Genomic DNA, 71,367 nt, shown 5'->3' with positions numbered 1-71,367 from the left:
TACGTGACCCATGGCAGCTGTACGCTTGAAGATTGGTGGGACTCTCATGAAAGCCTGCCAATTTAGACCCATTACTTGTGATTCTGAATTCTTCAATTGCAGGTGCCCGCGCGGCTCTGGGTTATCTGCCGTGCATTTCTGCTGAAGTCAGGCAAACCATGCAAATGGCCCGCCAGGAAACACGGCCTCGGATTCCAGCCTCTGCTCCGCGGCGGCTGGATCCACAGATCCCGTCTTGTCACTTCTCGTGACAGATCCGTTCCTTCAGGATGGGGCCCTGGGAGGTTAATTGGGAGGGGAAGAAAAATGCTGTGCCTTCGGAAAAGAGCCACAGGACAGAGCCCTCCACACCTGCCTGGTGGCCGGCGCTTGCCCTGCTGTGGTCGCCTGTCACTAGCGATGTGGCTCTCGTGGCAGCTAATGGTTTGGACCGCCGTGTGAGTGCTCCTAAGGGCAGAGGCTGGCCGCTGCCAGCTGGTATCACAGGGAATGCCAGAGCAGGTTTGGGTGGTGTCCTGGCATGGCCTCTGTCACCCCCTGGCAGGGCCTGCTCCCCTGGCGGCCGGCCCGAGGCGGGAGGTCCCATGTCCTCTTCGCAGTGCACACAGGGAACCGCTGGGGTGTTTTCCCCAGTAGGTTCCTCCCCACGGATGCTGGCTTCATGCCTGCACTCTGGGAGCGTGCCGCTAGTGTGCGCCTGTGCCTCCTCTGAGCCCAGAAGCAAGGGGTGTAGAGGTTTCTGGCAGCCTTGGCTCCTTAGGGAATGAGGATGGAAAGCTCCAGCAGCCACGACCAGGTCCAGTTCGCTGACAAGCCTGGCTCCTGCCTGTGGTGTGGCCAGAAGCCATTGTCTGTGTCTGTTGCCGGCTTCTCACCCTGGGAAGCAGAGTAGGGGGCAGAAAACGAAGTCCAGTGGGGCTTTGCTCAGCTTTGAGCAGACCAACACCCATGCAGGGCAAAACTGGAAGGAGGCTATCTAGAACACATCCATAATGTCTGGATGAAGAGGGAGGTGGGCTCTTTCACACAAACAGGTCAGGAAGCAGTGAGAGACTGAAATGAAAATAAAAGGCAAAGTTCTCACCATGGCCCGGGCCCTGCTTCATCCAACCTGTTTCCTCCTACCACACGTCATGCCACTTTCCCTCATTTTTGTCTCATACTCACTTGTTCAGTGGTTCAAGCCTCAAGCATATACAGCCTCATGACCTCAGGACCTTTGCACATGCTGCCCCCTCTGATTGGAGTGCTTCATGCTCTCCTGCTGCATGCTCTGCTATCTCCCAGTCCTGACATCCATCCTGCCTCTGCTTGTAGCCCACACCTTCTCTTCCATTAGACCCTAGGAGACAGCACCCTTGCCTGCTCCTTACACTCTCCCTCAGGTTTTTGTGTTTTTGTGTGTGTGTGTGTGTGTGTGTGTGTGTTTGTGGTTGTTTTTCTTTTTTTACTCCATCAGAACCTCTGATACAACTTAGCAGTTGTCTCACTTATTGTTTTACTTACTCATTTTTGTTTCTGCCTGTCACAACTAGACTAATTCCCTTCGGGACGAGTACCATGTCTAACTTATTTTCCACAGGCCCAAACCCAGTACAGTATCTGGACAGAATAGGTGCTCACGAAATGTTTACTGACTACATGGATGACAGATTTGGTGGTCACTGCATTCAGTTTTCCTTCTTGTTCTCAGTTCCCTCTATGGATTGGCTAAGGGAGTTCTCAGGGAACAACTGAAGTGTGTTTTCCAAGCCCTTTCATTTCTCCTCCCCCTCCTTCTTGTGCTTGGTCTTTGGGTCATTCTGATGCTGGTGAACAACACATATGATGGAGTGGGCAGAAGGAGTGGTGGGGAAGGTTCTTGAAACTGTCAGTTGACTTGTGAGCTGGGCCTGGGTGCTTGGGAGTTCCTCACCCCATGCCGCATCCTTGGAATGTAGGCCCTACCTGCCTTCCCTCCTCTCAGAGGCTGTCCAGAGGACACAGCCTTGAGACAGTGGTGTGGCGATGAGCGCCCCTGCACAGGACAGGTGTCTGGACCCAGCGAAACCTCTTGATAAACTTTGAAGGTTTGCAGCTGCAGGGATCCGTTTACCTTGCTGTCCAAGACAAGCCTCAGATGTTCATTCCCTTTGCTTACTAAAACTGTCCTTACTGACCCACAGCCAGTCTCTCCCTGCCCCCTGTGCTCAGAAGCCAGTTTCAGATTTCACCTGGGAAGCCCCCCCACCCCCACCAGGCAGGTTAGGAACCAACAAGGAGTCATTTGCTTTTTTTAACTGATCCCACTCAAGACTTGGTCAAACCAGAGTTCTAATTATGGACTAAACTATCATTTGGGGATTATTTATTATTTTGATTACCCATGAGACGTTTGTCCACTCAGAGCAAGCATTTGTATGGGTCGGAATAGGCTACTGCTGTATGAACAACCCCAAATGTCAGAAGCTTAAATTGATCTGAATGTTCTGGATTGAATAGTCCTCATCCTTTTGCCATGTGACACTTTATCGTCAACACTTGGTTGGGCAGGAGAGCAGGAGAGACACCAGAATGACCCCCTTGGTCAGCAGTGACATACAGAGCTTTTACCCAGTCAACCACCGGACAGTCACACAGTCCCACAGTGACACGGGGTCCAGCATGGTGGACGGGAGATGGGACCCTTAATGGGCAGCTTCTCCTGACAACAGCTCTCACAAGGGGAACATGAGGGTCCCTGCCACAGCAGTAGGCCACGGACCATAGGAAAGAATAGCCCCCCATGCCTTCACATCACCCCCCTCTCACACCCTCTTGGAAGAACCAAGTTCATGACGAACTCCAGGGGACTTCCCACAGAGCTGCAAAAGTCGTGGCCCTATTGACGAGCACCAGGAGGACATTTCAGATTCCTTCTGTTTCCCCTGTCCTCTGCTTCACTCCTCCGGGCCGTTCTCTGTAAGGCCCTGGCAGGTGAGAGTGCCCCAGTGCCACCCGGTCTCCCTCACTCAGTTATCCTAGCCTATCCTAGCCTTCTTATTCGGATAGATCCTAACATCCAGGTCCCTCCGATAGCAACAGGAATTGGTCCTCTGTTTAAAAACGGAAGTTGCCTTACTATTCTGGGATGTCAACATCCTGGCCAGCAGAACAGGAGACCCCCCCACTGGAAAGATGGTCTGTGCCTCTTGGTTCCCAAGAGGAGGGCCTCCCAGGGAAACACTGTGGGTTTTAAACAGGGAGGTATGAGCAACACAGTGTAAGCAGGCTTAGCACTGGCCCTTTTGAATCGTTTCGGTGGGCTCTGGGGCACAGGCTGTCCCAAATTGTCTGGGCCTGGGGTGATGCATTAGGATGGGGGAGCAGTGGTCCAGGGTGTGAGAGCCTGACAGATAAGGGAGGTGTTTGGGGTGTGGGCTCCGGATTGGGTTTGCTTGGATTTGAAAAGCAGGCTCATGGGCAAGCTGTTGACTGTTTCTAGGAACAGGCTCATCCTCCAGGGCCAGGCAGGCCCCGTGGATCAAAGCATCAGAAACTAAAAGTCATGATTAATACACTTTCTCCAACTTATATGCTAATTGATGCAGTTCAGGGGATGACAGTCCCACTTAGTGGCAAAGGTGCGTTTGAAGATAATGACTTTGCCTGGACCCCTTTCCTCTCCTTCTTCCCCACAACCCCTCCTCCAACCAGTCCCACTGGCCCCAGCTCCAAAACAGCCCCGCCCTCCTCTGGAGCCAGGCCCTGCTGCTCCTTCCCTGAACTACTATTGCAACTGTCCTCTCACTGGGTGTCCTCCTCCAGTCAGCCCCTCTGTGTAATCTGTCTTCTCCAGGACAGCCACAGAGGGCATTTTGCTATTGTTTTGTTGCATCTGTTTGCAGTTTCAAGTGTTCTTTTTCCCATTTTGTTTCTTTTGCTGTTTAAAGAGTTCTTTCATAAAATTTTTAATAGCCATTTTCAAGCACACACAAAACAAAATGGCCCATAATATCCCCAGGCCCCAGCCATCACCTGGCCAGTCTTGTGGTAACTACACTCCAACCCACTGCTGCCCTCTCCCTCCTATTTTGCAGCAAACCCTTGACAACAGAAGGTCTTTCAAAACAAATCAGATCAAGTCTCTTCCTAGTTTCAAGACTTCCCATAGCTTCCCAAAGTCTCCACAGGGACAGCTTGCACTCACCGTGGCATCCAGAGTGCAGCTGCTCTGGTGGTTTCACCTCACTCTGCTCCAGCGTCTGTGGCCCTTCTGGTCTCTGAACTCACCAAAAGTCCTGCCCAGTGGGCCCATTCCTGGTAGCCCCCACTCCCCACCCCCGCCTCTAACCAGACGCTCTTCACCAAAACACACTACGATCAGGCCACTCATGTCAAAAATGTGCTTGTCCTAAAATCAAAGCTTTAGGAAAGCAGAAACCTCGTCTGTTTTGTTTAGTGCTATTTCCCTATCCACTGCTTGGCCTATAATAAGCACTATTTGCGGATTTTTAAAAGCAAACAAGAAAGGAAGGAAGGAAGGAAGGAAGAAAGAAAGATGAAAAGTATTAACTTCAGGACAGTTTTTGAAAATAAACTTTCCTGGTGCACTTATCATTATATAAATTAACTGGTTTAACAAAACCTCATTTGTCAGGAAAAATAGTTGCATACAAGTGTATGTGCAGGGGTTGGGGGACAAAATCTCTCACAGTGCAAAGATGCTGGCATCCGCAAAAGAGCCTAAGTGAGCTGAGTTCTGATTCTACAAACAGAGAAAGAAAAGCCTGGGATGAAATGACTATTTTTGGTTCTTAGAAGTACTCCTGCCCCAGCTAACATGAGCATGGCTGGGTGGGGGTTGTGGGGGGGTTCATTGAGATGAGAAGCCCGGATTCTCCTGCTCTTAATGCCAAGACATGCCAGGGAGGTGTGGAAGCCTCTAAGGAGGCGAGATTAATGCATTCTGAAATGAAAAGGAAAAGATAGACATTTAGCTCATTTAGGAAAAGCCTCCATTGAGGGCCTCTGAGTATTTGGTGTCCTGTCTGAGGAACTCAGTTTCTGAAGGGAAATCACATTGTGCTTCTCCATATTCCACAGCAAGTTTTAAAACAAATACATAAAACGTAATTTAAAAACATAACGTTTTTCAATCTGTGAAAACCCAATCCAAAAAATATCCTCCTTTCTCCACAGTCCTGCGCCCCCCCCCCCACAGCTGTCTACACAGCCCCTACCCTGGGCCGCTACCTTTCATCTAACCTGCCTTCACGACTGGCTTCAGAACCCAGACTCTCGCTTTCATCCGCCTGTAGGAACATTTTTGCTGAGCTGGTAGTCAGTGTCCCCGATTTTGAGTGCAAACAGCTTTACATAAAAACCATAAGAGAAAAGTTTCCTATGGATGGAATTTGTATGAATGCAAGCTTCCAAACCCAGGGGAAGGGAATCCTTTGACAAAGCAAACGACACACCCCAGAACTGTTGGGTGACGAGTGCACGCACCAGGCTGCTGGAAGGCGGGCGGGCCGTACCTACCCAGCCGAGGGCCTCCCCTTCCTCCTCGAGTTCCCTGCAGCTTGCCAGACAGCCTGGTGGACAGACAGCATACCCTCAGCCTTCTCCCCCACCGCCCTGGTCTCTGAGGAGAACAACAGCATTATTAATTCAAGCGCTGGGAGGAACGTGCAGGGGCTGGGGCAGGCTTCTCGCCCCGGAGCTCTTTGAAGACGGAGCATCCAGGCAACTGGGAGAGCTGAAAGGCTCTGTGCCCAGCAAGGAATCCATGAGAAAAACACCACGCCTGGTTTCCATAACTCTATGGCTGGACTCAGGCCTCCTACCTCAAGGCGTAATGGGGTGGGGCTGGGCGGGGCTGGGCTGCGGGAGGAGTCTGGGCGCAAATTACTGTAAAGAATCCGCTTTGAGGTCTGTGGATGGCGTGAATCTGAAGATTTCCTATAAATGTCATATCACCTTGAGCACTTTTCTGTAGGTCAGTACAAACCCTGTCCAGAACAGGCTCACTTAACCCTCACACATCCCCAGGAGGTAGGACTGATGTCATTTTCTACTCTGTTGAGGAAACTGAGTCACAAAGAGGTAGGAAACCTACTGAGCTCACACCACTGTTTAGAGGAGGAGCTGGGAATGTACTCAAAGCCATTTGATACGACTGTTTAAATTCTTGACCACTAGTAATCCTAGAGCCAGCACAGATAGGGATTAAAAACAAACAAAAACAAAAACAAAAAAACACAGGTCCACACTACGGGGGCTTGAATCCCACTTCTGCTGCTTTTTGGCTGTGTGATTTTAGCAGAGTGCTGAACTTTTCTGTGTGTCAGTGGCTTTAAGTTTAAGTTGAGAATAACGATAGGACCTATCACTCAGGATTGTGTGTGCCTTTAATCCATTACTACATTGCTACGTGAGAGTGCTTCACGGTTCATGGTATACCCTAAGTGCTGTGTGTCTGTTGTAAGTCCCACGATGCCACTTCCGATCCCCGCACAATCCTGTGTTGCTGGCTCCTTTCTCTGCCTGTTAATGGCAGACATCTAATCCCCTGCAAACCCAAGTGAATTATTTCGGGACGGGGGACTTCCTGGAGGAGGTCCTGGAAGACCCACTTCCTCACTGCCTTCACTATCTCTCTAGCCAGACATTGTTTGGTGACACCCAATTTCCAAGCCAACTCCTTCCAAGGTGACTTAAGACCCTCCCCCTCCAGGGCCGGTGGACACCATGGTCTCCCAAGATAATGTGGGGCCCTCCCCCACCCCTGCCAGATGGGCGACTGGGCCCCGGCACTCTGAGGCCAAGCCAGCTCTGCTCTCTGAGCCCTCATTGTGCCAGAGCCATATGGGGCCAAGCCGGGCAGCCTGCCTTCAGGGCCTTGCTGAGCACTTAAGGGAATTGGCTTCTGATTTTTTGCTCACAGAATCCATGAGATCATGGGAGGCTGAGCTGAGGGTCAGAGCTGAGGCAGAAATTAGAATTAAGTCCTCTTCATTGGTGCATCTCTGTGCCTGCTGGGTGCCCTGGGGAGCCACTACACACAGCCCCTGGCTGGCACACAGTCCGTCAGACCTGCCCAGGCAGATCCAAATCCTACAAGTGGCCCAGCCTAAACCCTTGACCTGTACATAGGACTCTCAGAGACCTGGGCCCTGAACTTGACCTGAGGAAGAAAGCTAGGGGGATGCTGGGCAGGAGTAGCAAGACGTAGCCAAGGGAAGTCTTTATCTTATGAATGGATTGTATACACGATGGTTGTTTAAAAACTGGAATCCATTTTCTCACGGAAATCGTACTAGAAATGGTTCCAGGGCTTGTTTGTAAACACCTATCAAATTCACAGCAATGTTGAGGGGTCATCCTGAGGTCGGAGGCCTGAAGACCCCCATTCCGAGCTCCTCTAGGTAGTGCGGGAACCCTGCAGCAGTGGAGGACAAGGAAAATCTGTCAGCATCAGCGGGCAGAAGCAGTCGGAGGGAATCCAGGCTGGCAAGGGCGTCCCAGGACTTCCGCAGCGAAGGGAGAGGGACTTAGCTATACAGAGACATTGCCCACAGGGATGCCGGGACCCCAGGGGTCTGTGGCAGGGATACCCTGCGTCAAAGGCACGCTGCCCTGTACAAGGAGGTATTGCCGTCCCTTTACTAACCGGGTTTCCTGCCTGTCATCAGCCCAGGCCCCACTGTGATCACCCTCAGGGAAAGGCTCAGCTAGGCTGGAGGGAGTGAACGCGACCTCCCGCAAGCTCTGGGTTAACCGCTAATGCCAGGCGTCTCATCCCGGAGCGCCCGCAGCGTCAGAGCGCGCCCGTGGGGGACGTTCTGACAGCAGCCACTAGAGGGCGCGTCCTCCCTGCCCTACTCCCTGAGCCGGCGAGGGCGCGGGTGATGAAACCTGTCTTTTCATTGCCCTTTAATGAGCAGACTGCTCCCGAAGTGCCCTCCTTCCTGGGCAAGCTCCAGGCTTCTGCTAAGGGGAACAGCTTCTTTATCCTGTAACGTGAAGAAGCTTCCACGCAGTATCACTTAAACACGTTTAATGTGACCAGAGTGGGAAGACATCTGAAGGGTAGAATATAGAGTTGTTACCATTTAACAACGACAAACCACCCATTCCTGTCTCCGTCGTGTGTCAGTTGGTCCTGGGATGTCTCAAGTTTACCTGTATGCCTCGGAGTGCTGTCCCCTCCCCAGGCAGGACGAGGGTTGGGTTTTGCATAGGTATGATGTCCAGATTCCGTGGCAGGTAATCTGGCTTCATACAAATTTTTATTAGCCCGCATGGACCCTCTTATTTGGATGGGTGTTGGTTACAACGTGAGAGTTGAAAAACAGGGCCACTGGTGGCATTTTCTATACTGTCTACTTAATGCATAGGGCAGATTCTGGAAGGTACCATTGTCTGGACCAAAGTAGGTCCATGTTGAATAAGGCTGTCCCCTGGGGTGCAGTTTTCAGGAGTAGGCAACACACCAAGAAAAAGTGAACTGAAATCTTATGCCAAGATCCACAGTTGTGGGGCTATTGGGTGGCTCAGTGGTTAAGTGTCTGCCTTTAGCTCGGGTCATGACCCCAGGTTCCTGGGATTGAGTCCCATTTTGGGCTCCTGCTAAGGGGGAAGCCTGCCTTCCCTCTCTCACTCCCCTTGCTTGTGTTACTGCTCTCATTGTCTCTCTCTCTCTCTCTCATTCTCTGTCAAATATATAAATAAAATTTTTCAGAAAAAAAAAAAATCCACAGTTCTGAATTCTGAGCTGTTGGAGGGGATGGTAAGACCCGCAGCGCTATCAAGGTTGTGGCTTAGTACGTTACACAGAGGGCTACCTTGGAAAGGCCCTTAGGAGAAATGCACATCTTTTTTTTGGTTTCGGAAATCGTGATTTCCTAAGCAGTTGATCTGCTTTTCTTTCAACACTCATCTGTTTCCCTTTTTCGATTTACTCCTGGTCCCAGCTTGTGGCCCTTTGAAAGGAGGTGTACCAACCTACACCATAAACTTTGTATTTTTCCTCACCCCACTCCTGGCTCTGTGTTATGTCTTCACTCTTGTCTTTGCCTTTTTTCTTGCTCTGGTTTCTAGTGTATTCTAAGCTTATATTTTGTCTCTTCTTTGTAAACTGCCTAAATCGTTGTGGAACAGAACAAAATGCAAATAAAATAGAACAGACATCAGATACATTCTCTCTATGGCACAGGGTTAAGCCAAACGGTTCGTGAATATCATGTACCTCTAATCCCATAAGGACAACGAGAATTTTTAAGTTCTCTGCCAGTTTGCCCGAGTGGCGACATTGGCCAGCACTATCTACTTCCTACCAACCCTTCATGTTGCTTAATCTTTGATTTGGACACCTCCAAGTCGTGTCTTCTAGACTCTTCTCTTTTGTATGTAATACACAAAGCCTTATTTTTCTGATTTTCTGATTTCGGAAAGTATATTCTAACTTCTTGCGTCAGCCACAGACTTATTTCCTTTAAGTTTTAAATCTTTAAATCTTTAAATCTTCTATGTTATAAATCAGTTTACAAATTTAAATGTTTTTTTCCTCAGAAGACCTAAGTACTACAAACCACCAATATCATTTCACCCATCTGGCCAGTGCCTTTGAAACCTATTAAAGAAACAGAGAGAAAGTCATGGCAGGTTGACTCAGAAACTCAGATACCCCCAACGCGATGTGTTTTTTGGCTGCTGTTGCTATGACAAATAGGGATACACTTTTTGAAGGACTCAATTTCTGAATCTCAAAGATTTGACCCCAAATCTGCCTACCAGAAGTGCACAACAACATTTGTTAAATGAGTAAGTGAGTAGCACAACCCAACCAAGATGCCAGGGAAGAATGAATGAATCCTCTCGGCCGGGCCTTGGTAGCTCCATTACTCGGGTCCTCTCGTGGGACTGACTGACTTTCAAAGATGTGAGGATTTGCTGAAATGCTGTTGCTGTGGTTTTCTCAAGGAGGAAGGGACAGGGCTGGAAAAGGCTGGTCTCTGGAAAAGGCAGCTTTGAAGGAGAAAGACTTGGTAGACAAGGAAAGCTTTGGGGTAATGCCTGGAATGTCGTTTTTTAAATAAAACGAGCCCCTTCCCTTCTGTCCCACCACCTCGCCTCCCTCAAGTATTAGCAACTTGCCACACGAATGCCAGCAATGAAACCCCAACCCTCTAATCCCACAGCCCCTTCTTTCCTGAGCTGACTTCTGAATGTTTGTCCTGAGAGGTTTTTAAATTTTTTTTATATTTTTATTTATTTTTTTTCTGAAAGGTTTTTCATTTCTGAGGGTTTTGGGTCTTTGACCAGGCCTGAAATTTTAAAAGAACAAAGAGGGTAATTAGTCTGTGGGTTTGGGCTGTGTAAACAACTGATTTCTCTAATTCAGGTCAAAATCTGGGCTTACTGAGGACACACATTTTTATGAAAAAAAAATGCATTTGTATTAGACAATTTCATCAGTTGGTATTTTTTTCAGCTCCACGGATGTATCTCATTCTCTCTGGCTCCTATTTCTTTTACTTTTACTTTGACTCCTTCTTTAGGACTTTGAAACACCCCAGTGTTGTGGGGCCAGGCTTTACAAGAAGCAGACAGTGCTTGGGGAGGGGGCCTCTCGGCAAGCTGGAAACATTTACTTTCCTAACCAGCTTCCCTCCCTGCCAAGGAATCGACGAGCCTGGGGAAATGCTTTTCCTTCTATGTTTACAAAGCACTAAATTTTCGAAGTCATTAATTCCCTTCATAAAGAAAGGGCCTAATGGAGTTTTCTATTAGTCATTGAGATAGCGGTTATAACCCTGAAAGATCCAGAAAGCAATAAGGAGCCAAAATTGAAGGGGGTGCAGGGTGGGGGGAAACAACAAAATCAGTTCTTTTTTTCCGCCATCAGATTTCTTCAGCAGTAAAGGAAAATATTTTGAATATCTTAATCGCTACCTCACACATGTGTTTATTTTGTTCTCCTTTTCAGAACACTGGGAAGTGTGTAGACACAGACCCATTCTTCCTCCATGCCTGTGTTTCTATAAGGAAAGCTTCTTTGTCCTGAGGGGTTGGGGTAACTGTGTCTGTTGCGGAGCGCCCAGGGTGCGGGAAGGGAAGAAGGGGAGCCCCAGGGGTAGGCACCAGGACTGAGGTGCTGGCTGGTATGCCCAGAGGTCCAGGCTGAAAGGCTCTGGACTCAAATTACCCCTTGAAATCCAGGCTTCTGAGAGAGTATTAACCCTTTCAGGGCCTTAACCCTGCAGGTACCCCCTGCTGCTCTGAGCCCTAGCTTGTCCACCTCTGGGCATGCCCAGGCCACTCACTCTGGACTCTGGGGGAACAAGAGGGGACACTCTCCCTGGCCAGGTCACTGCTCCCTGCCCAGCCCTGTCCCCGAGGCCTTAATGGGACCCTCCACAACTCCATGATGAGTCCAGTAAAGATTCCTAATATTTTTAAGATTGTATTTATTTGAGAGAGAGAGAGAGAGAGAGAGAGCGCGCGCAAGCACATGGGGAGAGGGAGAAGCAGGCTCCCCGCTGAGCACGGAGCCCAATGTGGGGCTTGATCCCAGGACCCTGAGATCATGACTGAGCCGAAGGCAGATGCCCAACTGACTGAGCCACCCAGGTGTCCCAAGACGCCTATTGACTTCAGCACAGATTCGTTTTCTGGAAACCCCAGTGGCTCCAAGAATTGTCCCTCTGGCCAGAGGAGAATCCAATGAAAACTGTGTTGGCAGGGAAAGCAGCAGTTTTCAAAATATGGCCCACAGACATCCCACATCAAAATCACCAGCAAAGGCTTGTTAAAAATGCAGATGCTCCCCCTCCCCCACCAGCATTGCTCCCCACAAACTCAGAATGTCTCCAGCAGGGCAGGAAATGGAGGGAAGACAAGACCTCCCACACCTGCCTCTCAGTCTCTGAACCACACAGCCTTCCTGGTCTCCCATGATGGCCCCAGAAGACTTTCCCTCCAGGTGTGGAAACGCTGGGCTCCCGTGGGAGGGACACTGCCTGGAGGCTCCAGGGGACCCCCAAGGCGTGCTGTCCCCCATGGAGCGATCAGCAGACTGGGCCTGCCCGCCTTCCAGACTCGGAAACCCTCTTGTGTGCGTCAGTGTTTTCACCTCAGTGTTCCTGGGTAGAATCCAAGAGAGCATTAGAGTCTCTCGCTTGAGAGCATGGATTTCAGTTACCCTGGAGATGGCCTTCGTCCCCCTGGCTGCCTGTTTGGCATGTGGGTCTGGCCCTATCCTATTCACATTCCTAGAGAGACACTGCCTGAGCCATATTCGATGGAAGAAATTTACAGACAGGCACAGGGATCACGGCTGCCTTTGGCAAAAGGAATTCGCAACCTCCGACGATCAAATGAAGCTGGGATGCGCTGGTCACTGTGGTTCCCACTGGGACCTGCCTCCTCGGGGAGCCTTTCAAAGATGCTGGGAAACATATTCCTGAGCTAGTCTTGCCTCGGTGGCATGACTTTAGAGGCAAGGGGCCAGGACCCAGACCCTGGCCGCGCCTTTCATAGCTGTGTGTCCTTGGGCACATTCCTGTCCGTCTGTCTCTCAGCCACAGGCAGTCTCATCTGTAAAATAGAAAAAATCATAGTCATAACGTTTCTGCAGCATCGGTGAGAGGAAAGCTCACACCAGGCACTCAGCCGGTACTTAAACAGACCTTCTCCTCCCCCGCCCACCTCTAGCATTCTTACTGTGTGTCCACACCGGGAACTTGGCCGTGGACCTGGCCACTCAGAGAAATGAGCCCAGGAAACCATTCTAACTGCCCCAGTTTGACAAGGGATCTGTTATGCCTGATATTCCTGAGTTTGAGTGGAGATAATTACCGTTGGTTTTTGAAAACAATAGGCCTGCCCAGTCTGGTGATGAGACCTCCCATCAAGACAGACAGTGCCACCACGCTAGAGATGGGTGACGCCAGAGTTCGGGTTTTTTTCTGAGCCCCGCCATGCCCGGGTGGCTCCGAGCAGAGTAAATATTTAAGCACGTGTCTTGTACAGCTCTCGTGGATCTGAATGCCCCAGGAGCCAAACACAGACACCTGCCTCACTGACCTAGCTTTGAGAGACAGTGTTGATGCCACTCTGGGGAGCCCGCTGGCTACCCTTGGCCAAGAGGTAGCAGAATTCTGGGGTCTATGCATTGTCTTGGGAACAAACTCTTGAACTGGGAGAAAGAGAAAGCAACTATAATGAAAACTTTCCTTGGGCAGAGCTTCCCTTGGCACGTTTCTTGTGCGCCCATTAAGCTCTACCCGCTAGGCTCGGAACGTTACATATATTGAATCTTCTAATCCTTACAACAGCCAGAGAAGGGACTCTTACCATCACCAAGAAACGGAGGCTCAGAGAGGTTAAATTATCTCCTCGGAGTCTTCAGCTACTCGGTGTCAGAGCGGGGGGACAGAGCCAGGGGTGGGAACTATAACTGTGGAGAAAGGGGACCAGTGGTGCTCTTCCGAACCCCGAAGACTTGCTAGTCACATGTTCTCAGAGACTGTGTGTCCCCGAGACCAGGGAGGAGGCTCCTGTTTACAGGGGATTCCTTCACGTTTCTCTACCAGGTCGACGCTAACCCACTTCCTGGGCCTTCATGGAGGCCCACTGGGTAAATCGGTTCTGTCTTACCTCAAGATATATATTAAGACTCAAGCGAATAGAAAGACTTCAGAGACAAAAGAAAACAGATGCAGGATTAAGGCGCCACCTCAGTGAACAGAACCGAGGAAGCCTCATTCTGAGAGAGAGGGAGCCCATCCCACTCGCCTTCAACCCCTGCCCATTTGCACCTGCCCTCTGCTTCTCACACAGACCTCAGCCTCCACCAGCCACAGCAGGCCCTTCCACCCTCTGTTCCCTGGATCCCTGGGAGCTGCACTGACATCCAGCAGCTCCTTCTTACCCAAGTGGGTACCCCGGCTCCCTTGACACCACCAGAAGCATGGCACAGGCTTCTTCTTCTCACCTGGGTCCTACTCCTTCCATGCCACATCATAATTGTATGTTTATACATCTTTCCCTTCTGCAAACCGCGAGCTCTGCAGAGGATGTTGTGCCCATCTACAGGGGATGTGGTCCCCCGGGTCGCTGTCTAGGGCTTGGCACGTGGAAGGCATGTGATGAATGCTAACTGGCAGACTGGAAGAATGGATCGTGGCCTGGGAATAGAACCCTTGTGTCTCCAATCCATATTCTGGGACAGCAGCCTCTACCTGGTCAACCTGAGTTCAGTGCTTTCTCCTTCAGAGATCGCCAGTCGGTCTGACCTTGTTCCCTCAGATGGTAAACAAGGTTACACTGCCTCGTGGAGAGCTCCTCAGGAATAACCAACCAGTAACTAAACAATGACAATAAACAATGCTGGAAAACTGTTTTTTTCAAATTTCCGAGCGAGCATCTTAGTAGAAATCAGGACAATTCATTTCACTTTTTAAAGAATATTTCAACAACTTAGAAGCATTCACTGAGTACCTCCCAAGTACTTGATGCTGTGGGGGAAATTATTATGATCTTGTGTGTATAAAATGCTTTACAGCCGTCAGCTTATTTCACAGAATTGCCTCTGTTTTTCGGGGTCTTCACTTGGTGGGTAGAATAGTGGCAGTGGAAGACCCCCACGCCCTAATCCCTGGCAACTGCAACTATGTGACCTCGCCTGGTAAGACGGACTTTGCAGATGGGATTAAGGGGAGGGTCTAGAGATGGAGAGATTATCCTGCTTCTCTGGGTGGACTCAGGGTCATCACCAGGGTCCTTATAAGAGGGAAGGAGGAGGGTCAGAGTCTGTGGTAGACGGGACAAGGGAAGCTAACAGTTGGAGCCACGTGGCCAGGAGCAAAGGAATGTGGGCAGCTTCCAGAAGCTGAAAGAGGAGAGGACGCTCTCCCAGAACATCCAGAAGGAATGCAGCCCCACGGAAACCTCGATTTTAGACTTGTAGGTTTGTGGTCATTTATTACCACCACATAAGGAAACTAATACACACATCCTTTCAGTGGATATGGTGACAGTCCTTATCTCATGGGCTGTGCTGCTAGGTGACAGGTGACAACAGTCCAGAACAGCGCCAGGCACATGGCTGTTTGGATAGTCGTCATGATCTCAGAATTATTTTATTGTAATTTATTTGGGAGACCCTACCCTGTGGAGTAGGCAGGCCCCCTTCATCTTCACTGAATGAGCCTGTGTTAAGTCCTTGTTAGACACCAGGTCCTCGGCAACTCTGGGAACTTGTGACGAATTGAATGGCCTTTCTGAGCCCAGGGGTCCTGGTGGGTCGGGGAGACAGACGTCTCAACAAGGAAGGCCAGCTCGGGGTGACGAGACTCAGTGAGGGGATCTGCCCTGGATTGGAAGTCCAGTGGAAGGATCTTGGGTGGGAAGCAGGGGAAACTGGGCAGGAGAGGGTCTCTGTAATGAGGGAAGCCTTGAACTAAGAACTGCAGGCAGCAGAGACCACCAGGCCGACACGGGGAGGTGTAGTGCAGGCAGAGGGAGCAGAGGGAGCAGCGGCCCAACATCCCACAACCGAGACTCAAACCTAGACCCTCAGCCCTCGCCCAGTCTGCGGCTCTGGGCATACCCTGCACGCACGTGACCCAGCTGCCGGCGGGCTTCAAGGAGGATATGGACAACTGGATATAAGGACCTGATTTAAAACAACTATAGAAGTCCCTATTTGAGAGAATTTAAAAATAAATGGTGGGGAAATTCCACCAGAAAGATTTAAAAGAACTGGACTTGGGAAGATTTAAAGAGGGAAGAACGTGAGTTGGACCCTTCAGGTGGGTAGGATACGGACAGTCCAGTGCAGGAGTGAAGAAAGACGAACCTTCTCAGCGTGGAGGCTGGGCCTTGCGGAGGCAGGGGAGGCAGGCTGCTGAGAGAGTGGGGAGCAGCCTCAGAAACCCAGAAGGTAAGGATGGCAGGCGAGCTGCCTGAGAGCTAGTCCCAGCCAACACTTTATTTTTTTTTTAGGATTTTATTTATTTGAGAGATCACAAGTAGGCAGAGAGGCAGGCAGAGGGAGAGGGGGAAGCAGGCTCCCGGGTGAGCAGAGAGCCCGATGCGGGGCTCGATCCCAGGATCCTGGGATCATGACCTGAGCAGAAGGTACAGGCTTTAACCCACTGAGCCACCCAGGCACCCCCCAGCCAACACTTTATTCTGAGGATATCGGGGGAGTCTGCTGAAGCGTCTCTGAGTCATGGGATGAGTTCAGTGTCTTAGAACTACTCTCGGGTCCGTCTATGAGACCGGAACTCAACTTTACGACTCCCACGTGCTGCGTGTTCTGTTGTTGAACTGAATTGACGTTTGCAGGATGGATTGGAAAGAATGGCAAATTCTAGCTTCTGCTCTAAATCCTCCTTGCTCACGCCTCATTGGAGGCAGAAGCCAATGTTGCCAACCTCCACAAAGACCACACACCCTCATACCCGCACAAGGCTCTAAGTCATCCCAGATGGAGCTCTCCTCATTGCTTTTGACCTTGCCCGGTGTATACTAAATGTCTCGCCAAGTGCAGATTGAAAGGACACTCTTTAGCTCCTATTTTATATCCTGAGTATTGACTATTTATAACTGAGTGTAACTGAGTATCGACTCAGTTATAAAACAGAAGCTGAAAGTGTGATTTCAGTGCCAGAATCCGATGGGAAGAAGCAAAGTCTTTTCCGGCTTCTAAGCTCCAGCACAGTGTGCTTGCTGCCCACGCCAACCCCGCACGTTGGGCGTTGTGGAACGGAGCAGGGCTTGGCTGCCAAAACGTGCCAAAAATGGTGCATCAGAGATAATAGTAACGACATGACATGCAGAACACTAAGAAACCGTTAGCACGTATCACAGCAAGGAACGCAACGTGAACTTGGGCGAGATGAGGAACACACTGATTCATCTCACCAGATGATGGCGGCGGCCTCCTAGCCTCAGGACCTACTGGAGCAGGGACTCAAGCTCCGACAGAACCTTCCAGCCACGTTTGCCACATGCCTCTCTCGGCATGTTAGCTTCATTCTCATCAAAAGGTAGCGGAGGTGGGGGGCATGACCACCAGCAGTTTCCGGGCTCTTCTCCCCCTCCCAGGAAGGAACACCTCTCCCCGACCAGCTGCAGCTCCAATAAACCTCAGAGAGGGACTGTCTCCAATGTCATCTCCTCAAGGGGACTGAGACCAGGGAGGTAGAGACACGGAAAAGGATGACAACCCCACCTTTGATCCATGCGGTTGGAATCAAAGAAGGGCTTGGGCAGCAAGAATGCTGAGGAACCATCCTGAGCCGGGAACAAACTCCAGGCACAGCAGCTTGGAAGCTAGGCCTGGGAAGGTTCTGTTATCTTCCCAGGTCGTCCCGCCCGGCCTCTGATTATGTGCCCCTGATTCCTGCCAGGCAAGAGAACTCACTTACCCCTCTGCCTCCTGGAGTCAGCCTCGGCTCTCTCCCCTCTTCCCCTCTGCTCTTGGTTTTCTGAAGTCCACGATGCCTGTGGTTAAAAATCCAACTTTGCCATGAACTTAACCTTGTGTCGGGCAGGCACAACAATGAAAGACACTATATATAAAGACCTAATATTCTTGTCAAAGACTCACGAGAACCTACAGCTTAAAAATGTAAGGTGGGGGTGAAATCAGATTAGGCTGGCCTTGATTGTTCCTCAGAAGTTGGCAGATGCCTCCCCCAATGATTGTGAATTGGATGTCCACGGCAAAGGCTAGGTGACCCATCAAGTCATTGGTCATTGCCCTGACAGGTGGTTAAGCCTTAGCTGTGGACGATTCCACTTGTAAAGAAAAAGACCTTGCCACGGGGAAGATGTCGACTTCATTTAGGGATGGTACAACTGTATCTGGAACTACTGCCATCCACTGTTGATCCTACCCGAGCCTGCCCTGCTGGTGGCAATTGTTTTAAATCCTCTGGCACCATGGATCCCTGATTGACCCCAGATGTCTGAGCATCAGGAACTAGCCCTGACTTGTGGGCCCCCGAAGCCAGTGCTGGCTTTCTGTGCACATGTCATCTGCTGTGTGCCCTGAGCTCAGCTTTGAAGGCCACCCTCTCACCATGAGTCGGCCAAGCCCACAGCCAGCAGGCCATCATCCTTGGGGGCTCGGCAACAACAGGACCTGCCTGTGGCTAGAATATGTATTTTTTTTTCTTCTGTGAAGCTATTTAAAAGAAAAGCCTTAATTTTCTGCTTATCTGGCCAATAGAAATCCCATCAGTCCTTGATTATCAGATTGCTGGCTGTTATGCCTGGGCTAGTCATGACTTAAAGCAATGGAGAGCATCTGATTCTTGATCTTGGGGTCATGAGATCAGGCCCCACACTGGGGCCTGAAAAGAGAAAGATATGTTGAAGGGTTGAAGGTAGTTTCATTGCCCTCAGAGACAGACTCTGTCCCTTTGCCCTCAAGATACAGCCTGAGCTTTAGCCAGCTACCTTGAAAGTCTCCCATGGGTGAATGGGTGCCTGGCTGAGCAGAGCTCACTCATCATCCCCCGTGCCTGATGATAGTGGCCCCAGATGTCACAGTTAATGCATTGAAAACTCATGCCTGTGTGTGAGAGCCAACCAGCTGGCTGTCCGGGAGCAGGATGGGGCTTCGGGGAGCCACGTATGGTATGGGACTTTAAGCAACAATTTGGTCAGAGGTATCTTGGCAGCCCGGAGGGGACAGCATGTGAGCCTGGCATGAAAACAACGGAGCCTTGAGGCCTGCAGTTTATGGGGTGTTTCCAATAAAGATGCAGAGCCCAGCGCCTCCCTGAGGAATCCCCAGCACGGGAACAGAGCACACATTTATCTGGCCACACCGGCACTTTTAAGTGCTTAGGAATATCCAGAAAAGGGGCCTCCGTGCCTTTCCGAGCAACGTGCTGGGCTGCTTCTGAAATCAAAGCTATATGGGCAGATTGGAGAGGAGAGGGAGAGATGCGGAGCCAGGAGGGGCATTAAAGGCTCAGGGCTAAATGGCTCCTCGATGGCAGACAAAAGTCCGCTTTTTCTTAAACCACGAGCCTGGAATGTGCCCTCTGATGATGATTACAGGCCAAATCAACACTCCAGTGATGGAAACCAGGCCCATGCTCTGCTCACGGTGTCCAGGCTGGGACAGCTGCAGCCCTAATGAGATCCAGAAGACCTACGGAGCTCACTGGCCAGTCCTCAGGGGAGGGGGCACCCAGGCACTGTTCTAAAGGGCTCCCTGCCCAGCTCAGGGGGCTCAGCAGGTATGCACCAGAGTCAACCCCATCACACCCCTGAACTCCGTACTGGAGTGACAGGAAGGGACTGTGGTACTGGGGCCAGAGCCTCTGGACAGAGCTATTCCCAGACCTCCTCCCCTGCTCAAACTGTGACTTCTCTGCCTGCAAATCTCTCAGCTACATCTGGAAATGCAGGTCAAGTTTGCTCCCTTTGCACTTGGTGGAAATGATGTTTCTGTTTGATCCACAATGTAGCCCCATGATGATGCGCTCACCGTAGCATAAGATCGGACGGATATCCAGGGAGTGATCGCTCCCTGCCCCCCAGTCATTCCACCTCCCTCATTACAACACAAGCCCACATGTTATGGAACTGAATTCTGGGGGCCCTGCTTAGGAATTTACCGTATTTTTTAGTAACCCAAATCATGCTAGAGAAACGCCGAACATGCAGAAGGCCTCTCCCCCTGCGGCCACAGCCACTTTGGTGAGAGACAGCCCTGGGGAGATGCCACTGTCAAGGACATGTCTACTTAAAGGAGCTTACATTTTATTTTATTTTATTTTATTTTACTTTATTTTATTTTATTTTATTTTATTTAGATTTTATCTATTTGACAGAGAGAACACAAGCAGGAGCAGTAGGAAAAGGGAGAGGGAGAAGTAGGCTCTCTCCGCTGAGCAGAGTCTGACGGGCTGGATCCCAAGACCCTGGGGATCCTGACCAGAGCTGAAGGCAGACGCTTAATCGACTGAGCCACCCAGATCCCCCAGGACCTCACACTTTAAATGCCCATGGCTCACTGTCACCTCTCAGTGGTCCCCCAGGTAGAGGCTCAACAGTTAACGGAGTGCACATGGTCCTGGTAATGATGTTTAGTCCCAGGCAGAGTGAAGGGAGAAAGATGGCTTAACGGATCCTTTTATAGTTCGTGAGGGTGAGTATTGGGTGTTCACGCCATGGTGCACCACGTGCCTCTCCCTCCAACCTCATTATAACCTCAGTACATTACCCGTCAGGCGTGAACTTGGGAAAAAAAAAAAAAGAAAGAAAGAAAGATGGCTTAACAGAGACGTCAGGGCAGAACATTTGTTCTGGTCCCCACAGGACAGCAGATCCAGACTTGCCCTTATAATAAGCTGCCTCTTCATACAGCTCTGGGGACAGAATAAGGCTGGTAATTAATTCTCCACCATTTTGGATGGAATAAGAGGCAATGCACCAGATCCAGCTGTTCTTTCCCCAACACCATTATTGGAGCCATGGGTCCTGAGAGGTGGAGCATTCCTGAGAGACTGGAGACCTGCACATCACTTATCTTGTTTCATGTCATTGTCGATGACATTCTTGAGTGCCAAGGAGCTGCGATTTCTGAGCAAGAAAGAAAAGTGCCTTCTCCACAGCTTCAGCACAAAAGACGACCTTGAAGAGGAGACATCCAAGTGTGGAGGAAGGTACCGATTTTCCACAGTTAATACTGTTCAGGCTTTCTGGAAAAGAAACCACAGTACCGTATAGACCTGACTACACTCTTGGAGGAAGTTTGCTTCATTAACTGGAGTCCTGGCCTCTTTAAAGGGGCAGAACTCTCCAGATATGACTGCAAGGCTGCTGTGGTCCTCTCTGGGGCACCCCACAAGCAGACAAGTCAACAAACCCAATCTCTTACAAACAGACCATGAACTTCTCCCTGCTCTCCAGCTTCACCCACAGGAAGTGCATTCCAGAATATACTAGAATATTCTAGAACTTCCTGAGAATTCTGGAATGCCTGTACTCTCTGACCAAGCCTACCCAGCTCTCTCCTCCAGAGCCCTTGCAGACTTTAGAATCTCCCACCTATAGATCCTTCCTCCACCATGAACTGAACTGGAGTTCAGAGATGACTTGTACTTCATGTCTGTTACCTCACCACTCAAATTTTTTTTGCTACTCAGTGTTTTCTCACTATAGTACATTTCAATTTTCTCTAATTTTTAATCATAGTCCACCATGGACGTGTGAGAGGCAGGAGAGCCCCCATCCCCAGTCTTGTCAACAATTTGTAGTAATTGTAGGACCTCCCTGACCCCCAGAGGCAGTTACATGCTCTTCCTTTGTGTCCTCAACCTCAAAATAAAAGCTCACTACACCTTTTCACATTCTGTGGAGACTGTTTGATATGCCTTCACTCTAGAAAATACCATTTCTCGAGCACTTCCTACCTGACCGTGTTTAACATACAATATTTCCATTCCCTTAAGAATTCTTTATACTATTAACAGATGAGAAAACTACTGTTCCAAAAGATAAAGGAACTTCTCCAAGATCACACAGAGAATGATGGAACAGTTGCAAACAAGCTTCAGTTGGGCAGGCCTGGCCCCAAAGTGAACCTTCTTTTGGTGGCCTCCCTACCAAGTCAATACCCTGTAAACCTGAGGTCTGGGCTCAGACTTTCCTCTCTGTCCTGGAAACTAACACTGGGACTGAGAAGTTTCATGGGACATGGGCTTTTGGGGGCTAAAACCGGGACAGCTGGCCATCCAGGGACTGTGGACACCTGGACCTTGAGGTGGGCCCCAGGTGTAGAAGGTAGATTCTGGGAAGAGCAGAGCCAAGGGAAAGAACGCTCCCTGTTTGCAAAGACGCCCCCTGCAGGGCAGACACTGTGATGTGTCCAACATTTCGGAGGGCTGCCACTTTAGTATCCAGGCCAGAACACAATCAAGATCATCTGGAGGGAGAGGAGGGACTTGTCAGTGGGTTAGAGACACCAAACACTGGAGAAACATCCTCAAGTTTTTCTTCTGTGTATAAGAATTCTAGGAAGCTAAAACTAGCTAAAATTTTTTGAAAATAGTCATGGATCCAGTGGACCCACCCACCTCAAATGCTCATCTCTGAGAAGGCTTCCAAGTCCACATGCCTCCAGGTCATGACCCGAGGTCCTTTGGGTGTCCCCGATCCTGTTCCTGCCAACAGCTCCTATGCCATAGCGTCCCTCCCCCACACATCCACACACTCACTCTGCACATGACCTCGTCGAAGTATTTTAGTTTCACTCTACGTCCCTGCACATGCTGTGGCCATGGCTCAGATCAAGTCTCTCCTTCCAGAGCCTTCCCGACTACCTCCACCCTTCCCGGGTCACTGTTCGTTTCTGTTGTCCATCTGTGTTCATCTCACCCTCTAGGCCGGCATGCGAGGAGGGCCAGTGACTATGTCTTATTCCCAGGGTTCCCAGTATCCACCCCAGGGTTTGGCAAGCAGATGAGCTGTAAGTGTTAGTTTCAATGAAATGGACATGGCACAGCATAGGGCATGCTGGTAATGAAGTCTCTCAACTTGAAAGGTACTCTGCTCCAGGTTGCAGCCACAGGCAAGTCCAGATTTATAAACGTTAAGCTTACCGTGAGCCTCTAACCATCAGTCCCCGCAGTCCTTGAGGCTGCCCCTTGGTTGCCATGGGAACCAACCACTCACAAAGCCTCTGGGGCCATGGAACTCCACCCGCACTCCCTGCTGCAGAGCCTTCTCAGATGCTAACCAGGTGCCACAGCCTCCCTCCAGCACCCCCTCCCCCTTAGGGTTGCCTTGAGCTGGAAGATGGAGGCTGGGTTTCAGCGGTGATCCACGAACAGCTGGGAGAAATGCACTCAAAGTTGCAAAGTGACCAGCAGTAAGTGAACTCTTGGAATACAACCTGTGAGATAAAGTGGCTTTGCTCTAAGAAGCTGGTGTGAAATGGGCAAGAACCAAGAAGCAGGCAGATGGGGAAATGGAAAAGGAATCAGGTCTCCTTTCTCTCCAGGGTGGGGGTGAGAAGTCTGATGCTGGGAAAGGGGAGCTAAGAACTGTTGCCACCTGCCAGTAGTGGGTCCCAGCAGAGATTTTACCAGTTGGTCTTAGAAGGCAATTAGTGGAGTATTTCACAGAGGAGGGAACTGAGGCTCAGAAAGTTAACTGAATCCATGTTCGTTTCTTCTTTCCGGGCACACGATACCTCGCCTCCCTTGCAACTAGGAGTGACCACGTGGCTATCCAAGGGATCTGAGAGGAAGTGATGTGGGCCACTTCTAGGCAATCTCCCATACATGTTTCCAGGCTCTGGTCCTCTCATGGCTGGTTGAACTGCTGATGACCCCCGGGCAAATTTGGAATTGACTGGTGACCTGGTGAAGATGGCAGAGCCTCTGTTGGTCCAAGTCCTCAAATAAATATAGTGAGTGGGTTGCCCCCCAAGTCTTCACACCTACCCAGAAGTACCAGACTTTTAGTGTGATTATATATGTGGAGGTCTGTTTGTTACAAGTAGCCTTCCCTAACGGATACCACAAGACTGTCCTGTCTGGCTTTCAACTTCCCTGTACCACATGCCACAGGTCAGGACTAATTTCAGGGTGACCAGTAGCATCCGAGATACACAGGCGCAGCTGGACAAGTCCAGAGATCTTGGGCTCAGAGCTGTTTTGTTCATTGTAACAGCCGCTTCCTATGCTCTGGAGGTCTTCCAAGAAGCTGGCTCCAAGAAAAAACATGAGTCGTCCACATGACATGTTCCCAGGGAGATTATGGATTTCCTGCTTGGTGTCTAGTCCTTAAAAGGTGTTCTATAAATACGTATTGGATGGATGGATGGAAGGAAAGAAAATAGCTTCTACTATAGAACTCCTACTATAGGGGAAGGAGTGAATGTTCTAAATATAGCCATGGAGTCTAACTGAGACACAGGAAGGTAGGTGAAGTGACAGAGCTGTTCACTCCAGCGACAATACCTACTTGCAGTCCAGCTGGGTTGAGGGAAGCAGGTGACCGGAGAGGGACAGGCCCAGGGGGGCAGCTGATGTGTGGTGTTAGTGGCCCCTACCATGGGGGAAGTCTTCACACCCATCCCCGATCAGGACTGGCATTGCCATCTTAGCAAATAAAAACACAGGATGCCCCATTCAATCTGAATTTCAAATAAACAACGAGTATCTGTCCATATAAAGCTTGGGATATACTGATCCTAAAAAATGACTCATTTTTCTAAAATCTTAAATTCAAGTTTAACTAGCTGTCCTGTAATTTGATCTGGCAACCCTAAAGCAGGCCACCTGAGAAAGGATCTTGTAGGGACAAATGGAGGAGACAGCTGACGAGGCCCGGGGTCAAAGATGGTTGCTTCAGGGACTTAGCCTTCCTGTCAGAGTGGTTTGCCTCTTTCGAATAACCAGGAGGTAGAAGACCTGGAGCATCTTCTTTGGCCTCTCTCTGGCATTCTGGAAAGTATGGAAAATGGCAGGTGTAAATCAGAACAGGGAAGAAACAACAACATCAACAATAACTCTGGCCTTCCATCCACTAGATCCAGAAAAGAAATCCTTCCAAGCCATTGACTGTTTATTAAATGTGGAACATACAGCCTGATTCATACCAGAATTTATGGAATGGGAGCACAAGGGACCTTTCTGTTTTTAACCTTTAGAAAAAGTCTCAGTGTTTTTTACAAGATTCTTAAACATCATTCGCGTGTAATTACTGTCGCTGTCAAAAAGCTGATATTTAATAAATAGTCCATTGTCAGCCCAGAATTCTCAGTCTTTATTTAGACACTCTTACTCTCCCCTCTTAGATTCCACACAATTTTAGCTTATCTTAATATTCCTGGGAGCCATGGAAGAAAGTTCTGGAAGTTAAGGGAACCTAGCCTCACCCTCTCCCCCTCCCCCACCAACCGGCACACTGATCAGATTACAAGTCTACCAGTAAAACCTCCTGCAAGAGAAAAAAGGTAAGAGGGCTGAAGGGGTGAACCAATCACCATCCTGGGTCAGGAGGACTGGTCAGACATCTGGTCCCCCCTCCTGGCTGGTGTTGATGATGCCTCATGTTAGTAACGAGATTCAGAGCTGCGTTGAAGTGTCACACTGTGACAGAATCTACCATCACCATCACCCGCATTGGCCAAGTGTTTTACTTGTCACTGTCCCGCACTGGCGTCCCTATTTTTAAGGCTTGCCTCTCCGCAAGCAGCAGTCAGAGGGATCTTTGGAAAATGTCATTGTCCCATTTTAAACCTTCCAATGATTCCTCAGCCTTTTAAAGTATATCCAAACCCCTTCATATGATCTACAATGCACATGACTCGACCCCTGTGACCTCACTTTCTTCTACTCTCCCCGATGGCTTTCACCCCACTCTACCAACACTGGCCTGCCTTCTGCTCCTCAAACACACCAACCCTGAGCCCTGCTTAGGGCTCCACAGGAACTGGTTACTATGCTTGAAAAACTCTTTCCCTGGGTGTTTGGCTGGCTGCTGCTTTTTGTCATCCAGGGAACAGCTTACAATTACCTTGGAAAGCAGTTTTTCTAGATCAGGAGACCTATAGCAAGTCCCTCACCCGATTTTATTTTTATCATCACACTTACCACTAGCTCATAACTTTTCATATATCTGCTTATTGTCTCTGGATCCTCAAAATAAAATGTAAATTCCAAGAAGACAGAGACCCGATTTTTCCTCTTTGACCCATATCCCCAGTACCCAGCACAGCATGTAGGATATAGTAAGCTATCAATACATCTGTCTTGCAGGAACTTTCAAAGCTTTGTCACATCACCAGGCACCAAATCCTTACAAGACAGCATCATGAAGAAATCCTCATGAAGACAGACTATATAGAGACTAATAGTACTAGCAAATGTTTATCCAGGGCTTGTCACATGCCTAAGCAGTTCACCCGTGTAATTGATTCTCTTAATCCGCATGATAGCTCTCGAAATTCTATTATACATTATCCCATTTAACAGACAAAGGCCTGGAGCACAGGTAGGAAAAGTGATTTGCCCATGACCACACTAAGACTAAGGAGTTGCCTGGAGAACCCCAAAGAAAGCTGGGACCACCAGATCCTGGGACGTAAATGGGACTGAGTCCAAGCTATTCGGTTTCTGGAAGATAGTCCCTGTGAGGCTTTCTGTTGTCTATGCAGGTTGGTTTCATACCATTTGTAGAGTTCTGGTCCGATGTTAGGAGGAAAGAGAACCTTAACCATGATTTGGCAAGAATTATGAGAAAGCCAAAGACAGAAGAGGAAGGAGGCCAGTGAAGATCTCAGTAAGCCACTATCTTCTGTGTCCACCCACCTCTCCATTTGTCACTCAATGCACTTGTTTTGAACACCTCACCACTGCCTGGAACTATTCTAGACATGTTTGTCCTTCAAAAGGCGATTAGGAATAATAGTGGCACAGAAGCAGGGTGAAGGAATATGGAACACCAAGGCCAGAATGCTGCTTTATAGGCTTCCCGAAGGGGTCAGGAAGCAGGGAACTCCAGGTAGGGGGACAGCAAGCGTAGAGGCCATAAGGCTTGGGAAGATGCCTGGTACATCCGGAAGATAAGCAAGAAATGGGTCTGAGACAGAGCGAGCAGCGGGGAGGGACAAGGTCAGAGGAGGAGAGAGGCCTTACAGGTGTTGTAAGGCATTTGGATTTTACTCTGAGTCGATGGAAGCAATGATTTGGCTTAATAAATTTAGGAAGTCCATGGCTATTCAGAGACCATGCGGGCACCAGCGGAAAGCAGAACACCAACTGGGGTGGGGGTTCTGCCCCCTAGCGGACATCTGAAAATGTCTGGAGACACTTTGGGTGGTCACAGCTTGAGATGGAAGGAGAGGGTGCAAGAGGCATCCAGTGGGTAGAAACCAGCGAAGCTGCTGACCCTCCTACAAGGCACACAAAGCCGCCACCAGATAATTACTCAGCGCAGAATGTCACTGGTGCTGTGGCTGAGAAATCCCAAGTTCAGACATTACTCCAATAATCTAGGCAAGAGATTTACTCATCAAATGCAGACTAAGCTCCTACGATGTGCCAGGCAATGCACCGGGACCTGAAGATACCACAACAACAAAAAAAAACCAGACAAGGTCTGTGCCCTCATAGAGCTCATGCTGTGATGATGGTGGGCGTTCAGAAGAGGGTAGAAAGAGATGGCAGGGTGAAGGGGGCTGGATTTTTTAAATGTCTCTTTAAGGCAAAACTGACAGTTTGCTCAGAACTGGATATGCAGAAAGAAGAGTTAGAGTTGACCCCAACACTTTGTCCTAAGCAATTAGTGCTGAGCTGCCATATATTAAGATGAAGACCCCTGGAGGAGACTGCAATTTGGGGTTTGGAGCAATCTGGGGTTGTGTTTGCATATATTAAGTAGATATGGGGGAAACTGGTTATTTTAGTCTGGAGTTGGTTTTGTTTTTTTTTTTTTTTTTTAAGCCTAAAGGTTAAAAAAAAATTCAGAGACAAAATTTTAGAAATTGGCAAATGTAAAGAAGAATACACAGAGATTCGGTTTCAATGTAAGAACACGCCCAAGAGATCCTCATACCAACCTCGAGCTCTCTCCCATGAGGAGGCTGGGGAGGCGCTGGCAACAGAGGGTGAGCTGGGAACACAGCTGGTGGGCGGAGTCTTGTTGGAAGCCAAATGAAGAAAATGTTCCAAGAGAAGAGAGTGGTGAAACCATGCTAGGTAGGTGCTCCCATGCAAGGAAGAAAATCCAAATACCACCCGTCCCCATTTCTAACACTATAAATTGTTCTGGTGAGACCATCAGAAAACTTGGTCTGCCTGTCACTGCCTTATCTGTTCAGTCTCCCCAGGGTAATTACTGAGCCTGTATCCTGATCAATAATTTAAACTGGATGTTGCATAAGATGCCAAAATGATTAATAGTTTCTGTCCTCATGAAGGTTTCTATCTACTAGAGGAAACACAACATTCACAAAGGCTTCTGTCACATCCAAAGAAGGAATTAATCCATTGGTACTCTGGGTATCTACTAAACTCATAGCATTCTTGTGGTTAAAAATATAGAGGAGAGGCAGCTCTTTCTGCCCACAGGTCCTGTCCCCTGCTTTAATAAAACCGCCTGTTTGCACCAAAGACGTCTCAAGAATTCTTTCTTGGCCTTTGGCTTTGAACCGTAATGTCTGGGAGCCTGGGTGGCTCAGGATGTTAAGTGTCTGTCTTCGGCTCAGGTCATGATTCCAGGGTCCTAGGATTGAGCTCCCTGCCCCGCCGGGCTCCCTGCTCAGCGGGGAGTCTGCTTCTCCCTCTGCCTGCTGCTCCCCTGCCTGTGCTCTCTCTGTCAAACAAATGAATAAAATCTTTAGCTATATATATAATATTTATATATTTATATTAGTATAATATAATTATATAATATTACTATAACTATTAAATATATGTGTGTGTATATATACACACACACACACATATATATATATATATACACACACATAGAAGAGAAATGTAAGACAAAAGCTTTTGTCTCATGGAATTTACAAAGTAGTCGAGAGACTGGGGGAAACACAAATGAAATTTTTAGAGAAGAAATAAAGGTACCACTACATTGTAAAGTGGGAATGCCCTAGGTGTTTGAAGAAGAAAGCCATTCATACTCAAAGGCTCTCTTCCTGAACTCCAACCTGAAATGCTTCCCTTTTGCCGTAGTTCACATATGTGTGGGGGACGGAGGTCCCATGGAAGTTGGGGATCAGGCAAGAAGATATGAATAAATCAGCATCCGACCATGACAACCTCTGAGAAAGTGGCCCCAAAGCACGCAGGCCACCCACCGCCAGTCGGAGGAGACTTCTAGATGTTCAGCCTCAGGTTTAAGCATCTCCTAGGACGGGTAGTGGAAGTGAAATTCGGGCCAATGTGGAGCTGAGAAAACTTGGTGTCTTCCCATTCATGAGCCTCCAGCTGTTATTTCCCCAGAAGTAACCAGATAAAAGAGTTTTTGCATTTGAAATGTTGAAGCTTTGGAAAAATCAATTTCCACACCATTTTCTCCCTCAGTCTGATATGGTAACCCAAAGTACTTCTCAATTTTGCATACCCAAACACGACAGTGGGAAGTTCATGTATTTCTGCATAATATAACCAAATCCTCATATTATCCTGTGCCAAGCTTCAGTGCTCACAGGAACTCTTTGTGTAAGGGGCAAATGAGCCTCAAAGGACAATCGGGTATTTCCCTGTTTTAGTCTAATTGCTGGAGTGTGGGCTGGGCAAAGTAGTGGCCTGTTGGGCATGTGTAAGTAGAATATAGTGCAAGTTATTGTAAAATTCATATGCCTATTTTCTGTACAAATTTCAAATAATTTTAAGATAAATGTGTATGACTTGAGTAGAGAAGGGATCAGAGAAACCATCTATTCTCTTTTGTGCTAATTCCTGAAATACTATTTCATTACAACTCATGATAGCTCAGAAGGAAGATGGAAGGAAAATTATTTCAAGAAAATATCTACTTCCTCTATCTCCTCTCCTCTTCTTTCTTGAGTCAGTTTGCTTTTGCAACAACAAGATATTTCAATTATCTGTTCTGTCAACACCCCACCAAAGCCAAAGGAAACATGATCATTTTACTCTGGTCCAAATAAATATGGGAGTAGATTATTTTTTTCAGGCAGCAAAGGACCATAGAGTTAGAAATTACCTATAACGTATGGAAGGCTTATATGGCCATTATCTTGAAAATTCTTTAAAGTCTCTCTCCTTTTTTTTTTTTAACAAAGAAACAATTTTAAAAAAAACCATATTTTTTATTTTTCACAGTTGAGCCATCCTGTTCTCTTTGAGCCCAGTTCTAAATTGGAAAATTCAGAAAAATAAATTATAAATACATAAGATCAATTGATTTCTTATGAACGCGATTTTTCTTACCTGACATGTTTTCCATAAATTAGGATAATGTTGCTGTGTTTTTAGATTAAAAGACCCAGTTCAATATGTCTGTCCGCAGAAGAGGAAACGAAACATCTGCCTCGAGCTTCCATTAGGTAGATGACTTATGATGAGCGCAGTCAAGCAAGGCGTCTGGATTCTGACGGTGCTGGTTTAGGTCATGGTGCTGAAAGTCTTCAGGAATCCAGTAAGAGTCATGGAATCTTACCAAGGCCTTCCCCACCCCCCAGCCCCAGGAACAACATGAATGATAAGGATGCCCACATGCAAAATCCTAAGGATAATTTCAGGGTTTTCGAGCTTCCTCGCCGGCAAGGAGCAGACCTGTATGCCACATCCATTAGCTTCAGGCTGTTTGATATGGGTCAAACGACTTGCTCTCTTTTAGTTTCACTTTCCCCCTTTGTAAAAAGGGCGTGTAATAATGACATCTACTTCATCGGTTTGTTCTGAAGGTTAAATGGGAAGATATATTGGACCTCTTGGCACAGTGCCTTTCCCATCATGACAGCTGGCTATTGTCAGCTGACATTTTCATGCTTGGGCCATGAGGTTAAGATTCTCTGGTTAAAAAGAATATTATAGGGCACCTGGGTGGCTCAGTCATTAACCGTCTGCCTTCAGCTCAGGTCCCAGATTCTGGGATCGAGCCCCGCATCCGGCTCCCTGCTCGGCAGGAAGCCTGCTTCTCCCTCTCCCACTCCCCCTGCTTGTGTGTTCCTTCTCTCTCTGTGTATCTCTCAGTTAAATAAATAGATAAAATTTTTAAAAAGAGAATAATATAGGTACTTGATACTTTATTAATACCATTTTCCCAAAAAAATCCAAATTACAGGTTTTATGCAATAACTGCTAAAAGGCTGGGTTTACTTTACAATGTTCATTATCTACTTTAAAATAGTTTGACATTGAGCGTGAGAGCATGAGTTTGTATTAGTGGGAGCCTCAACACTAGGGGCATTTTAGTTGCCCTTAGAAATTCAAGGGCAGTGGAGAAATTCAGCCTCCAAGGGTGGTCAGATGGGATTACATCAGAAAGACATCAGCTCTACCGATCTCAATGGCCACCTGAGGCTTTGAAAATTAGGATAGTGAGTATCAGAAGTGAGTTTCTATTGGTGAAGTGAGAGGCTTAAGGCTTGCTGGTGTACATGGTGAATATCCAAAATAGGCTCTCAACGTTAAAATGAAAGTTTTGAGGACTGGGTAAATGTTGGGATGGTGCTCCCCAGCCCATGCGTGAACGGAACGGGCTGTAGGGATCCAGTGAGGCCTGAGGCCATGTCCATAGGGGTGGCATTGAATGTTGTTGCTTCTGACTCCAGGGAAGCTTTTAGGCAAGAGGGGGATTCCTCAAGTTCACAGTTGTATGAACTGTCCTGGGCCTGGTTCCTAAAGGAATGTTTGTTTAATAAAAGATCTGTATCTGTGGCCAAATTTGGTCTGAGAATCGCTTTCTTAATAACGAGATAATGAGGTCGATGACTTAGCTAATTCTCCCCCACCTTAAATGTCCCAGTTCCAGCATATGCCCCAAATTACCCATGAGTTGTGGTTGGACCTTTTGGATAAAGTCAGTTCACAACGACTTTAAAATAAGATAGATTTAAGTTTGGATCCAGAATGTGCTCCTTCCTAGCTCTTTGACCTTGGGCAAATGTCCTCACCAGGGGGTTAATTAGAGGATTAAATAAGATAAGCCCTACAAAGCACAGTGAAAGAGTAATACAAGCATGGTCATGGTTATTATTAAGTGTTTAGGGATTCTCATTTCTCCTAATTATAAGTGGCTTTTCAATGTCCCTTGATTTTCATTTTCCTCGGTGATTTAGATGGAATTATAAGTCAAAACTGTCCACTCTTATGCTCTTGTAATCTATGTTGCTCTGGTGATTCCTCTACCCCTCTGACTGCTTACTGCCTCATTAGAATAAATGTTCCTCAAGGGCAATCTTTTCTCTCTTTGTCACTATCTATGCCCAGAACCTAGCCCTAGGCCTGGGATATGGTATGGGACACTCCAGGAATTTAATTACACAGTGATTCTCTTTTCACCCAGGCTCCAAACCAGTTCTCTTTTATTCTTCTTGCCTTTTCCCTGCTCCCATGCAACCACTCATGCTCCCTCTTTGTTGTTTATTCATGATGTTATATCTTCCACTCTCTTCTCCATCTGTTCCTCCGCCATCTTAGTCTGGGCTCCATCTTGCATTTAAACCGTTGAAATTTTCACCTACCAATTATCTCCAGTTTGTTCCTCCTCCCCCATCTAGCTATTTCCTTTCTTCATCTTGAACAAAGCTGCCAGATTATTCTATTAAAATCTTGCTTCACACAAGTTATCATTCTCTCAAAAACAAAAACAAGCACTTTCAACAACTCTCTACTGAAACTATCCAAATCCCGTAGGCTGGCTGTCAACTGAAGTGTCCATGATCTAACCCCATGGCCCTTTCTTTTGGGCAATCTTTCACTCCATTCAAAATGGTCTGCTCATTATCTCCTATTGATCTCTGTGTTCGTAGTCCAACACTTCTTAAATCTTCTCACCAGTCTCCCTAAATTACAGAGTAGGTTGACTCAAGTACATAGTGGGAGAGATTACTTTCAAGTCTTGTGTTTTATATTTATAGCCATATTAATTTTGCATATGAATCCTGCATATATCTCTTAGTGGTAGAAGATTCTTCTGATGCTATGCTCTAAAATGCTTCCTACAGGAGCGCCTGGGTGGCTCAGATGGTTAAGCGTCTGCCTTCTGCTCAGGGCATGATCCCAGGGTCCCAGGATGGAGCCTGGCATCAGGCTCCCTGCTTGTCGGGGAGCCTTCTTCTCCGTCTCCTTCGACTGCTCCCTCTGCTTGTGCTCTCTTGCTCTCTCTGTCAAACAAATAAATAAAATCTTAAAAAATAATAATAAAATAAAATGCTTCCAACAAAATAAAAAAGTAATAAAACTAATAAGTAATGGTTACATTTTAATTTAATTTTTAGCATCTTATCAAGGTCAGAAATTTATTTAACTTGTTTCCTGGTAACACGCTATTTGAGAATCCCTCACTGAAGCAATGTGGAACTTTCCAGAAGAGTACCCAAGCAATTCTCGACTTCCTGGAGACCCACTTTCTTTCCCTGTCTGGCCTCTCCCATTTAATTCCTCAATAACTGTCTCACCACAGAGGAAGAGTGAAGACAAGGAACTCAAGAGAGGAAGGGCTTCGAAACAATGGGTTACAATTTGATGAGGTTCAGGCATTAGCTACGTTTACCATGGTCCTCATCAACCCAGGTGATTGAAAGAGAGAAAGGATTTGGCAGCTGAAACACAAAATGTTATTGTGGGTTTTGTCTTCTCAGTAGGCACGAACGACGCACACAGGTGCATGTGTACGGACTTTCCCCAGCAACCGCCCCCTCCATCAGGCATTTTGTTGAGGGAAGTTCCAGGCACTATCCAGCCCCATGGTGTCAGTCGCATCAAGCAGCACTCTTTTCATTCCAGCTGATGCACTGATAAGTTTAAATATGATTGGGGGAGTGGGGGAAGCTGTGTGCCCCAGTGGGCGTGGCTCTTGGGCTCCCGACGAGAACAAACATTTCCAGACAGTCGCTGTGACCTCCTTCTGGTTGCCATAGTACTGACGTCAAGGACGCAAACCTGTATGCAGGAAAGAAGTCATCCTGCACCACTTTTTCAGCCTTTCGCCATCTTGTTTACTGGCTGAACAGTTATATAGTAGTTTGAATTCTGAGAAGGCTTATATTTCAGTATGTTTACGTAGTGGCTTCCAGTCTATTAATAGCAAGTCCGTTTTTGCAACAGTCTTCAACTGTTAAGGCTAGTTTCTGTTAAAAAATTGTTTCTAAAAATTATGAGAGAGACAGAGGGGTTGCTTTCCTATAGATAGACCTTCTAATATTCTTGAAGCCTGTGATGACTTCTTTTAGGCAAGTAGGAATGTGCCCCTTTGCAGGGAGGCGGGAAATTCTAATGCATATTCTCCATACAGACATTCTGCTTTACCTATCAGCATGACATCTGAGTGCTTAGGAGGGGATAACAAGAAGAACGGAGGATAAACTTCTCCTGGGACTCTGGTCTATTGGTGTGCCAAGCCAAATTTTTAATTTGGAGAGCAATTCTGCAGAAAATGAACAGAAACTGCTATCTAAACATTTTAATAAGAATAAGCCCCCAGGCCAATATGCAGTCGAGTGCACTGCTTTCTAGTAATTTCATTTATACAACAGCTCCACAAGCTGTTTCTCTCTCCATATTCAGATAACCCTCGCCTCTCGGGTGACCGTAAAAATGATATTTTAATAATGTGCCACATCTGTGATCAGAAATACTTAATGAAACACTCTTGTGATCCTATGGTAACAAGCTTCAAAGAATTCTTTCCAGATTGAGACAGGACCAGTTAGGCTTTTTACGGTAACTTTCATTGGCACATTTTTTCCAAGGTTGTCTGCAAGAAATCATACCTAAAGATAAGTGCTCAGGGTGAGGTCCAGCATTTATTTCGTCTGCGAGGACTTGCTGGCTCCCACAGAACTTCTAGATCAATAGAAATATAATGCAAGCCATATATGTCACTAAAATTTCTAGTAGATCCAGAAAAGTACAAAGAATCAGGTGAAATTAATTCCAATAATAAATCTTATTTAATGCCTATATCCATGACAGTATCATTTCAATGTGTAATCAAGATGAAAACGTTATGAATGAGACACTTAACGCTTTCTGTATTCAGTCTTCAGAATGTGGTGTGCATTGTATGTTTATGGCACATCTCAATTTAGAGTAGCCACCTTTCAAGACCTGGGAGCCACCATATTGGGTGATGCGGCTATAAAATAAAAAGCTACTGAAGGAGTGGTCTACAACCATCTGCATCAGGAAAATCCAGAGAATCTTCATCAGAATGTGAATTCCTAGGCCCCATCCCTAACCTACCATGTCAGGTCTCTGGGGGTAGCATTGACGGGTTCCAGAGCTGGAGTTTTGCTTACTCCAATGTAAGATCATCCATGAGGCTCCCTGTCCCAAATTTGCTCATAGGCCCTGAGCCAACACCACCACGACCTCCCCCCACACAGTAGACAGAAGCGCACAACTCATTCTAGTCTTCTATTGACTCATTCGGTGTGTATGTGGAACACTTATTATCTGCCTAGTGCTGTTCTATGCCATAGGGCTAGAATGATAAGAAACGCAGGCCAAATCCCTGCCCTTTGGAAGCTTCTAGCCCTAGCGCAGGAGACAGACAGTAAACAAGTAGAGGACTAAATAAGAGGTCTAATTGCAGGTGATGGAGAAGACAAAGTAAAGCAAGGCTAGGAGACAGTAGGCGGGGCAGAGAGGAAGGATTGCATTTCTAGGTAGAAGCAGTGTGCTGGTCTTGGAGGGCTCTGTGAGGAGGTGACCACTGGTAGACTCTGAATGCCAGGAGGGAGGGAGTCCCAGAGCATGTGGGGGAAGAGCCCTGCATTAGAGCCAGCAGCTGGAAGGCCAGCAGGGCTGGAGCTGAGTGAGCTGAGGGGGAGAGTGCCAAGAGGAACACAGCCACCAGCTGCATGGGCCCTGGAAAGCCACATCAAGGCATTTGGGGTTTATCCTTAGAGCAATGAAAATGCCCTGGTGGGTTTCAAGCAAGGGCATGTGACATAACCCCCGATGGAGGTGGCTATGGAAACTGTCCAGGAGAGTCATGTCAGCTCAGATACGGACAGCGATGGGGCTGTGAGTTGAGTAGAGCTGGTGGTATTTGGTAATGGATCAGCTCTGGGGAGGAAGACAGGGAGGAGTGGAGGGACAGCATGTTCTTTTGCTGCAGGAGCCACTGAGTGATGGGTGGGACATTTACTGACAGCGATAAGAATGGGTGGAGGGCGAATAAAACAAACTACTTGCAGATTATCTCTTTCCGATCTGGGAGAGTCTCTTCATGAAAATAGCCTATTTTGGTCAAAATGGGAAAGGAGGGGGAAGTTCATTTATTTATTTATTTTTGTCTCAGCTTCATCTGCCCTTTCACTGTCCTGTTTCCCACAGGAGATATAAAAGGTTAGGAAGCTTCCTTGTTTCCAAGATGTTGGAGGAGACCGCAGCCTCCTTCCTCACAGAATTCTCACCCAAGTATTCACACACACACACACACACACACACACACACACACTCCACCCTGCTTCTGCCCAGAAGACCCACAATCTCATTATCCGTCCAGCTCCCTTTGGATCTTCTGAGACTGGAAGACAAGCTGGGGAGTCAGAATCCTAAAACGCCTACATCTTTATATAATCCTTCCCCTTGAGTGTGAGCAGGGCCTGGATTGTAATTTCACTAAATTACATTATAAGGTAAAAGTGAAGGGATTTTGCAATGTCGCTAATGGTCTCAAATCCATTGACTTTAAGTTAATCAAAGGGGAGCCTGACCTGGGTGGGCCCGACCTAATCAGAAGAACCCCATGAAAGTGGGTCTAGAGGTCAGAGATGAAAAAGACACCAGTGTTGCTCTGCTGGTGGCCTTAAAGAGGTAAACTTAAAGAGGTAAACTGCCATGTTGTGGAGAAGCCCATGTGTCAGGAAGGGGCTTCCAGGAGCTGAGGTCCTTTGTCCTAGAACTGCAGAGGAGTTCTGCGAACAACCAGGGAGCCTCGAAAAGACCTCTGAGCCTCAGCTGAGATTGCATATAGGTCGGCATGTTAGTTATGGTCTGCTGAGACCCTGAGCAGAGGACCCAGCTCAAGCATGAGGACCTCTGACCCAACGAACCTGTGCAGGGGCAAGCGTATGGGGTTTTAAGCCACTAAAGTTTGTAAGAATTTCTTACACAGCAATAGAAAATTAACCCAAAAAGGTAATGATAATAAATATAATAAATATAGCAATATGAGATGATAATATTCAACATTTATTACATACTAAACAATTTCAATTGCTTTATCTCACTCTTCTTTACAACAACCCCATCAATTTGGCGCTATTATTATCCCAACTTACTAAATACAAAACTTGAGGCTTAGGAAGAAATCACAGAACGGTGATGGAGGAGGGATTGAGCCCAGCCCTAGAACTCTGAAGATGGAGTGTTTGATCACTAGGCAGTGCTGTCTCCAACCAGAAGAAGAACCCCTCGAGCTGGAGTTCCGCACCTGAGATTCTCTTCTTTATAAGAATGAAGCCTGCTCTACCAGCCTGTCAATGCCTCTGTGCCCTCTGTGCACTCTGGGCATCACCCAGTCAGTTTGGACAGGGCAGCCTCTGGGAGCTAGGGTGTCCCCAGGCTCCCCTGAGCATATTCTGGCCTAGCTCCCCCTTCAGGCAACCAGTTCATCTTGGTTTGCCCAGAACTGTCCCAGTTTTAAAACTGGGAGCCCCTGGGGCACCTGGATGGCTCAGTGGGTTAAGCCTCTGCCTTTGGCTCAGGTCATGATCTCAGGGTCCTGGGATCCAGCCCCGCATCGGGCTCTCTGCTCAGCAGTGAGCCTGCTTCCTCCTCTCTCTACCTGCCTCTCTGCCTACTTGTGATCTCTCTCTCTCTCTCTCTATCTTTGTTAAAAAAAAAAAAAACAAAAAAAACTGGGAGCCCCTCCTCCCAGGAAATCCCTCAGCCCCAGACAAACTAGGATGACCACCTTACCTTGCTCCCCTCCAAAACAAGCCAGGTTGAGGTAGGCCTTGGGGCCACTTCCACACTGCTCTTTACTGTGACCTTTGCTTTCCAATGCCCACCATGTCATCTGAGTCTGCTATCTATAGAGAGCTAAGGACAGAAGCAACTCTTCGGAAACAACTGGCACTAAGAAGTTTCTGCTGGGTGGGGTTTGGCCATAAAAGCCCAGATGAGACTTTAGTCTGGACACCAGATAGGACTGGGAAACCGTGTTCACATGGGGGGTTTTGCCTAGAACTGAGCAATCTGCTTGCCCTGAGCATCACACATGAATCACATTGGTCTAGACATCCCACGGGCCAGATTCCCTGTCTCCATTCACTCCACTCCCCAAGCAGGCAACTCAGAGGGAGCTGGGGAGGTTTGGCCCTGGATTTGCCTCCTTCTTCCTAAGATTATGAGCATCCTGAGCCTTGGGGGGTGGGGGGCATCAAGAGGACTCCTCTATTATTACTGCTCACCTCAACTAAAAGGTTAAGTCCTCATGAACTGACTCCCCTTGTAGGAGCTGGCTTCTTCCTGTCATGTGTCCTGGACTCTTGATCATACCCATCTATCCTCTAAATTGTACTCAGTGTCAAGGGACACCATCTGTGACCATGGCTGGACCACCATGAATCTATCCCCAACATGGGAAATGGCTCAACACACATATTTTATTAAATATCGCCAGCCAATGGCTTCTGAACTCATTCATTCATTTATTCATTTGTTTGATAACTGGGGCCCCCACAATGGGCCTGACATTATCCTAGCCTCTGGCACTGAGTTCCGGCACATTTTAAACTGAATTGATATGGTGGGTGCTAGGCACGACTCTAGCACGTAGAGACACCAACCTAATCCTCATGCGGCACATGGAGGATTCTTAAGGAAGTTGACAAAAGAGTCTTAAGAATCTGTTTGTCTATAGGAAGGAAAGCGTGGGGTTTTTTTGTTGTTGTTTTTTGGTTTTGGGTTGTTTTTCTTTTTCTTTCCTTCTTTTTCATTTCTTTTTTTTTTTTTTTTGCATTTATCCACAATTTATCCCATTAAAGCATTGAAAGAAAACACATCTTAATCCCATAAAACTCACCCCCACTGTCCTCTACAATATAGCACTTTACAGGACGTCTGTTTGAGTTCTAAAATAGCTTGAGACAGGATGCCTGCTATGTGACAGTCTCCAAGCTTGGCACAGGAAAGGCAAAATAAATAGGACATCAGAGATATTCAAGTACAAATGATTTAGTGGGGAAGGGTGACAGACGCTAATAAACTTCTTTATATTGTAATATGGCTTTGCTGCGGTTGAGATGTTCAGAGGGTGCTGTAAGGTCAAGAGCACAACACCAGGCCAACCTGGAGATAGGAAAGGCTTCCTGGAAAAGGCCAGGCTTCAGCCGTGTCTCTCCTGTTTTTTTTTTTTTTTTTTTAAGATTTTTATTTATTGGGGCACCTGGGTGACTCAGTGGGTTAAGCCTCTGCCTTCGGCTCAGGTCATGATCTCAGGGTCCTGGGATCAAGCCCTGCATCGGGCTCTCTGCTCCTCGGGGAGCCTGCTTCCTCCGCTCTCTCGCAGCCTGTCTCTCTGCCTACTTGTGACCTCACTCTCTCTCTGTCAAATAAATAAAAATTTAAAAATCTTTTTTAAAAAATTTTATAAGATTTTTATTTATTTATTTGACAGAAAGATCACAGGTAGGCAGAGAGGCAGGCAGAGAGAGGGAAAAGCAGGCTCCCTGCTGAGCAGAAAGCCCAATGTGGGGCTCGATCTGAGGACCCTGAGGTCATGACCTGAGCCGAAGGCAGAGGCTTAACCCACTGAGCCACCCAAGTACCCCATCTCTCCTGGTTTTTTTTTTTTTTTTTGAGTGCTATTTAGTTGCTCATTAAGAAACTTCAAATAATACATGAAGATATAAACCACAGAGTAAAACTGACCCCAAATCCCTTCTCCTCAAGATAATCAGAGTTGACATTTTGGTGACTACCTTTCTAGCCCCGTGTGTGGGTAAGAACAGTGTTCTTCCTATTATTATATGGAAGGCGAGGAAAGCAGATCAATGTTCACATGTAGCAACAAACCCACAAAAGACTCACCCAGCAGCCTAAAACATGCCTCTGCATTTTATTTTAGGAACACACAAGTGAGGCCACAAAACATCTTCAGAAAGCCGGCTAAGTCAAGAAACATACAGTAACTGGTCAGAATAAGAGATAACGGGACCACTGCCATTCTCAAGGGGCGGGGCGGACACAAAGGTATTTTCTTCCAGGGAAAACACGGTTAACTCAAGCTGTGGAGCCCAGATGGCCATTAGATTTACAGCTGTCTGAAGAGGAGCTACAGCTTTGCAAGGGCTGAGTTATGACGACTTTCGGTATTGATCCAGTGAGAGCGCCGACCCTGCCTTCAGAGAAGAGTCAGGGGATGAGAAGCAGTGGGGAGATGGTGGTGCTTACTGCCTTTATGTAGTTCTCGAAGTCACTTCCGAAAAAGAGGATGAGGTAATAGTTGAATACACCAGCAAGGGACATGAGGAACAGGAACAGTATGATTCGTTTCCCAAATATGTAGCCTGGCGTGCTAGAAGAGAAAGAAAACTGTAGAAGCAGCAAAATGACACCAATTTCACAAAAAAAAAAAAAAAAAAAAGTTATCATCTTTGAGATACATGGGGTTTAAATTAGAGTTCCTTTTACTCCATATGCTTCGTAGGAAGAATGGGAGTGTCTCCGCTATTATTCGTCACTGAATGTATTTCAAAACCAAGCTAAAAAGATTAGACCCCAAACCCCATCACGGTTAGAGCTCTGCTGGGCAGCTTCTTGGTGCTCTCCCGATTTCTCCGACGGTGTGAAGGTGGAGTGTTCTGTCAACTGGTCATCAGGCATGCTGACCAAGGATTTGGAACCCCATTGACTTGTCAGACCCCTTCTGTGGCTTTTCCGCTCCAGGAAGTACCAGGGAAGCCGTGCTGGCAGTGGGCTCTAACGAGGGACCTAAGTACCTCTATGGGAGGGGTACTGGTTTCAGTGAGCCAATAAGGCTAGAGGAATCTAAAAGGTGCTTGGGTGTCTGAGAGTTCAGGCTCGGCTCCTGAGGCTGCTTGGGAATACCATTATGTCCCTGCTAAGGAGAGCGGGGCCCCTAGCGATGGAAGATGGGCTCTTACATTGTAAGTGAATGGAGGGGAAAGAGCTGTTTTAGTGCATTCATAGTCTTCTCTCGAAGGCTCTAAATCCTAAACTGCTTAGGCAAATCAGCAGCTGGGGTCAGGAGGCATTTCCCCAGTGATATGTGACCGCTTAATTGTACACAGCGGCTGCCCGGGCCTCCCTCTGCTCCATCCTCTGTGACCGCTGGGGCTGGTTCCATCTGTGCCAGCACTCGCATGTTCGGGAAGTCCAGCCAAATGGCTCATTAAGGATGTTAGTAACGACCCCGGCGAGGGGACTCTTAGGTAATCAAGACCGCTCAACAAGAACAGCCAGCTCAGCTAAACAGGTGAGTGGGGGCTGCTGAGCCTGGTTTTTGACATAATCAAGAGAGAGCACAATTCGGCAGGTTCAGTGTGAGAAATTGTATCTTTTGGAATTGGACCCCAGAGGTTCATGCTGTAACTCATCTCTTTCCTGGGCCAGGAGTGTGAAAACCATTCCACAGTTGACTGTCTAATTTCCTTGCTACTCCAAGTGTGGTCCACAGACCAGCAGCATCCACTGGGAGCTTTCTGGACATGCAGAATCTCATGTCCCTCCCTGGATTCACTGAACCAGAATCAGCATTTGGACAAGTCCTCCTTGACTCACAGGCCATTAAAGCTTGAGCGGCATGGCTAGCTGCCCCTACCACTGCTCCTTGGCCAGCTGTGTTCTTCTTTCCTTGGTTTCCTGTTTACAGTCATGTTCATGAAGTGAGACATTCTGTCTCTTTATTTGGGAAGAATATTTGACTCCTCAAGGGAGCATTATGGGCTGAATTGTGCCCCCCCCCCCCATTCATATGTTGAAGTCCTAACCCAATACCTCAGGACATGATTGTATTTAGAGACAGAGTCTTTAAAGAGGTAATTAAGGTAAAATGTGATCACCAAGGGGGGACCCTGACTCAAAAGGATTGGTGTCCTTTTAGGAAGAGAAGGTTTGGACACAGACACACACAGACGGAAGACCATGCGGGGACATGGGGCAAAGATGGCCATCTGTGAGCTGAGAAGGGAGGCCTCAGGAGAAAACGAGGCAGCCAACACCCTGATCTCAGATTTCAAATCTCCAGAACAGTGAAACAATCCATTTCTGTTTTCTGAAGCCCCCCGTCTGTGGTACTCCATCATAGTGTTCCCAGCAGACAAATACAGACAGTTACCTGCTAATGCTGATAAGGAAGTCAAGGAGTCTAAGTAAGGGATATTTTCTAGCCAGAGAACAGAGGGTTCAGAGAAATTAAATTGTGAAAAGTCAAATATTGTGGTGGCTCAGATTTCTCACATGAATGAGGCCACCATATGCTCATTACAGAAACAAGAGAAAGTGATTTGCAAAGCTGTTTCAGAACGTGCTCGAGATAAATCTGTGGTGAAGGATGAAATGGCAGTGCCTGCTGCTGAAATTGTGGTGTTCCTGACTTTGGGCAGCATTTTTCAAAGGCCTCGGGGCAGATCGCCCGCAAAGAGACCGCTGCGTGGTACCTCAGCAATCCCCAGACCAAGGGAAGGGGGCTGGAGGCAGGAGCTCTGCGCATGCGCGTCACCTGCAGGGCTAGGAAGGGTGAACGGAGGTCCCCAGCTCCGGCAATTCACGGACTTCCTTTTTCAGTCTGTCAGGCTTGGAGACGGGCTGTGACCCTGGGAGGTGGGCACGGAAGGACCTGCCCCAGGCTCTGGCGAAGCTCGAAGCTCAGGAGAGTGCAGAAGGAAGAGCCGGCCACCTGCTGTCTAATCAGACTTTGAAACTGAAGGCATCTCTTTTATTGTTTGTAAAAGGTAATACATAGTTCCCCCTAAATGGGGTGGGGAAGGTCAGCATTAAGTTAAGCATCTGAGGGACCAGGCCATTTCCATCTGCGACTTCACTGAACCTCGGACCTACTCCATGCCATGTTGCTAACCTATTTTCCAGGTGGGAAAACAGAGCAGATGGGTTGAACAATGTGCCTAAAGGTCACACAGCCAAGAAGAGGCAAAATGGGAATTCAAACTTGTCTGTGTGAGGCTACAGTCCTGCTCCTTCTGCTTTCCTGAGGGCTCCTTCAGATTTTGGAGACTAGGATTTTGTGGTCAGTTTTGAAGCAAATGTATCCCCCCTTCCAACACACACACACCACACACACACACGAAACCTACATGAAAACATAAAAGAAGCCTTATGACAAACGATTCCCTCTCAAAGGTGTCTAAAGCTTCCAGGAAAAGGAGCTGTGGTATGAGACAGGTGAGCCCGGACATCAAGGCACCTGAGCTCCAGCCCCAGCTCTCTGCTGTGGGCAAGTTGCTGAGCTTTCCTGCCTCACACACAAAAATATATACATGATGTGGGTAGGAGAAGAAAACTCTATGGTCCCTTCTGGCTTTACAATTAGGTTCTTTTCAATAAAGAGATGCCACTTTAAACCTAATAACTTCTAAAGTGAATAAAAACTGTAAGAAAGATATTGCCTCAGTATCTTTCTCTCACGGGCCTTACAGTTTTTTTGTTCACCCACAGTTTTACAGTTTGACAGTTTTGTTCACCCACATACCTCCAATAAATCAGGCCCTCCATACATTTTTGTCAAATGAATCACTCTTAGGAAAGAGGCATGAACAGCCTTCAGTGTTTACCAAATTGTGTGTAGAAGTTGTTAAAAATGCATATTCCCTGGGCTCCCACCCCAGAGATTCTGATCCATAAGTTCAGAGTGGGGCCTAGGAATCTGTGCTTTTAACAAACATCCCAGGCAATTCTGGTGTCATTGGTTGGTGGGTTTCACTTTAGAAACAGCAGCCTTGATATCCCTAGACTCACCCCAGGAGTCTAGCATTGGTGAAGTAACCCCATGGTCCATATTTGAGGAAGGGGGGGCAGGGATTCTAAAATGTTGACACTAAGGGGGAAAATGATTTCGATAGAGCAGCACTTTTGAAAACTGTGCCCCTAATTATTTCTATAGGTTTAGTCTTTTGGGTATTGCCCCTGACTCCAGCAGCCCCCGGGCCTCTGTCATGTTCATTATCATCTCAACAAAATGACTTAGTATGTCGCTGGGTGCAGGTGGTCAGTATTTACTACACGGATGGGGAGTGAATGAGGACTGAGTGAGCAATCAGGGAAGGTGGAGTTGGTTAAGCTGAGTTCGTTGGTCTCAAGTGTTGCCAATCTTTGCCCTCTGAGGGACAGGAAGAGAGGGCAGCCTAGTGCCAGCCAGGGAAGGTAGATAATAAAAGGCAAGTAGTCTTTAATGCCAAAGAGCCACTGAACTTAGGCCAGATGGTAGCTTAGAATGAAAGAGGAAGAAACTAAAATTCGTCCTTAACTGCGTCTAGAGATGCTACAAACTACCTAATCAAGACAGGGAGAAAGGGTCGGGGAGTAGGATGTAGGACTGAGACTAGGAGCCATAAACTTCTGGGGAGGGTGGGGTGGGACAAAGGAGGGGACTACAGAATCCCAAGAGGAAGAAGCTTTGGTGGGGGAGATATATCAAGGAATGTCATGCCTACCCAATGGACCAAAAAGGACACTAGAACTTCTGATGCGGTTGGGGCCAAAGCAACTTCTACAGAGGAGCGAAAGATGATTGCAAGCCCAAGGGAGAAATTCCTGGAAGGGTCCGGGGTCCCGCTGAGCAGTATCTTTCTCTGTTGACGAGCCTAGAAATAATCAGATCCCGAAGACATTAGGTGGTGAAAGCCTCTGCAGAGTCCACGTGTGACACAGCCCAAGGAAAGAGGTGGACATCTGTAGTGGAATCCACAGTGGAAGGGTATCAGCTCAAAGTTTCCAGAAGGTAGAATTGAAAATCCTCTTGGATCTAGTGACTGAGGCTCTCAGGCTGACATCCACCTCAAGCTATATTTTGGTCTAGATTAGGATTAGACATTTCATCTTGTACCTATCATTTCTATTGATGACAATAGCTCAGGACCCTGTATTCGGAAGTAGTGTGAAGCCATGTTTGGTCTCTGCAGGAAAGGGTGCCATGATGGATGACTAACGAAGGCTACGCATGCAGGAGAGGTGAGAAGGCTCTAATAAACACAGATCAGGGTATGGGGGCTGGTGGCATCACACCTATCTCTCCCGGGGGACACCAGGCCGGCATTTAAGAGGTTAGGCCACTTGCGTTTCTATGAGGTCCGGGGAAATCAAATCGTTCTAAGATTTTAAGTCTCTGTCTTATTATTTTTGCCAGCTTGGTTCGTTCCCTAGTAGTGATTACCTTGAAAATGAAAAGAGCCCGTGGGTAAATGAACACATTTTGTCATGCTCCACAGACTGCCTTAGAATTAAAGCAACTTTAAGATCTCAGGCAAGTGATGACAGAGAAAGAGAACAGGGCCTCGGCCAGACCTCTGAGACTTTGGGGAGGAAGACAGGGAGGCCCAGGGAGCCAGCCCAAGAGAGCAGAACCCCCCCTGATTTCACTGATGGACACTCCACCTCTCCTCCACCTCCTGACAACAGGTGATCTCCCCGGAAAAGGCAGAATAGAGGTTTTCCAGGGTGGAAGAGGATAAAGAACATCATTTATGACAGTGTTGACAAGGATAAGAGACATAATGGAATTGTGGTTTTCGAGGATAAATTCGAACGCCACCAGAGAGGCTTGAAGAAGAAATGAGCACTGGAAAGAATTGCTGGAAGGAGAGCCATCCTCCGGGCGGCAGCTCCCCATCAAACCCACCCTCCCTTCCTGCTCCCCCCCAACCAGCCATTTAACTTCACAGGCTCCCAAGGTCCCCAGGTGACAGTGCTTTCACCTGCCGACCTCGCGGGATGTCAGAGCCTTTGTCACCGCTGAAGGATGCTATCTGAGCGGAGAGCCCATTAACCACGAAAGAAGGGTGCTATTGTGAGAGACAGAGAAGGATGTGAAACCAGACAAGGGAGAGAAATGGAGGGGAAGGCTGGAGTCCCTGTAGGGGCGGCAGCCTCCCAGAACTGGTAAGAACCAGCCTGCCTCTCGGAGCCCTGCTGGTACCTTAGGAATTCTAAGGAACTGATGGCAGACTAGAACTCGAACATCTCTTCTGTAAGTATCCTCATTTATTTTATGAAAACCCGACTTCCCAAGGCGGGTGTCGTCAAAGTATGTAAGTGCTGTTCCGGAGCCTTCCGTCTGGCAGCGTCTATAAGCAATGCAACGGGGACGCTATTCACAGACTCCATCCTTTGCCTGTGAGCGCGGACTATTTTTGCAACGTTCTTCCTGCTGGTCCCTGGAAGATCTGTTACTCAAGAGAACGTCTCACAAGGTGCAAGCTTGAGCTCTCGTTTCTTGAGGCAGACAATAAAATGTTTCTCTCCCCAGAGGCCTTGGGAAGCCAGACACAGAAAGTCATTCAAGGCCCAGACCCTGAAGGGAGGGCGTAGAGGGTGTGGGGTTGCAAGAATGCGTGTGCGGCGCGTGGCGTTAAAGCATCCTTTGTGAGCCCAAGACCATGTGGAGGAGTTGGCTAGCGGAGGCACTAGTCCAGCCCCCCAGCTGCATTTGCAGAGCCCTCAAATTCAGGGGGTAAAGGATGACGGATGCTACTGAGCCTTCCCCCTCCGGCCCCAAGGGATCCCACCTGAGCCTTAAATCTTAGGCAGAATATGGTTGTGAGTGGTCGCTCTTCTTGCTCAAAAACCATGACTCACACCCTGGTTCTGAAGCAGTCCCGGTGGCCTACCTCTGAGTTCTCTCCCCCAGGTAGCCGACGAAGTACTTTTGCCTCACGAACAGGTACATCAGTCCAGCAAAGGCAGCGGGAACTAAGCGGAGAAAGGGAGACGCAGTGTGAGTTTCACAGGTGCCAGAACGTGCTAAGTTTACATAATATTAACAATCATGGCACAGCTAATACTGGTGGCAAAATCTAGCCGAAGCATTGGGTTCCGGTAGTTGGGGCTGATGGGGACTTCAGCAAAAAGCCTAGGGCTGGTGGAAACCTAGAAGTGATAGTACTGTTACTTTCTATTGGTGTCATGGTACCGTTTACAAAGTGTTTTCCTGCCCATCATCTCATTTGAATCCTTTCCACGTGACCAGTATCATCTTTTCTATTCCAGAGGTGACACCTGGGGCTCCAGTGGTCAAGGAGCATGTGTAAGATCGTCAAGGTGTGTGTGTGTCTGTCTGTCTGTCCTTGTGGTCCAGGGCAGGGCCTGGGAGAGCCAGACCTGAACCCCAAGCCCAGCCTAGGCTGGCTCTCTTAACAGCATACCCTTCCCCTTTGGGCCTCCAGGCAGTGCAATGCTCAGCCTTTTCTGAACAACTGCAGCCAATTCAGAAAAGATCTCTGGTGGGGGTGGGGGAGGCTGGAGGGGGACACAGTCGGTTGAGCATCCAACTCTTGATTTCAGCTCAGGCCGCCATCTCAGGATTATGAGATCGAGCCCCATGTCGGGATCCGAGTTCAGCCGGGAATTTGCTTGAGATTCTCTCTCTCCCTCTGTCCCTCCTCCCGCTTGTGTGCCCTCGTGGGCTCTCTCTCTCTCAAATACTCTCTCTCTCAAATAAATAAATCAATCTTTGGGGAGGAAAAAGATCTCTAGGGAGGAAGACTCCCTTTGCCTTATAGCCCTGTAACAACCGTGAGGATCAGGAGTCCTGAACCTTGGAGTTGAGAGAAACTCCAACCCCACAAGAACTACTATGATCAGGTGCTAACACTTAACTCATCCTATGTCTGAACAGAGGGCTGACTGCAGCTTTCCTACCTAGCAGGAAAACTGGTGAGGGGTGAGATAGGCCCATGGGATGGGCCCTCTGGAGACCTGCCCGCATTTTTCAAAGGCCAAATTGTGTTGACAGGACACTTTCTACATGCCAAGCATTGCTCCGGGCTCTTTGGGTCCTTGGGTCTCCAATCCTCTCAGCCACCTGATGAAGAGCGCATTACTGTCCCCATTGGGCAGATGAGGAAATTGAGGCCCAAGGAAGTCAGTTTGCCCAGAGTCGCTTACCAGACCAAAATAGGACAGCCACCTTTTGCTAACCATCATCTCTGTGCTCGGCATAGTGCCTGGCACACACTGGCTTTCAAAAATGGTCTGTTAAATGAACTCATAAAAGTCAGGTGAGCCGAGGAAAAGCTTGTTAAAAAGAAAACCAAAATGGCATCACTTAAGCCAAGTCCCAAGAGCGGGGCTTAATTCCTCAGCTAACTGCCGTTTCAACTTCCCTGAGAAAGGCGGTCTTAACACATAGTCAGGAATGTTCTGAGGCGAGCCAGTGAAGTAATCGGCCACGTGGGCCCACACACACACACACACACACACACACACACACACACTCTCCTCCCTCCCTCTAAGGGAAAGAAACCCTCCCGGAACAGCCCTTTTTTTTTGCTAACAACTTTCTTGCCCCACCCTCCTTCGTACAAAAGCCTTCCACTTTTTTTTTTTTTAAGATTTTATTTATTTATTTGACAGACAGAGATCACAAGTAGGCAGAGAGGCAGACAGAGAGAGAGGTGGAAGCAGGCTCCCTGCAGAGCAGAGAGCCCGACGTGGGGCTTGATCCCAGGACCCTGGGACCATGACCTGAGCCGAAGGCAGAAAAAGCCTTCCACTTTTACAACCCCTGGGAGCTCCCCTCTCTTTGCTAGATGGGATACTGCCAGATTCATGAGTCCTTTGATAAAGCTAATTAGATCTTCAAAATTCACTTGGTTGAATTTTATTTTTTTAACAAGGTGGGATTTTAACTGTGTTTGTATAATTTCAAAGCTCTATTACCACCACCAGCATGGCACCATCAATAGTAACATCTACTGGGCTCCTACTATTAGGCCGGACTGTAGGAAATTGCCATGTTTGAGGATCCTAAACAGTCAGGCATTGGCAGGTGTGTATGGTTCGGTCTGATCTCTGCCATGCAGCCTGTCAGAGGCTTTATGCACACAGTCTCACTTAATCATCCGGGGAACTCAATTACTCCTGCTTTACAAATGGGGAAACTGAGGCCAAGGAAAGCTGAGTAACAGCCAGGAGTCACAGCACCGGCAACAATTGTCCTCAGAACGATCTCCGGCCTGTCCTTCTCAGATCCGTGTTCTTGCCCCAACTCCACCTTGCCTCCCCAAATACTAGTGTCGTGTGCCAGGTAAAGCACAAAAGGAACCGCTTATGAGGTTCTGCTATTATCTGAAGGTCACAAAACTGCCATAATTCACAAGCTGCCCCGGATGAAGTCTTTCTTGGTTTGGCCCATCTGGACGGCTCCACTCTAACTTACTAGCCCGTCTCTCTCTCAATGAGCAGCGAAACCGAACAAGCGCTGACAGGAGTCAGGGATGGAAAATGGCTGCGCTCACTGCCCTCTTGCAGAGGACACAGTGTGCCTTGCGGACCCAGGCTGCGCGGAACAGCAGGAAGGCACGGTGGGTTCGAATCTGGACTTGAAAAATCTGAGTTTGAGCAAGCAACTTGTCATTCTGGGGCTTGGGCTCCAGCTCTGTAAAGTGAAGGATCTGGGCTGGAAGGATCGCTGAGGTTCCTTTTGACTAAAAAAATTCAGGAATTTACTACAGTCATAAGGAATGATGATGATTGAAAAGGGTTTACTGACGCTTTCATCACCTAGCAATGCCAACATTTGCTTTGGCTGAAATGCGTGGTTTCAGGGCTCCAAAACACCTTCCCACCCCCTGTGTATTAATCGAGCTAGAACATCTCGAGATTCATCTCTATCAAGTGTCATCTAAGACATAAAAGGAATCGTAACTCCTCGTATAGGCATAGTTTGACTTGATTTTTCAAGTCAAGACGTGTTTCTTCTTTCACTCAGGATAGATAGTGGTAAATAAATAGTGAGTAATGACAGCCTTATGGAGCACAGAAGGAGGCCACATGGTGTCCCTGAAGGAGTTTCTGCGGCCATCCCTCACCTCCGTTCCCTGTCGCTGCACCTGACCCTTTTCCTTCCTGGCCCTTCTCACTCCTGGCAATAATTTATCCATCCATGTCTTCCCTGTGGTTCCTCTCACCAAGTGTCACGTGCTGCATGGCCATCTCTTTATTTATCACTGTGTGTCCAAGCCCAAGGCTTGCCATGTAGAAGGTGTTCAATGTATATGCAGTAGATAACGTGAATAATGCAGAAGGATTCTTATGAGAAGTCCAGGAGTTAGCCCCACAGCCCTGGGCTCTCATCCTAGCTCCACGTTCACTCACTGAGTGACCTTGAACAAGTTACCTTATCTCCCCGAACCAAAGTGTCCTCACAGACACTAGAGGGAGATAATATCCTCTCCACCTCCTCTATAAAGTGGGCGAGGATGATAAGGATCCCCTAGTCCCTCAGAGGACACCAGTGGCCTTTACTTAGGTGCACACCCCGCGGGGCCACGGTGTGGAAGCTAGCCAGGTCACACCAAGCCTCTGTCAGGCACGATGCCAAGCTCCAAAGGAAACCAAAACCCGACTCTGGTTTCCATTTCATTTTAAATCAACTCTGGGAGTCAACCTGCTGGAGTCGGGACTGTGGGCTGCTGATAACCCGGGAGAAGGCTGCAGACCTGGAATCCAGCCCGCAGCTCTGCAGACACATGCCCGGTAGAGGACCGCCACGCTGGAAGCATATTAGCAGACACGCCGAGTGACAGCGGTCCCAGAATAGATCCCTCAGGCGCTCTCATTTATAATGCCCTTGTATCTGAGTGAACGCTGCTTAAGGATTCTGAGTCACATTTAGCCTTAAACCACCCTTGTCGGCACAGCCGCTCTCACCCAGCCACTGGGGAGCAGGCATTAGCCATGCATAATCGCACCCACCCCTGCCGGGCACACAGTGTGCCAGAAACACCACGCCCCGGGGGTTCTCCCCTCACTGGGCTTCACAAGGCGGAGCTGGAGGTCAGGCAAAGTCTTTTCAACAAAACACCTGCACTTGAACCCCCTCAAGATGCACGTTTCAGAAAGGGAACATCACAGAGAAGCCCCAGTTACCTTGGCTGCACAGGAGCCCCGCAGTCCAGAGCACGACAAGGAAAGTGGGGTACGCATCGACACAGTTTTGGCTGTAGAATAAAAAGAAAAACAAGGAGGAGAAAAATCGGAAAACATGTTATTACAGGGTACTTGGAAAATCACCTGAAACCCCAGATTGACAATCACCATCACATATGAGGCACAAACCCCATTCATAATCGCACTTACATCTACCCGTAAGACACGGCTGCCCCATCAGAAATGGGCAGCGGGACGAAGCAAACACATGCTTGGAATCCGTTCATTCCCTTTCTCCGCGAAGCCAACGGGAGACTTGGTTTCTTGATGGATTCATTTTGGCAGGGTTCCTGCTCCGGGCTGTGCCAAAGTGCTTCTTGGAATTGAAAAGTGAGCAACACAGACAGCAGGGCTGTGGCGGCTGTCAGAATTAGGGGGAGGGTGCAGGGGAGAGGACTTCAACTCAGGAAACCTTTGTCAGCCGCACAAGTCAGCGCAGACCCACAGGCTGGGCTGGGGAAGCGAGAGGTAAGCTACAAGCATTAGAGAAACCAGGGTCGACTCAGAAAAGCTGGTGCCCAGGAAGGTCTCTGGCTGGCAGTGCGATCGCAGCATGCGGGGCTCAGTCCTGGCTCCTGTGGAGGGGTTGTCATCTCACTCCAGCCACCATGCTGTTGTCTTACAGGTCCATCTCCCACAAACTCACTGCGGTCCCTGGAGGGCACAGGAGTGACTGCTGGCGTTTTCTATGGCTGCTGGAACCAACTCAGTGGCTTCAAACAAGACAAATCGTGAAGAGGTCAGAAGTCCAAAGTGGGTCTCACCAGGCTGCAATCAAGGTGTATCTGCACAGCGGCAATCCTGCCAGGGATTCCAGCCAAGAATCCGTTTCCTTGCCTTCCTCAGCTTCCGGAGATCACCTGCATTGTGACCCCCTGCCAACCCCAAAGACAGTGATGGCCGTTCGCGTCTTCCTGACACCGACTTTTCTGCCTCCTTCTTCCATATTTAAAAGAACCTTTGTATTACATTGGGGTCTTCCCAGATAATCCAGAATACTCTCTTGATTTCAAGGTCAGCTGGTTAGTGAACTTAATTCCTTCTTGCCATGTAACAGAACCTATTCGTGGGCTCCCGGGGTCGGGATGTGAATGTTTTGGGGGGCCTTTTATTCAGCCTACCACAGCGACTCTCATTTTCACATGAGAAACCAAGATTTGGAGAAGCTGAGTAACCTGCTCAGCATCACCGACCAACAGGGTGGCAGAGTCAAGATTCACATCCTGCTCAGTCCAGCTCTAAAACCAGGTCTGTTCGTCTAGATCAGGACCACCAATACACACATCCATGGAAGAACAACCTTCAAAGACGTGGAAGCATGAAAGGATGGGAGGGCAGAGCAACGGGGTGGAAAGGGCACATGACTAGTGTTTGGTCGCTGCCCTGACATCCACTAGCTGTTTGTCAATTGCAAAGCAATGACTTTGGACTTTGTTTCCTTACCGGAAAAAACTAAGAGACTGATAGTAGCTCTAAGATCCACATAAGCTTTAAGAGTTGGTGCTCTAATGAGGGTGCCCGAGGGGTGGTGCCGGGCTCAGCAGGGTCAGAAGCACCTGGGAACTTGCTAGAAATGCAAATGTCAATGTCCGTCTTGGACCCACAGAATTAAAACCTCCCAAGGTGGGGGGGCGGGGGGGACAGCAATCTGCATTTTAACAAGGCCCTCAGGAGACTCTGAAGCATGCTCAAGTTTGAAGACCACTGGTCTAATTTAATTCAAACCGTATGGGTAAAAGCAGAGATGCCATTTGCAAAATATATTCAGCCTTTTATCTGAATTCTTTCCTTAGAGTCCTTCATCAGGATCCTCCTTGATCTCGTTCTCATGCTTTTCCTCCTAAATCAGCTGTGAATTCTTGTTCAGACTGATAGCATCTCATGCCTCACTACTACCAACGAGAACTCTGGAATGAACAGCCCTTGGTCCATCCCCTGCAGACAACCCAGAGAGGATGGGCTGTGTCCCTGGATATAGGAGTCTTTATGTCCTTCTGATGATCAGAAGATCCTCTAGTTGAGAAGTCAATGAAATTAAAGGTAAGAAAGCAGTGTATCCTATCCTGGGCTCTAGGCACAGGGGAGAGAGCAGAGCTCTGCTGGCCTTGCCAGGTGCCTGGGGTTCACTGTGTCTAGTGGACACAGTAGGAACTCTGAAGTTCAGGCGGCAGAACAAATTTATTATTTGGGATGAAGTACTTAGTGAATAAACAGGTCCCATATACAGCATGGAGCACAAGTGTCGTATCTATTACTACATATCAGAGGCACAAAGCCACAGCCTTGGAATTCCGAATGTGATCCATTTCCCAGTTCAAGAAAAAGTAGGAAGACATCCTTTGAAAATTTATTAATACCAAGCTCTCTCCTGCCTCCTCATTCTCATGCTTCTATTTTGTTTGTTTTTAAGTACTGGCTTCATCTGGGTGATACAAAATTTATTTAAAAAATTCTTAATTATCTAAGGAATTTGCTCATTAGAATGGTATAGTATTGTGACATTGACTTAGTCATTCAATCATTCTTCCTATTGTCTCAAGTCACCTTGGTCTCCAGGAACAGTGGTCTGTCTGGAGTTAAATGAATCTCCCCCAACTTTAAGAGAATGGGTTCCTCCTTTGGATTTCCAGAATATACCCAGAGTCCTGTTCCTCACTCTGACTCAAACCAGTCCTTATCTGCTCCAGGATCTCTGACACATCTTCTACCCACAACTCCACGCAAGGTGCCCATCCCTGACAGAGGGCCACCGCTGGGCTGAATTCAAGTAGCTTTGGTCAGTGACGAGGCTGTCCCTGGAGATGGAGCCTAGCGGATGCTCACATGGTCTTTAAAGTCATGAAACCTCGGTCCGCTCTCTAATCAACTGCTGAGTGAATGTGGGTACGTTTCCTAGCCTCACTGAGCCTTGGTTTTCCTCATCTAGGAGAGGTGAGGGGAGACATTAGCAATTACCGCCCTGGCTTGTGAAAATAAAATGAGATGAAGCAGTATCTGACTCATAATGAGCTTTCAATAATTGGTAGCTATTGACTGCTCCAATGTCTTCCTTCTTATAGTCCCTGGTAGAAATGTCTTTCCTGCTGACAAATTATCATTATTCTAAATTTTCTTTTGTGGAGAGTTCTGTGCCATTTTTTCTGTAAGACAAAGTTGGCAAACCCATCTTGGCTCTCATTTCTTGAGGTCTAATTCTGAGGTGCTTGCTAGGTTTGTCAGCAATTCCCTGTGCTGCGTTCAGTTTGATGCATTACACCATCACTGTTTTCATGGAGAAAAGGACACGTATTTTCCCTTTTGTTTTTCTCCACCTTTGGGAATCGGATACTGACATACTTACATGGTGTGTTGTTAGTTTGGATTAACTTAAGTAAACATCACTAATAATCGTAAATTGTGTCACTACTAATTAATATAATCAAGGCAGGTCTATCACCTTCAAATTATTTCCAAGCCCACCCCACTTAGAAGGGAGGCTGAGGGGGATTTTGAGTGGTGCAGAGGAGAAAGAACATTAAGGTGGCATTACCGAAAATGTATTTTGTGAAACACTAAACCCTTGATAAAAAGTGCTTTGCAAAAAAAAAAAAAAAAAGGTGTGTATCTGTAGTTTTAAAAAAAGACTTCCCTTTCTTAGAGAACCAAGAATCGCAATGTTCCTCAATACATTAAAAGTTCTCAGAAGTCTTGCTGTCCAGAACTTTCTCTTGTCTGTAACAGGTGATACCAGCCCATGAACTGGTAATCTACGGAAAACATGTCAGAAAATTACACTTCTCCAGAGACCCCTCTCCTCTCCACAGCCTGTGCTTGCCTGGCCTCGTAGGGAAGAATCGTGGACCTGTTAACTGAGCTTTTCCTCCAGAAAATCAAACTTTGCTCTAGCTGTGCTCCCTCCTCGGGGAACAGAGCTTTGAACTGTGTTTTATACACCTGAACAGAGAGTCAAGGTTAAGATTCTTTTTGTCTCTCAAACCCTGACTCCGTTCTGCCCTGGTGGGTGATGGGTGATGAGACAGACCATTAACCAAGGCCAAACTGGAGCTGATGGGCCACACCTCACTACAATATCTGTTTACCAGCTGCCCCCCAAATCCATCTGTATCCGTCAGCAGTCATATTTTAGGCTGAAAAATACGCATCGGGCTTTTCAGTCCACCAGCACCATTTATCCTGTTATGCTAGTTTTTCTCAATAGCCATGGTCTGGAAACATTTATGATCTCACACCCCATCAACCAGAAGATTTGATCACACAACCTTGTGACAGGTATAATGCACACACAGTCCACTTTCAAACTGTGTGTTAAACATGAGTAAAGCTTAATTTCTTAGTTTTTAGATAGCGGGATTAAGTACATGTTCTTTTCTTTATGCAAATCCCTGGTTCAACAAGCACCCTCTTTGGTGCTTTTGGAGGTCTCTAGACAAGCTACCGCTGGAGAAGAAATTCTGCTGGGCCAACCCATAACCCCGTGCCTGTAGCTTCCTGGCAAGAGCAAGCAGACCAGGAGTCCCTGGCTTTTGCCGGCACACAGCAAGTAGTGGGCATCCCCAGTCTTTCCGCCCTTATATAACCACTACAGGCACACCTAGTGCTTGCTGCTGGCTGGGTCGGGGAGGAAGTGGTCTTGGTAACAGAACCACAGCGCTGTCTGGGCCAGCTTCATCTTACAGAAAATTCTTTTTCTCCACCTGAGCTCCTACCTCTCCACAGCTCCTTCTTTTCCTCGTTCTTCTCACTCCTCTGTTGTGGAGATGAAGTGGTAAAGATGCATGGATCGGGGGAGCTGGGCTGTGGCATCCATACCATGGGGACCCCTGGGCAGCAAAAATGCCCCACCCCTCTCCTCTGGCCACTTCTTCTGTCAGGAACCCCACACCATTGCAGAACTTCCAAACCACCCTTCCAAATGATGCAGGGCAGCCACCACCAAAGGGCACTTCTGCAATCTGGGGGCTGGCCCCGGGGGACTGATGTGAGCACAGAGCTAGCCCACCCTTAGGGGAAAGGGCAGACACTGAACCGCCTGGCCTGCTCCATTTCTTCATTGCTGGCAAAATGGAAACCTAACTTCATACGCTGAAGGCTCAAATGTTTTAAAAAAAAAAAAAAAAAAAAAAAAAGACATCCCTGGAGGTAGTTCAGCAAAGGATTTCCTCGAGATCCGACTGCCGGAGTGACCCTGGCAAGGACTGCTTAGGTGGCGAGGACCCAAGAGAGGGGCAAGTCTTGGAGGGCCTGCGGACACTCAGGAGCAACCTGAAGGCCCAAGCCCAAAAGACAAAGGGCCCAGACAGGGGGAGGGGACCAGGACATCAGCCTGCGGTGATTTCCTTAGGTGTCCACAACTGCCCTTCTGGAAAGCTCTCTGGGGGCCCTCAGAGTCACTTCTGAGTTACGACTGAAGGCCAGCTGCTTAGCCAGCTCAGAGCTGAAGACTTCCCCTCTGACCAGCCCCTCTTCACAGGCACAGAGAGGCAGACAGGCCACTGCCTGAAACTACTGTTCAGATACATTCTGCATAAAGGAAAAAATGAGCGCTGGAATAACAGCCATCCAGATTTGCATCCCAAATAATTCCCGTCTCCTTCACTGAGCCGTTCAGGTGTCTTCAAGCAGCTTTTTTATTCAAAAGTAAAGAATGAGAAGGGGAAGGGGAACCAATTGCACAGTTCCCCCCTTCTCACTGTCCTCGTTCTGGTTGCTCAAGGAAACCAGGCCTTATGAAAGGTCCTGCCACACCTCCACATATGTCCACTGAGTAGGACACAAGGGGCAGAGCCAGCCAATGAGTAATGGTTGGTTTTCATGGTAGTACCTGTGGACTAATTCCCCCGGAAATTGGTAACACTCTGACCACACTGGCTCAGAGTTTCTGGAACCAGGGAAAGCCGTGGCGATCGCACGACTCCCCACTCGCACCCCTGGTACGCCCAATTCTTTCTTTAAACACTAGCACTTATGAAGATGACAAAGGGTCCCACAAAGCCATCCCCACTCCCACCCCCAGCTGAACTTCAACCTTCCTGGGGACTCTGCCTCCCGTGGCACTCTGAAGGTTGGCCCAGACATTCAGGTAGCCTCGAGAGTGGTCTTCACTCTGGCAAGGAGCCCCCTATGCCCAGGGCCCCACTCTGCTGGTTTGCAGTATCAGGGTTTGGACTCACTTGGCAGTGTAGACCCGCTCAAAGGCAAGTGTTCCCGTCCTCTGGAAGCTCCGCCCATTGTGTGTCTTGCTTTCATGCTCCACCTTGTGGGCAAAGAACCCTGGCAGAGGGAAAGGTTTGGATCTGGTTTATAACACGCACGTTCATGAGCCTGGCATCCCATTATTTTGCTAGAACATTTAATGTTCCCTCTGTGTGCCCTCCAAACCGCCCTAAATGTCTTCCATCAAATGTCACTTACCAAAAATTCATTCTGCAGCTATCTCTACAAATCACTGCATTTGGTGATGGTGAAGCTATCCAAGACACAGCCCCCCACTTTCAAGGACTTTTCAGTTGAAGGAAATAAACACACAGAGCAGAAATTGTACTCTAGTGATTCACGTGAAGACAGAACTGACTGAGAACATGAAGCCATCGAGGGTCCAAGAAGCAACTTAATTCAGTGTTGGGTTCACAGAGGAATCCCTACAGGCGACCTCTAGGGTAAGATCTACAAACAAGTAGGAATTAGCCAATGAGGTGGAGGAAGCAACAGAGGAGATCACCCCACTTGAGTGCGATGGAATGTGCAAAAGCACAGAGGCAAGAACTGTCTTTAGTTTGCTGTCTGGCTTACAATGGGGGAAATCGAGAGCAGGGAGTGGAAACTGGCAGAATTACAAATGAGGCCAAAGAGGTAGATGGTGAATTGTTCTTTCAAAGACATTTTTCTTTGTGACTTGCCATATGCCAGACCCTTAGCTTGCATCAGAGAACAAAACGCACCAAGAACCTTGGCCTGAGGAGCTTATGTACCAGCAAGGGTGGGAGAGGAGACAGACCATAAGACAGTGAACAAAACACTTATATTAAAATTGCACAGTGTGCCAAGCCATGGACAGAAGAGCAGGCGGAGCTGGTAAGGATCCCTGTGACATGCTTCCAGGGTGGGTGGAGTGAGGAAGCAGTGAGCCCAGCCCCGAAGAAGAGGATCATTGAGAAGTGCCTTCCGGATTTAGCAGCATGACTGTGACCTTGATGAGAGCCATGTTAAGAAAATTAGAACTTATTCCCATTTCACGAGCAACAAGGGGTTTCTGGCAGGTGTAAGCTGAGGAATGGTGTTAAGCAGAGAGCTTTCTGTCTTTTGCCAGGTCAGGGTCTACGACAGGGGGAAAATAAGAGGGAGCTGACTAGGATGGCTATGGGCTGTGAGGGGTGCCGAGGGGCCAGAATCCCAAGGGTTTGTCTATAGATTGGGGCGTGGGGTGGGAATGAAGGTCTCTATCTCCTCCCCTCCCCCCTGCCCTGTGATATTCCTTTACTCCAATTTTGAGAATATCAGGGATCTTACGGGGTTCCTTTTCATCATCTTCCTATCAGTTTCCTCAAAAAGATGTCAAACGGATGCCTTATCAAGTGTGTCTATGAATAAAAGCTTGCCCTGGTTTTCTTTGGGGCAAAAGTACAGCCCCACCGTAGCAACATGCCTGTCTGGAACAGAGCTATGGGCCACTGGTCTGAAGGGGACAGCGGCCAACTCTAGGCTCTCCAGCAGACGTCTGACCTCTGCTCCCTTACTAGGCATTGCGCCCACGGATGCAAAGTCGGCAGTGCTATCCCCACCTTATAGACAAGGACGCAATGACTCAGGGAGGGCTGATAACTCTCTCGGAGTCACTCCACTGGGGAGCAGTGCAGCTGGGGATTCAAGTCCGGGGGCTGGGGGAGCTTCTGGGGGTGGTGTTTTCCCCATTGCTGTCACACTGAAGCTCACCACGGGGTTTCCATCAGCCACACGGGGCATAAGTACACATCTGTCTGTTCTGAATGTCTCTTCAGACCACAGAATACGGTAGAAAATTCTTACCATTGCCTTTCCAGAACCCAGTGGGATGGCCCTTGCCTCTGAACATGACACAGATATTAAGAAAATCAGAGGTCATTTCCGCCACCAGCCATACCACGTGGCTGTACTGAGCATCTGCCTTTCTTCTTTCTCCCCTCGCTCAGAGGAACTAACCCCTTCTTTGCCAGGGCTTGCCCTCTACCTGTGACCTTGAGCCCATTCCGGCCACCCCTTCAGCCCTCTGTTTCATCCGTGTTCTCCCCATTTCCTGAACCTTCCCTCTCTTTCTTCCTCCATCTCTTGACCCTGGAAACAGACTCTGATCTTTCCCACCCATCAAATGAAACTAAAGCCAGCCTGCCTCATTCCACTAGGCTCTACCTCTCCCTCCTGCTTAGCTAAACTTGAAAGAATTTGGCTTCCTTTGCCCACTCCTCACCGCCCACTCACACCCCCCATCTCCCACATTATCCTCCATGGTGTCACAGAAACTTCTCGTGCAGAGACCATGAGCAAGCTTATCTTGGCCAGTTGTGGACGGTAGGCCAAACCAGAGAGAGAGAGACAGAGAGCCAGAGACATGGAGAGAAAAGGCTGCAGGCCATCTCTGAGCACCTACCACACACACTGGGCCCCCGCTGGTTCGGGTGTTCTACGCAGTGCCTCCGACCAGCACATATGGAAGTTATCATAGCTCCAATTCTCTGTTGAGGAAACTGAGAGCCAGAGAAGCCAACTAACTTTCTCAGGATCACATAAAAAGATCTGGAGAATTCAGCTAAGCACAAAGTTAATAGGCACCAGCAGACAGATACAAGTGTTAAAAGCATAACACGCCCATGATTATTTTCACAGAATTGCTGTCTGGATCCCAGGAACTGTTTCCCTGGACATCAAGCATCTATCATCTGCATCTTAGAGAGCACAGGGCAAGATGGGAGGGAGGGGGCAACCCAACGACAAGGGACCCCGGAAAACAAGTCAGCTGAGAAGTGGTACACTGAAGGCAGGATGGTACAGCTGACTCCGTAAATCTAGAGGCAGCAAGCATAGTCCAAGCTTTTCCAGAGAATAGAAACAGGACCAGTGGATGGAAGTTATAGGGCAGTAGGACTTCTCGAGGGGTGTGCATTTGAATAAATGTATCTGAGGCAATATACATAGCGGAAACGTCTACTTTTTGGAAAGGGTTTGAATCCCAGTCTCACCACAACTGGCTCTAGGATTTTCAACCAATGGTCTAGCCTCTCCGAGCCCCACATGGCTTCTCTGTACAATAGGAATAATAATAGTGTATATTCCACAGGCTTCAAGGATTCAGTGAGGCATTATTGCCAACACAAAGCTCTGTGTTGGCAATAATACCTCAAGACACCCAACGAGGAGAAAGCAAGCTAGGTAGGTTGTGAACTCTCTAGCACAGGAGGGGAAAGCAAGCTAGGTAGGTCGTGAGCTCTCTAGCACGGGAGAGTTCAGGTAGGAGCTGTTGAAAATGGCATGAATAAGATTTCTGCTTTGGGGCACTTCATGAGTCCTGTTTCTACAGCCCATTCAACCCTAGGTTGGGTTGTGAGGTCTTCCAATATGGTGCCCATGAGATTAGTTAGGAGTGTTGGTGTTAGGATAGGAGTACCAGGGATGGTGTGGGAAGGTAGGCGCTCAGTACCAGCTCTATATGCTTCCTTATCACTATTCTCACAAACCCTTGTGTCTGTGGGGCCATCATGTCTCCCCCACTTCTTGGCTTCATGGTAAGAAGAGAGTGAAGGAGAGAGGATGATGCCAGTTCCCACCACCTTTCCCTAAAACTAGAAGGGCTGTGGGAATAGCTCTCCTGCTGGAGGACATCTTTTCTCTGCTATTGCCGTTCAGACTTCCATGCACCAGGCTCAGTGCCCTTCCCCCCAGCTCACCCTCTCCTCTCAATCTCATTAGCTTGGCTTCCTATGGAAATCACTTTCCCCAAAACTGTGTTTTTTCAGGTTTGCTGCATGTCAGCGCTGCTGGCACCTTGGCAGGAGAAGCTGGAGGCTCTCTGGATGCTATTCATAGGAAACGCCTCTATCTTTACTCCCTGGGAAACCAGGCTTTGGTGGTTCTGGCCCAGCTCTCTCAGAACGATGTATTTTCAACTCGTTCTGTGCTTCCAAATCTGTGTTTTGCTGGATCAAGCTGGAAGAGGACCCCAGGTTCAAAGATCTTGATGACTACAGAATGTTTAAGAGTCAGAGGAGGAAGTTCCCCCAGGTGGGCTGGGCTGTGTGGCCTCTTCCTAGGAAATGAGGTTCACACAGGGTACAGAGAGCACAGACCTTGGATATCATCATGGACACAGGTGGACAGGACCTCTTTGTCTCGGGACAAAGACAAAGCTTGTGGCACCTGGAAACAACATGTAAATATTCCTTAAAACTAACAGGAAGGGCTCAAAATGACATTTTGCAGGGCAGGAGGAGAGAGGCAGTTTTTGCATATTTTCTGAACTCTGTAAGGAAGACCTATGGTTGCAACATTGCAGTTAATTAGAATTGCAAAGAGAGGCTCTGGGCATGCACTTGAACCTTTGTGTTTACCTGGAAACTCATGGTGTAAGCAAGTACAGATGTTCTATCCCAAGTCATTGGAATTTTCCTTGTTCCCCGACATGGGCACATTTTACAGTTACAAATAAAAGGCAGGCCTCACACAGTGGTCTCAGCATCACATGGTAGTCAGAGGTCTCTGCCTCAGAGGGGAGAGTGTCTAGGCTGCTTCTGCAGCTTCAAAAGAGCAGCCGGTTGTCCCTTCCCCAAGCAAGGGTGTGCCTGAGCTCTACAAAGTCACCCTTGGAGCCATGTTGCCCTAGCGGCTCAGGGCAGGTGGGGGAAGGCAGAGGATAGGATGTGGCCATCATGTAGGGTCTGCTCAGCCTGAAAAAGTCTCCAGTCCAAAAATGGGAGCTCCACTCAAACCCATACTTGTATCTCCCCATCAGGAAGCCTCCATCCCACTCCTCAGTTGGTGGACCTCTATTAGCGAGGCCACTGGTGTTCTGTCACTATCTATCTGAAATGGCCTGTCAAAAGTCAAAGCCCTTAGACTGTGGTTGTTAAGACTCAGACATTCAGCCAGCTATAATCTCTCCTTCCGTACTGTACCAAGAAGACTTAATCTCACTGCCAAAACCAAGTCCGATCAGGGTTTGTTCTGCCTCTAGGGGAAAAAGCCCCAGACCCACTCCACAGACCAAGGGTGGGTTCTGCATCTCCAGGGAGATGAAGAGACTCTGTACTCATAACAGGACACTCGGCAGCCTCCCCCAAGTCAACTCTGCACTGAGAGGGAGCGGCTCAGGGTGAGCGCCAACCCTCCAGCTAGGTTAGCCCCATCCACACAGGCGGTGGGAAGGTCAGTGCTCCGCAGTCCACTGGCATTGTCGGCTAAGGTGATGCTTATCAGGGGAAGAGCCAGAGGGGAGACCCTACACAGAGCTGAAAAATCACTGCCCACCCCGCCACCGCCCCATGCAAAACTGCCTGCACAGACACCAGAAGGGTCTTTGAATTCTTCCTGTTGACCATGGCTGGCCATCTGTTCTCACTATCTTTTCCCTTTCTGGGGGTCCGCACCAGCGCTGTCCCCATAAAGCCAGGACACTGCCTGGCACAGCGGGTCCTGCTAGGCGTATGCGGGTTGAATAAATGAATCCCTGGCTGATATGCAAGACCAAGGGCACTCATGGTCCCTGCATGAAACAGAAATGGCTTGAGGAACGGCAACCTACACCATCCCTTTGCTCCCCGAGCAACTTGATGGCGTGGATTTAGTACGAAAATGTTTGGGTCAAAAAGTGGCCAACTGTTGTTCCATATAGGAAACCTACGGGGAGGATGCAAAGTTGGGTCTCTCAGGTGTGGGGAGGTCTCAGGGGGCCTTACTCTAGGGCTCAGAAGCCGAAGCCGAAGCCTCTGTCCACATTCGAGCTGGGAGAGGGTGCGGGGAAATAACAGGATATCCCAAATCGGTGAAATACTCAAGTTTCCCAAGTGTGACAGTGTGGGGACATGCAGTAATGACCATTAGGTTACAGCAGCTGCCCTTAGTAATCACTCTTCTTTTTTCCTCTGTCTTATAAACTACAAAACATGAAGCCACTGGAAATACTTCTCAAAACGGTCTGTGGCAGTCTTAACTCAGAAGTCTAAAGAGAAAATTCTACACGGTCTTGTCTTTTTCAGGTCTGCGTCCCTTACTTGGTTTTTCAAGTGCCAGCACGGTTAATGGAAATGCAAACCCCACACAAGAAAACTGCTTCCTCTCTCTATGTAAATATATCATGCGTAGGAAAAATGCTTCAAAACTACATTGCCAGAAAAAAAAGGAAGTATTACAAGGGGGAAAAAAAAGAGCAACTCATAGATAAAATAATGGTAAGGTGATTTCTCCCTCCCACCTTCCAAATTCACATTTCTTTTCTTTTTAAGCCTACAGGTGACAGATAATCTCAGCTGCATTGAAGTCAGCCCAGCTGCACTTACCAAAGCCCAGTGTCTGAGTGAAGATGTACTTTACTTTCCCCGTCTAGGCTTCTTGCCTCCTGCCCTGTCTCCAGTCACAGTAATTAATGGTTAAAATGCTGCTCGCAAGACACTTCAATCAGGGTTTGGAGAAAACCTCTAGGTTGCTGACCTGGTTCTGCAAACACGGTTAGTCACCACCATTAAAGTGAAGGGAATACCAGCAGAAGGAAAACCCCCAAAGGCATGCACACACCGAAACATTCAAAGAACAAGAGACAAATAACGAATAAGGCAAAAGTGGGCCAAAGTGAGCACAGATACAGAGACCCGTGTGAGCCTGACTTTATAGCAACAGGCAAACAAAATCTGCCCTTGGCCCCCCTTCTGAGTGAGGACCTCCCCTTACCGTTCTGGACCACGCTGATGAGGGTGACGATGGCCAGCAGGACGATGTTGCCCACGGCTTCTTGATCCATGTTTGCTTTGGGCTCCCCAGGGAGGACTGCTCCCGTCTGGTGGCGGGCGCCCAGGCCTGCACTGTGCAGAAAGGGGAAGTGAGGGCCCGCATGCTGTCTTTCATCATTAGAATTTCTGAAGGTCCCAGCACAGTTACACAGTGACTTCTTCTTTCTCTCTCTCTCTCTCTCTCTCTCTCTCTCTTTTTTTTTCACTAGCCACCAAAGCACCCTGGCTCGTGTGACCTGCCAAGAGAAGCAAAGCTTGGAAGAGAAGCAGGAAGGGAAGAAAAAATGAAGCTTGGGTTTTATTTATAGAGCACCCAAAAGATCTGGGTTTTGAGTGCTGCCTTTCTTTTCTTGAATTCCCAGGGGAAAAAAATGGAATACTTCACATATAGCAGGGTCCAGGGTGACAGCCACGTAATAAGGGCTGGATGAATGAATGAATGAATGAAGGGGAGGGGGACAAGCTGACATCTCCATTTCAACAGAAAAAAAAAATGCAACAAGAGAAGTAAAACTAAACCAAAGAATTTAGATAAGGAGCAGAAATGAGGATATAGATGACCCATAAGGTAAACTTCCAAACGGGCAGTGTTACTAAACACCGTAGCTGGCTCCCCAGAGGTCATGGTTGAGACGCCTTTCTGGAGTCTTTTCAATGTCATGGTAAGAGTAGAGAGAAGGGGTAAAAGTGAGCCTGCTGGGTAAGGTAGGTGGTTGCCTGGCATTTTCCAGGATAGCTTTCTCCGTGTAAATGGCAGTTTCTCGGAAGCGACACAGAAAATGCAAGATTTCCTGCAATCTTCAGCCCAGACTCAACAACTAGTTGGCAGTGATTAAGAGGAGCTTTTCTTCCTGAGAGCATGAGCCACTAAGTTGGTGGCAGCAGGGAACTGGCAGCTTGAGCGTCCTCTGTTCAACGGAGAGAGACAGAGGTCCAGGGAGGCGCTGTCCGGAGCTTGGACACGTGGAGGGCTATGGCAAGGGCAGGCCAGACAAGGTCTTGACCCTCAGGAGTATTCTCTGAGGGCCGGGGGCACTCTGCCAAGTACGATGTCACAAGATCAGCTTGGTTCGGGGCTCAGCACCAGCCAGATTTGCATATTGACCTTGATGAGATCTTATTTGTACGGGAGATCTGGTAAGTTTCAGTGGCTGCTTAAGTCCCAGGAGATAAGGTGTCTGACCCTGGTGAAGAGGCAGCCTTTCCAGTACTCATCATAACTAAAGACAATGCATTAGAAGTGAAGGCTGGTCCCTTTTAAAAGTACTCCAGTTGCAAACAATAGACACGCAGCTCAAACCAGCTTGGGCAAAAAGGGAAATTGATTGGCTCAAAAAAATCCAAGGAACTGAACAACCGGAAGTGGAAAAGAGCAGAGATGTATGTGGCTGGGCCTTGGAGGCCGGGCCTTCTCTCTCTCTCTCCTGGATAGAGTTCTCTGTCTCTCACTGTATCTCTTTCTCTCTCAGCTTTCTTTTGGTTTGTCAGCTTTATTCTCTCTGCACACCATGTGTCTCCACAGTGTAAAGGACCGACTTCTCTCATCTAAATTCTCAGAATGGTCTCATCGGCCCTGGCTAGTCACATATCATTCCTAGGACAACCAGATGGCAGGAAAATGAAAGAACCTGGTAGTTTCCATAATTGTCATATGTTGAAGGAGATCATTCCCTAAAGAAAGATTGGGCGTTGGGTGGGGGCAGGGAGTGGAGGGATGCCCGGGTATATCTCCCATCATGCCATGACTGTCCACCACTTAAAATTCCAGATCAAAACACCCAGTTATTTATTTATTCATTTATTTATTTTGAAATTTATTTATTTATTTAATTGACAGAGAGAGAGAGCAAGAGAGGGAACACAAGCAGGGGGAATGGGAGAGGGAGAAGCAGACTCCTGGCTGAGTAGAGAGCCCAATGTGGGGCTCAATCCCAGGACCCTGGGATCATGACCCCAGCTGAAGACAGACTCTTAACGACTGAGCCACCCAGGTGCCCTGAAACACTAAGTTATTAAAGAAGCTTCTCTATCACACAGCCTGATGGTTTTAAGGCTCAGCCTAGCCTCCTTCTTGCTCGTGTGTGTGTTTATGGCATGTAGGTGGGCAACGTCACTGGCAACACATAAAAAAACAGCACCCACAGAATCCAACGAGGCTTCGGGAAATCATCCCAGCCTGGGTTCCTGGAATGCAGGAACCCAGGAAGGGGCAGCCTCTTCTCCTGCTTCCCAAACCTCCAGGGACCCCACAAAATGGGGGGTGGGGTGTGGGTGAGGTGCAGTGGGCCCGGGCTGGATGTGGGGAGGTAGGGGTGGGTAATGGCCTGCCATTTCCACTTTAGGAGGCAGGAGGGCCCTGGCAGGAGGTTTGGTAGCTGCGACCCCCTCCGTGGGGGCCCTCCACATCCGTGCTCCCTGGAGTCACCCCGCCAGGTCGGACAGCACGTGCCGATGGAGCGAGTCCACTTCACCCGGGAAGAACATTTTAATAGTCAGCTGCGAGGGCCATTAAATTACAGCGCGCACATTAAGATTCTGGCTGCCGCCGCAGAGGAACACTTATCAGAGGTGAAGCCTCTGGAAATGCCATTCATCTCAATAGAGAGCTGCTGAGACAGAACAAAAAGACGAGGGGGCGCCAGGGGAGCGGGGGAGGGGAGCGCAGCGGCCCTGCTTGCCATTCCCCTTCCTAACAAGATGGTCTCCTGCCCTGCCAACGGTCCCGATAGGGCCCAGCCAGGCCGGACCAGGCACAGGACTGTGGCCCCGGGCAGCCTCGCCTTTGCTCCTCAACAGGGGCCTCTGGGGATGGGTTACTCCTCCCACAGACCAAAGGATAAAACTGGGAGGCAGAGGGGTTAAACCACAAGCCCAAGGACACACATGCACTAAGGACCAGAACCAAGATTCAAACCCAGCCTTGTCCTAGCTTCAAAGTCTGGGTCCTTAACCGCTCTGAATGCTGCCCTTAGAGCTTCTGGAATGGTTTTCGGAGCTCAGGACTCCCTGGTCCTTCCGCATGGCCCCCAGCCCCTAAAGAGAGATGTTTAAAAAGAATGGAAAAGAAAACAGAAACATGTCACAGGAAATAACAGATTCTCCAGCCCCCCCACCACTGTTGGTAAAGGAGGTTTAACAAGAACTATCCCCCACTCCCTACCCCCCTAGCCCCCCCATCCCCAGCTCTTAGCTGTGAGCCTACCGCTCTGCTCCCAGACCCCTGCTCCCCCACCTCCCTGATCATGCCTGTGCCGCACTTACAGAGTGTGACAGGTTAGTTAGACAAATGTGCTGGGAGTTGGGAAGGATAATTAGCACATTCATTAATTAGAGTACTGCTAGTAGTTTGACTGTGAAGGACAACCATTTGTCAACAGAGATCAGGACAGCTGGGGCCAAGCAACCACTCAGGGCGGCAGCAATCCAGAGAAGGCAATAGCACTGACCAGCTGCTATAAAAAACATAGGAGCTGCTCACACACTTAGCGGCAACAGGCTCCGTCACCATGGCAACGTTGGGCCACTTCGTCAGGCTGTCAAACCACAACATTCACATATCCTTCGTCTCACCTCAGGTGCTTGTTGCCGTTTTGTGACATCTCTTCCCTTCCCTTTCTGCACAGGCTTGCCCTCTGTGTCCATTAGCACAAGGCTTTCCCTGGACTGGACATTAATGTTGGGAGTAAGGGAGCAAGTGTGGAATTCTCCTGGGCTGGGGCGTCAGCACTAGTTGGGACATTAGAGATAGAGCCCAGGGCCACAGGCACAAACTATCCATGGGCGCAAAGCAGTTCCTTTCATTTCGGTTGACCTAAAAACTCTCCAGACGAAGGTTGATCTGCAAGATGAGCAACATGGACAAAGACCAGGTGGTCTTCTGTTCTAGACCCACAGTCTCTAAGAGAACCAAATCAGTCTAGTGAAAAGGCCAAGTCTCCTTCCCCAGCCGTGGTCCGATGGCCTTTCTTTACACGAATCACCCATCTGGTCCTGAACTGAACTGAATGAACTAGAGAAGAGCCTTCATGCCATTACACAGATGAGGAAACTGAAGGGGAATGAATTGGCTGTAATCTGAATGCTATTGATTAAATTCCACATGTACTCAGGGCATGGAGCTAGGTGCTTCTTAGAACAAAACGACATTTACAGATATGACCTCCATCACTCAGACTCAAGCTAAAGGCTACTGATATCAGTGCAAGGACACAAAGGGAAGTAGAAGTCCACAGACCCTTGCACAGACGGCAAGAACCCGAGGGGGTGTCCAGAAAGCATCTTCCCTTCCAGATCACAAACACACCAAACACAGTGCATTGTTAGGAGTTTGTGGGGGAATCAAGCAAGTAACCTGGAAGTACAGCAAACATCATGCCGTGTATCGTGGACAAAAACAAAGCTTACATGTGGGTTTCTTTCCCTGACTCTCAGCTGAATCTGTCTTACAAGCTCTCTAAGGAAAAGAGGTCAGCAGTGGGCATTCTAATCGATTTAAAAATTGTGAGGCTTGTATGTGCTTAGCCCATTTTTGACAGACTAATTCAACCAGGAAAGAAAAGTCTTTCAAATGAAGGATGCTGGAACAACTGGGTACTCAAATCACACAAATACAGCTAGAAATGGGTCTTCAACCTAAACATAAAAAAGAAAACTACAGAGCTTCTAAAAGAAAAAAATAAAAGAAAGTCTTTGTGACCGTATGGAAGGCAAAGTAGTTTTTTTAAATTTTTTTTTTTAGTATAGTTGACACACAACATTACATTAGTTTCAGGTGTATAACATAGTGATTCAACATTTCTATATGTTATGCTGTGCTCACCGCACGTGTAGCTGCCATCTGTCACCAGACAATGCTATTACAGTGTCATTGACTAGATTCCCTATGCTGTAAAAGTTGTTTTTTGTTTAAGACACAAAAAGTGTGAGCTGTGTAAAGAAAAAAAAATCGGTAAGTTAGACTTAATTAAAATTTAAAACATCTGTGCTTCAAAAGACACCATTAAGAAAATAAAAGGGCAAGCCACAGGCAGGGAGAAGATATTTGTAATATAGCCACTTGATAAAGGACTTATACCCAGAATATATAAAGAACTTATTCCCAGCCGATGATAAGATGAACAGTCACCCTTTTAAAAATGAGTAAATGACTTAAACAGACATGTCGCAGAAAAATGCCTACAAATGGCCAATAAGTGCATGAGAAAATGCTTAGCGTCATTAGTCACCGGGGACATGCAAAGTAAAAGATCCCATCACAAAGCTCCAAGAATTGTTAGCAAGGACGTGGAGCAAATGAGACTCTAATCCGTTGCTGGTCAGAGTGCGAAGCAGCAAATGTAAAAGTGGTAAAATAGAAATAAAAACACTTTGGAAAAAGTAAGGTAGTTTCTTAAAAAGCTAAATGCATACTTGCTCTAGGACCTAACAATTTCCAAAAGAAATGAAAACACATGTCTCATAGCAGTCAGGGTTTCTTACCAGAGAAGCAGAACCACTAGGAGACTATACATACAATTCATATACCTATATGAATGTGTTATAGGGATCTGAGCTTACGCAATTTGGGGAGCTGGCAAAATCGTCTGTGTGAATGTATTTGTTTTCTAGGGTTGCTCTAAAGAAACTTAAAACACTAGAAGGTTATTGTGACACAGTGCTGGAGAGTAGAAGAAGTCCAAAATCAAGGTGTCGGCAGGGTCATGCTGTTTCCGAAACCCATTAGGGGAGGATCCCTCCTTGCTCATCCCAACTTCTGGTGGTCACCAAAGTCCTCAGTGTCCCTTAACCCGCAGCAGCAGCATTGCAGTCTCTGCACCTATCACCCCGTGGTACTCATGCCTTGTATCTTCACATGGTCAAATTCTTGGAAGAACATCAGTCAGACTGAATCAGGAACCCACCCTTCTCTGGTATGAATTTTCTTAATTATATTTGTAATGACCCTATTTCCAAATAAGGTCACATTCTGAGGTAAGGGAGGTTAGGACTTGGACAGGTCTTTTGGAAGACAGTTCAACCCTGGACAGTACCGTTGCTGTTCTCGGCTGCTGGTGCTGAAGCCTAAAATCTGAAAGGGCGAACTGTCAGGCAATGAGGGTCAGGTAAGAGGGACATGAAGCCGGGGAAGCAAGAACTGAACTGACACTAAAATCTGTGAGGAAACCATGAAGACAGGCTGGAACCCATGTCTGTCACACACAGACTCTAAGCCCAGACCTCAATGATCAGGACTTTCTGCAGGAGAATCCGGTCCCCTCGTCACAGTCCAGAGAAGCTGAAGGAATTCCCTGCAGAAGCAGAAGAACTGAGGGCCGCAGCCGACTGCCCTAAGTCAACCAGTTGAGCCAACAGATAAGCAAGAATGTGTGTGCAAAAGAGCCATGTGGCCTGCCTCACCTGCTAAGCATCAAAGATGGCTGCTGCTTCACTTCCACCTTCCGACCCCATGTAGGATATCTCCTGGAGTCACACTAACCCATAACTATGCAGGGAAAGGAATTGAGGGAAACATGGCTCCACTTAGGTCAACTGACACAATACAAACCTATCTACCTACCACATTACAAACCTGTCCACCCCTTTGTCAACTTGACTTCCATGTACACCCCTTTAACCAAACTGAAGTTAACATCCAAGAAAGACAGTGGTAAAATCATGCTTCCGTATAACATAATGAAACTCTCTCTCACAAAATAGAAAATTCATTAACCCTTTCCCCCCAAAAGAGGATATAAGTCTCTCTTCATCTTTGGGTGATATTGTGGGTTTGATTCCAGATCACCACAATAAAGCCAATATCTCAATAAAGTGACTCAAATGAATTTTTTGATTCCCTAGTGCTTATAAAAGTTATGTTTACACTATATTGTAGTCTATTAAATAGCATTATGTCTTTAAAAAAAGTATATACCTTAATCAAAAAATACTTCATTGCTTTTAAAAAGGCTATCATCTGAGCTTTCAGTGAATCATAATCTTTTTGCTAGTGTAGAGTGTTGCCTCAGTGTTGATGGCTGCTGGACTGATCAGGGTGGTGGTTGAGGAACGTTGGAGTGGCTATGGCAATTTCTTCAAATAAAACAAGATTGAAGTTTACCTCATTGATTGACTCTTCCTTTCATGAATTATGTCTCCAAAGTGTGTGATGCTGTTTGACAGCATTCCACCCACAGTAGAACTTCTTTTGAAATTGGAGTCAATCTTCTGAAACCCTGCTGCTGCTTTCTCAGCTAAGTTGATTTAAGATTCTAAATCCTTGGGGCACCTGGGTGGCTCAGTGGGTTAAAGCCTCTGCCTTCGGCTCAGGTCATGATCCCAGGATCCTGGGATCAAGCCCTGCATCGGGGTCTCTGCTCAGCAGGGAGCCTGCTTCCCTTCCTCTCTCTCTCTCTCTGGCTGCCTCTCTGCCTACCTGTGATCTCTGTATGTCAAATTTAAAAAAAAAAAAAAAAGATTCTAAATCCTTTGTTGTCATTGCAACAGTCTTCACGGCATCTCCACCAGGAGCAGATTCCCTCTCAAGAAACCATTTTCTTGGCTCATCCACAAGGAGCAGTTCCTCGTCCGTCCAAGTCTGATCATGAGACGGCAGAAGCGCGGCCCCATCTTCTCAC

General features: G+C 48.0%; 1 protein-coding gene across 1 annotated transcript; it reads right to left on the bottom strand.

Moving 5' to 3' along the window:
* Positions 1–39,699: 39,699 nt before the first annotated feature.
* On the bottom strand, positions 39,700–63,932 carry LOC111158568 (arachidonate 5-lipoxygenase activating protein). The gene is made up of 5 exons (XM_022520688.1): positions 63,696–63,932; positions 56,960–57,059; positions 50,730–50,800; positions 46,469–46,550; positions 39,700–40,182 (listed from the first exon to the last, which is right to left on the bottom strand). Exons 1-5 carry the CDS (start codon positions 63,763–63,765, stop codon positions 40,020–40,022), a joined length of 486 nt encoding a protein of 161 aa, XP_022376396.1. The 5' UTR covers positions 63,766–63,932; the 3' UTR covers positions 39,700–40,019.
* Between the last annotated feature and the right edge of the window lie 7,435 nt (positions 63,933–71,367).

The sequence above is a fragment of the Enhydra lutris genome, unplaced genomic scaffold (genome assembly GCF_002288905.1).
Source record: "Enhydra lutris kenyoni isolate GAN:26980312 unplaced genomic scaffold, ASM228890v2 scaffoldscaffold60, whole genome shotgun sequence".
Taxonomy (NCBI): Eukaryota; Metazoa; Chordata; class Mammalia; order Carnivora; family Mustelidae; genus Enhydra; species Enhydra lutris.
This window is presented reverse-complemented; position numbering and strand designations above follow the sequence as displayed.

What these genes read in the sequence shown, in the direction of transcription:
- LOC111158568 (XM_022520688.1), bottom strand. Translation starts at nt 63,765, where the DNA reads ATGGATCAAGAAGCCGTGGGCAACATCGTCCTGCTGGCCATCGTCACC. An exon ending in CATCAGCGTGGTCCAGAACG is followed by an intron (nt 57,060 to 63,695) that starts GTAAGGGGAGGT and finishes TCCCTCTGCCAG; the next exon opens with GGTTCTTTGCCCACAAGGTG. An exon ending in GAGCGGGTCTACACTGCCAA is followed by an intron (nt 50,801 to 56,959) that starts GTGAGTCCAAAC and finishes TTTATTCTACAG; the next exon opens with CCAAAACTGTGTCGATGCGT.